Source organism: Neolamprologus brichardi, chromosome 7 (genome assembly GCF_056152115.1).
Source record: "Neolamprologus brichardi isolate AB-2024 chromosome 7, ASM5615211v1, whole genome shotgun sequence".
Lineage (NCBI taxonomy): Eukaryota > Metazoa > Chordata > Actinopteri > Cichliformes > Cichlidae > Neolamprologus > Neolamprologus brichardi.
In genome coordinates this window covers 13,764,456-13,834,150 of record NC_142110.1, presented here as the reverse complement: position 1 = coordinate 13,834,150, position 69,695 = coordinate 13,764,456, and the positions used below count along the sequence as shown (strand labels likewise).

General features: G+C 39.8%; 7 protein-coding genes across 11 annotated transcripts in view; 3 read left to right on the top strand and 4 right to left on the bottom strand.

Annotated features, from left to right (window-relative positions):
- The window catches only part of stra6 (signaling receptor and transporter of retinol STRA6), a 15,098-nt gene extending 12,473 nt beyond the window's left edge, over positions 1–2,625 (top strand). The window contains exons 17-18 of the mRNA XM_006789281.3: positions 469–606; positions 1,693–2,625. Of these exons, the coding sequence (XP_006789344.2) occupies positions 469–606; positions 1,693–1,931 (377 nt within the window). The 3' untranslated portion in view covers positions 1,932–2,625. The remainder of the gene's footprint in view (positions 1–468; positions 607–1,692) is intronic.
- A 921-nt stretch (positions 2,626–3,546) lies between these two features.
- Positions 3,547–7,810, bottom strand: islr2 (immunoglobulin superfamily containing leucine-rich repeat 2). Its single transcript, XM_006789282.3, has 2 exons — positions 7,513–7,810; positions 3,547–6,917 (listed from the first exon to the last, which is right to left on the bottom strand). Exon 2 carries the CDS (start codon positions 6,906–6,908, stop codon positions 4,773–4,775), a length of 2,136 nt encoding a protein of 711 aa, XP_006789345.1. The 5' UTR covers positions 6,909–6,917; positions 7,513–7,810; the 3' UTR covers positions 3,547–4,772.
- Positions 7,811–15,137: 7,327 nt separating this feature from the next.
- sema7a (semaphorin 7A (JohnMiltonHagen blood group)) lies at positions 15,138–25,192 on the bottom strand. Its single transcript, XM_006789283.3, has 14 exons — positions 24,267–25,192; positions 23,939–24,078; positions 23,284–23,325; positions 23,104–23,199; positions 22,720–22,822; positions 22,477–22,587; positions 22,075–22,217; positions 20,592–20,770; positions 20,186–20,294; positions 19,480–19,663; positions 19,176–19,288; positions 18,692–18,837; positions 18,442–18,500; positions 15,138–18,326 (listed from the first exon to the last, which is right to left on the bottom strand). The coding sequence occupies exons 1-14, from the start codon at positions 24,385–24,387 to the stop codon at positions 17,923–17,925; spliced, it is 1,950 nt and encodes a 649-aa protein (XP_006789346.2). The 5' UTR covers positions 24,388–25,192; the 3' UTR covers positions 15,138–17,922.
- Positions 25,193–31,998: 6,806 nt separating this feature from the next.
- Positions 31,999–36,868, top strand: commd4 (COMM domain containing 4). The gene is made up of 8 exons (XM_006789284.2): positions 31,999–32,054; positions 32,311–32,382; positions 32,488–32,553; positions 32,649–32,688; positions 34,791–34,910; positions 36,049–36,129; positions 36,235–36,411; positions 36,504–36,868. Exons 1-8 carry the CDS (start codon positions 32,052–32,054, stop codon positions 36,542–36,544), a joined length of 600 nt encoding a protein of 199 aa, XP_006789347.1. The 5' UTR covers positions 31,999–32,051; the 3' UTR covers positions 36,545–36,868.
- A 376-nt stretch (positions 36,869–37,244) lies between these two features.
- Positions 37,245–47,128, top strand: neil1 (nei-like DNA glycosylase 1). 5 transcript variants are annotated; one of them, XM_035907133.2, is made up of 13 exons: positions 37,245–37,428; positions 37,808–38,292; positions 38,380–38,499; positions 38,981–39,086; positions 40,147–40,243; positions 40,317–40,438; positions 40,521–40,548; positions 40,634–40,704; positions 41,146–41,341; positions 41,426–41,456; positions 43,132–43,427; positions 43,851–44,055; positions 44,966–47,128. In XM_035907133.2, the coding sequence occupies exons 2-11, from the start codon at positions 37,838–37,840 to the stop codon at positions 43,175–43,177; spliced, it is 1,272 nt and encodes a 423-aa protein (XP_035763026.1). In that variant the 5' UTR covers positions 37,245–37,428; positions 37,808–37,837; the 3' UTR covers positions 43,178–43,427; positions 43,851–44,055; positions 44,966–47,128. The 5 variants fall into 5 exon arrangements, with proteins under 5 accessions (XP_035763026.1, XP_006789349.1, XP_035763028.1 ...); XM_006789286.3 differs by lacking the exon at positions 44,966–47,128 and having other exon boundaries at positions 37,833–38,292; positions 43,851–44,935; XM_035907135.2 differs by lacking the exon at positions 44,966–47,128 and having other exon boundaries at positions 40,150–40,243; positions 43,851–44,935.
- man2c1 (mannosidase, alpha, class 2C, member 1) lies at positions 41,609–50,375 on the bottom strand. Its single transcript, XM_006789285.3, has 26 exons — positions 50,192–50,375; positions 49,560–49,685; positions 49,353–49,476; positions 49,195–49,265; positions 48,920–49,097; positions 48,635–48,824; positions 46,494–46,600; positions 46,290–46,400; positions 46,117–46,209; positions 45,891–46,007; positions 45,712–45,807; positions 45,476–45,621; positions 45,014–45,137; positions 44,432–44,553; positions 44,261–44,346; positions 43,833–43,979; positions 43,664–43,743; positions 43,488–43,582; positions 43,306–43,410; positions 43,051–43,207; positions 42,816–42,959; positions 42,583–42,692; positions 42,412–42,491; positions 42,166–42,308; positions 41,952–42,055; positions 41,609–41,872 (listed from the first exon to the last, which is right to left on the bottom strand). The coding sequence occupies exons 1-26, from the start codon at positions 50,290–50,292 to the stop codon at positions 41,761–41,763; spliced, it is 3,069 nt and encodes a 1,022-aa protein (XP_006789348.2). The 5' UTR covers positions 50,293–50,375; the 3' UTR covers positions 41,609–41,760.
- Positions 50,376–55,157: 4,782 nt separating this feature from the next.
- On the bottom strand, positions 55,158–65,098 carry ca12 (carbonic anhydrase 12). The gene is made up of 9 exons (XM_006789289.2): positions 64,981–65,098; positions 64,677–64,697; positions 62,243–62,422; positions 61,100–61,242; positions 58,009–58,104; positions 57,860–57,923; positions 57,186–57,343; positions 56,889–57,015; positions 55,158–56,234 (listed from the first exon to the last, which is right to left on the bottom strand). The coding sequence occupies exons 1-9, from the start codon at positions 65,042–65,044 to the stop codon at positions 55,582–55,584; spliced, it is 1,506 nt and encodes a 501-aa protein (XP_006789352.1). The 5' UTR covers positions 65,045–65,098; the 3' UTR covers positions 55,158–55,581.
- Between the last annotated feature and the right edge of the window lie 4,597 nt (positions 65,099–69,695).

The following is a 69,695-nucleotide window of genomic DNA, read 5'->3' as shown; positions in this document are numbered from 1 at the left end:
TATTGGCACTTTTAGCATCCATCTATTGCTTAAAGATAGCTAATAAATATTTAATAGTTCCCATTTTTTTCTCTTTGGACTCAGAAACAGGACGTTAACATATTAATAGGTAATAGCAACACGCTTTTATGTTTGTGGAAGCATTGTGGAAGCAATTTTCTATGAGAAAAAGCACTTCTTCTGATCCCACTTAGAGGTTAGAAATTTGCATCCTGTCCACTTTACCCTCCTGCCAGCTCACTGCAGCTCATATGATATCTGTATTCTGTGCAGGGCAGGGACTCTAATTGCATGGAAATGTCTGCAGATTTGCTGTCAGAAAAAGCAGGTGGTTAAAAAAAGAGAGAGAAAGTGTGATTGTATGGTCATTATGTGTGATTGCCTCAAAGCCAACATGGGGCGCAGTCCTGTGTGTTTATTGCTTTTGCCCAGTCAGAATGATTCACCCCTCCCTACGTCTGCCTGCAGCCTACCGCTGCTATGCTCATTATCTGAAGATCGAGGTGAGCCAGTCTCACCCTGTGATGAAGGCCTTCTGTGGGATGCTGCTGCAGTCTGTGGGCCAGGACACCAAAGCTGGACAGAGGTCACGAGATGCTGAAGAAGGTCTGTAGCACAAAACTCAATCCACACCACAGACTGTTCTCCATTTGTGGACAAAAAAAAGCACATTGTGGTGTTTTTTTTTTTAATGGCACAGAAGAGTGACCATTGCACACAGGTAGTCTTTGTTAATAGGATCAGCCCATTGTTTCAGTTGTTTCATGACATTAAGAAATTTTCTCCAGATTATTCTTAAAGCTCAAAATCAGCTTAATACCTGTATTAAAAGTGCTGTAGCATCTTTAATTTCTCTGGGGTGTTTAGAATTTAATAGCAGGTCACTGTAACACATAATCAGATCATCTGACTTTGCTGCACGTACAGTGAAAATGAAGGCAGCTCTGATTTAATATGCTAAGAGCAAATTGAGTCTCAGAGCAGAATAGCTTGGAGTCCGGCTGCCTGTCCTAATCATATCAGTCATAAACGAATAAACTGTCGTTATGACTCTGCATCCTGTAATATAGGTGCTATATTGTATCTTTTATATTAACAACTTGCGTTAATCCAAAGTGTGAACGGGTGCTTTAGGGTGGACCGCAGATCTGCAGCAACGCCACTGACACACAAAGGAAGAGACTGATGGTCGCTCACGTATCATGACAGCAGGACATGCATTACACTGACAAATTAACAAGAAAATCCGCCAGGATTCAGCGGTTGTTGTGGAATTTAGACACAGCTGAGTCCAATTAGAAACGTGCCATGGAGATGTTGCTTGTTTGCATCTAGAAAACAATGTATTATCTGGAATAATCTATTGTATTACAGTGATTACTTCTCCAGTAGCTGATTACACAGATGAGCTACGCTAATTGCCTGTTACATATTCATTCAGCCCAAGGGGCTTTGGCTTTCAGCGTGTTAATGGAAAGCCCAGTATGCTCCCACCATGCTTAGAGGATTAAAATATGATTGCTTTCTATTATTACTCTATCTGCTGTATATAGGATGTCTTTTGGGAGGCCCACAAGTCACCCTTTTCCAATTTCAGTTTAAAATAGAAAAAGGGTTATCCTTACATGTCATTACATAGGACTTATAGATGTCATACCTTTTGGTGCAATCATGATATCTGAACGTCCTCAGGGATCCAGCTCGTCCAGCAGGATAAGAAACAGAATAAAGTGTCCATTGCCAAGAGAGCCCGCAGGCACTGGCAGCTCCTCTACACCCTGGTCAACAACCCCTCCCTTGTGGGCACCAGGAAGCACTTCCAGCGTCAGACCACAGACAGCTTTCTGAATGGAAGCCTGAACCGCAGCACCAGGGAGGAGAGCAAAAAGGAGGCTACGACCAAGGAGGCAGAAGACGCTGCCAGCAACTAATCAAGAATGCAATACTGATTATGTACTGGGTGCAGAGTCTCTTCCGGTTTGGGTCTGCGTTTTTACTATTTGTCTGCATTTGGTGAAATACATGCATTATAGCTCAGTGCCTAGTGTAAAGATATTCACCAAGTCTTTCCTAAACGTCTGGAGATTCGGAGTCCCTCCTGTGCTTTTCATGTTCTCCTGTCTGTGAGGACCTCAGTCTCCAGTCTGATGGGAATGCTTGTGTGGCACTGATCACCTAGTAAACACACTTAAAAATAATAATTTTCTAAACATGTATGTGCTTATTTTGGGATAGAACTCATTTGCACTAATAGCCTTTAATCATGTATTATTTTCAGCATTCAATGCAGATAATGTAAAATGATGGTCATCCAACTAAAAACATGGATGCACAAGCCAATGAATCATCTCTTTGAATGGGAGTTCATATATAGAGTGACAGAGAAGGGCAGAAAGACAGAACATCTGACTATTTATGAATATAAATAATGAACCATTGTCATACTGTGGCCAATAAATTCTCTTTTCCCCCCATCTTTAGGCTATACACATTGTGTGACTGATATTAACCTGTGGAATAAACTGTATATTTATTCTGTTTTAATTTGTAGACTTTTAAGTCAAAAACATCTTACTGTTTCCAGTATTTCCAGTTCTTGTCAAATAAACATCTTCTTGTTTCAAATGTTCCGTGATATTTCACTATTTGTCTGCGCATTTAAGCCTGCCAACTTTTAAATGAAAATATACACATCCGATTGTTTTTTCCCTGATAACTGTGAAAATAAAATGAAAAATACAGTTTTCTCCTGTTTTTTGTTTTTTTTTAAATCACTCTGATGGGAAATTTTGTTAAGCTATTGCTCAACTAATATATGCATGAGTGCACTTGCAACGGGAAAGGGGCTTTTGAAAAGGAGACTGACCCTCAAACTAACCGGAAGCCGAACAGCTGCGGTAGCAGAAATAAGACCACCGGTCTCAGCATGTCTTCATGGGAATTTCCATAGATGGAAGTGCTCGTAAAACTCAGGATGAACCCTGTATACTATAAATGAAGCCTAGACACTGTAGGCTTTAGTCCTCCTCTGTACATTGCTGTACTCTGTAGGAGTCCTTGCTGCAAGTAAAATTGTTGAAATGTAATTCTAAGACTCTGGTAACTGCTTAAGTGTTTTGATAAATATTCTCCTATTATCATTTCACATTTTTATATAAGATATTAATTTAAATCCACTTGTGTAGTGTGATAATTTTCTGCCGAAAGAAGAGACCTGAACTGAACCACAAGCGAAAAATATAGACAAAGGGAGGCTTTGTGACTGATCGGAGCTCCAAAACGCAGCAGTGTTCAGGCTTCGCTGTTTTTAATCCCCTCTTTTTTAAAGAAAAGAAAAAAAGCTATGCCATAATAATCACTTTCCAAAAAAGGAAGGAGAATATCTTACATTTTTAAAGAAAAAATGATTATTTTTCGTAATCGAAATAATCATTTGGAACATAATTATTCGAAATGATACGGGGATTCTTTCTTTCTTTGTTTGTTTGCTTTTGTTGTTGTTTAAAAAAAATCGGAATGATAGTTAAATCCAGAAAAATCCACCAATTTGTATAGTTTCACATGTTTTATTAATTCCACTTACATAAAATTATATCAAAAAATCTTAAAAGGTCACGTTTTTTTGTTTTGTTTTACAACATAGTTCACAAAAAATCTCACTTTACATATCAAATTACAAGACAGTGAAGCCGACAGACGCTCACTGCGCCAATTTGTTAGGACTTCATTGGAAAATTGATTTAAAAAAAAAAGAAAATTCACGTGGCTTTACATCACAAGTAGACAGTCACATCTAAAAGTCCTATATAGACTACACTATTAGAAAACCGCACAAGGAGTGACATGCCATGGACACGTTCACCGTAAAAAGCGAGAGTACAGCAAGCACCCGTCGATTAAGAGGTTAAAGTCGCACATTTTTAAAGCCTTACGTTACACGTGGAACAACATGTTGTTGGTAAATAACCTGGAATTTCCCGTCAAGCACATCGTCACCTCTGAAAGCTCAGTTTCCCGTTTTTGGACGCACAGGACAGCGCGCAGGGCGCCGCTGTGCGCGCTGTCAGGTGCAACAGCGCCAAGCGCAAATATCATTTCATCAAACACATTAATCCCAATCTTTCTCTAGTTTCGTGGACAAGTCGAGTGGAGCCAGAGTGCCGACACCTGAGAAGATGTTAAATGGCCGTTATGAGTTTTTAACAGCCTTGCACAGACACACGCGGCTCAGTGAGAGAATCTTGTCCCTGATGTCAGTTTATTTACAATGACTTCATAGAAAATCGTGGTTTTTGTTGTTTTTGCTTGTTTAAAACGCAGCGAAACGGTGGGTAAAATTTTGTGCACTTTTTCCTCTTTTTTGTTTTTTTTTTTTTTTTGCTGCCTCGAATTACGCACACCTCTCCAAGTCTCGCCTTCGCGAAATTTGCTCCCAAATGCCCGTTCGCGTACGTCCCACAGATGGGGTAAACGTTGGTGCTTTCCCGTCGGTTTTGAGGTCTGATAAAAGATATAAATCTGTGCTCGGTTTGTAAACGTGAGTTACTCGTTTTAACCTTACGGAAACTACAAATGTCACATGAATTCATTCACAATCGCGGTGATCGAAGGAGTATTGAGGTAAAAAAGTTAATGATCCCTTTTTTTTAAAGACAAAAATCACACGGCATCGTTTTTTTTCACGTGAAGTAATGATGTGTGTGTTACCTGCTTGAATATAGGCTACTTGAAAGCAAAATATTTTACAATATACTCGCAGACGTCAGCGGAGCTCAGCGGCTTGGCTGCTTGTAGTTGCCGTTGATTTCCTCGGAGATGTTGACGGCCTCTGCTCCCAGCGGTAACCTGTCACTGTACTCCGAGCCAACTTCAAACTCCTCCTGGTTGGTCTTGGATGATGATCCGGGGATGGACTCGGTCACCACGCTCCCCTCAGCCTCTTCCTCTCCTTCTTGTTCCTCTCCGTCAACCTCCCCCTCCCCCTCGCCTAACTCGCTGGTTTTCTCTGACTCCACGAAAGATGGCCTGTGATCAAAATCTTTTGTCATTTGCTTCTCCATCTGATCTGGATTCTGAGCTTTCATGATCAGCTTGTAGGTTTTTCCTTGATATTTGTATAGCAAATGACAGCAGGTGGCTCCCAGCAAGGGGACAGTGGCCAGACCCAATAGGAAAATGCTGACAACCACAATTATGAGCAGGGAGGGGATCTTCTTTCTAGTTGTGAAGACTACTTGGACTTGGCAGTCCTTCCCCCCATAGGTAAGACAAAGTGTGTAATTTGTGCCAGGCTGTAAATTATGGAAGCGGTAGGAATTAATTCCCTCCTCTATATTGGACCACTGAACCATGGAGTGTCCGTTTCCTGTATTTACACAGAGGTAGAGCATGTCCAGAGTGGTCTTGCTAGATGAGGACTGGTACAGACCCAAAGGTTCCTTATTCACTGTTTCCTGGTTTTCCGTTTGACTTAGATGAAGATTAGATTTGCTTTTGGCAAGCTGCAGTGGATTCAGCTGCACTTTGGCCTCCGTCTCTGACACTTCTAATGCAATAACACCAAAGTCAAAGGTGTACTGCTTCAGGTCTTCCAGGCTCATGTTGAAGGCATGGTTGGAGATGTATTCACTGCTTTCTCTAACACCGCACTTGCCTGTGAAGGTGTGTGTCTTAGGAACAACACCGGTCTGCTCTGTTTCATCGTGTTTGTCTTTTGACGTTTCGGGACTTTCCTTTGTCTTCTCATCAAGCTTTGTCCAGTTGACCACATTATTTTTGGAGGGCTTGGGGTCTGCAGGCTTTTTACCAGACGGACGGCTCTTGTCCACTGTTGAATCGATGACTGTGTTGCTGGCTTCCTTTTGGGTGCCTGCCAGAGCCACTTTAACGCTGCTCTCTGCTTTACCCAACTCGTTCACCGCAAAGCAGCTGTAATTCCCATCTTCCTTTTTACTCACACGGGGGATGATGAGAGTTCCATTTCTAAAAACAAGAAATCGATTGCTGGTTGTTTTATCATTAATTGGCACATCGTTTATTTCTCCAGTGGAGGGCAAGGGGAAAAGATAATTTTGATTTCCTGCAGTCAGCTCCCAGGTGATCTGTGGCTTGGGGCTTCCTTTTGTCTCACAATTTAAGATCACCATAATACCTTCATACAGATCTGTGTTTTCTATGTTTGGCTGGTATGTTATAGTGACAGCAGGGGGCTCACAGTCCAGTTTAGGAACGCTTGAAACCATCGTACCCTTCAGATGTTCAGGGGCCTCGCACACAATTGAATTTGGCTCGGGGACAGAAATTTTAGTTGTCGTGATCCAGTCCCTCAGCCACTGCAGACGGCAGGAGCAACTGAAGGGATTGCTAAAGATCTGCAGGTGAGACATAGCGGTGAGGGCGCTGAAAGTCCCCTCGACAATGGTGGTAAACCTGTTGTTGTTAATTCGAAGCGACCTCAGGTCTTTGAGCGTGGAAAAGGCATCCTTTGGGAGGTTCACCATTTCATTGTTGTTCATTTTGAGAAGCTGCAGGGCTGTGAGACCACGCAGATCTTCCCATGGAAAGTTCACAATTTTGTTGTGGCTGATGTCAAAGTTGCGTAGCTGAACCAAAGGGGCCAAGGTGCCTCTCTCTATGGTGACTATTTCATTGTGGGCGAGCCACAGAGAGGTGGCCTGAGTGATATTAACAAAGCTTTTGCTTTTCAGGATTTGGATTTTATTGGCAGAAAGGCTCACGGTGGTAACATTGGAAGGGAGACCAACAGGGACCTCCAGCAGGTCTTTGTAAGCACAGTCAGCAAACTGATGGGAAAATTTATCCTGGCAGCTGCACTGCTCTGGACAGGTCTGCACAATGCCAGTCATAACAGTCCACAAGGCAAGGAGCTGTAAGAACCTTCTTGCCATTTTCTGCACCTGCAAGCATCAATTAGCAGACATTAGCTACGATCAGACATTAATAAGAGCATTATCCATAATCCATTAGAGCAATCACACCGACGGAAATGTACTGCGGATGCTTTTTATCTCATATAGATTAAAATGTGTTTCTCTGAATGCCTTAAAAACAGTTTCCTTTTGCTTTCTTCGCTACACAGAACAACAATATTTGAAGAACAAGCGCACATATGCACATAAGTTGTGTGCCATATTTGATTTCAGATGCCCCCCTCTGAGCGCGTCTGCACAAGCAGGTCCGGGTAAACTGGCGCTGTCCGTGGTGATGAAATGGGCTCTCGTTAATGGTTTTTCTTTTAGTTATTCGAGAAGGTTTCACTCCCAAAAGCACTTAATGCTCAAATCAGAATTTTCCCGATCAATTTGCGGATTATTATAGCTTTTGCATTCGTACACAAACGCCTTTGTGACACAGACACAGAATGAAATCCGCGGGTTGATTTCTAGACATTTTTGTATTTGTTTTAAAGTTTTGATCCGGATGCTGGCTGCTCCGTCTCTCTCTAATTTCATGCAGTAACTCCCGCATTAGCTTATTTTTCCGTCATCTTACCTGTCCAATGTTAACTTCAATTCCCGTATCTTATAAATCACCCTCGGAGTTTACAGTCCACTTGAAACAAGTTTAATGTTTGAGAAAAGTCGAGTCCTCGGAGGTTTCGGATCCTTTCACATGCTTTGTGCAGACCTGAGCGCAGATGAAGGACGGTGGAGGGATCATTTTTCTCCCGGTGAGTCGCTGTTGCGGTCCGACGGCGCTTTTTTCTTCCTCTCCGGCGAGTGTGGGAGCCTCTGCGCGTCCCCGCCGCTGCGGCGCGAGAAAATGAACGTGAACGCGCAGCCTCTCCCAGCCCCTCTCCTTGTCTATTAAAGACACAGAAGCTGCTCTTGGAGGGGTCCTCCGCCCTCCAAGAAAATCCATAATTTAGGATCCGATGTTTAATTTATTACTCCGATCTCAGCCCATCTTTGACCTCATTCGTTTCACCTTCAACCCTTTGTCTTTAACTAAAGAACACAGGTAAACACAAAAGTAATAGTTTGCACACGAAGTGAAACATTTAAAGTGTTCTTGTGATTAGGAAAAACCTGCAAAGGCACTTATATTATCTAGTATTATCTTTAATAACAATAACAAATAAGGCTGGAGAGAAGGTGAATTCTGAGGAGTCCAGTGTATGGACAGGCTCTGTATAGAGCCACAGGATACCCGGATCATTTGAGGGTGTTAGACTGCAGCTGCACCGCATCGTGAAACCTGCTTTAACTTTTTGTTTTTAATAAATATATCTGATTTAACGCAACAAATTTCGGCTAAATCTCAAATGAATTACTCTTAATTTTCGTAAAACAAAAAAGCCAAATTCGTGCACATTTTATTTTGTTTGCCAGCTAGTCTCGTGTCTTATTTAAAAGGCTTCTGTGCACCAGTGACTTTCAGCCTATCGCTGTGTAAATAAACATTGCATTATATAATCATTATAAGCATTTGAGTCTTGCAAATTGGTGGTTGCGTTTAAGGAGAAGGGTTTCCTGCTCAGATGCCGCCATCTTCTGGTGGACTTCAGAGGTGTCAGACGTAAATAAAGCAATGCCCCTTTTTATTTTCAGCCATTTTTTTTTATTGTGGTGGACAAAAGGTTTCAAAGTAATCCAGGCTTTAAACCTCGTGTTTGTTCTCCCTAGTAATAAAGCTTTTATGATAACACTGAATAAAAGAAATCGCTTCCTTGTCCTTAATGTTACAGTTTAGTAGTGAATGTTACATAAAATAAATTATACATATAGAAAGTGTCTTTGAATAACAGAGACGCAGAAACGTGTGCATGTAGCACAGAGCCGTGGCTCAGTGTCAGAGTGTCTAACGAGTCTCACAGGCCTGAATGTGCGCTTGAAACCATTAATAATTCTTCTCTTGTTTAATCACCACAAACAAGTGCACGCAGAAATTTTCGGACTATTAACTGTATTTTCATAAGTTTTACAGCTTTTCATAATTATAAAAGCCTCACTTTTGACCATTCATACTAAGGAAAGTAATTAAGCAATAAACAATTACCTTGTTGAACTCTAACGACCCGGTACCCGAGGCGAAAAGGAAAATATCTAACAGGATGTATCGCCAGATCTCTTTATATAAGTTTGGAAATGTGTGGTATCTACACAAACGTCAGAATCTCAGCTTAAAGCCTAAACCATTCCAACAGCCACCAAACAGCTTAAACGACAGCTTTCGTCACTTTCCGACAAAAATTCACTTAAAATTCACAATTCACTGTCATGAATTTGTCTTACCTTCGGTGTATTGCTTCCACTACGATAAAATCGCACTTCCTGCATAGCTCCTTACAGCTGTGTGTGCTTAGAGACAAGTTAAGTCCCCTAATTTTTGCTATACGGGAAAAATTCAACTTTCACAAATTATTGTGTTGGCCAAAGTCTTAGCCGTGTCTCTAATAAAATCTCTGTTTTATTTTCTAAAAACTTTTGTTTTTTCTCTTGTTTTGTTTTGTTTTTTGTTTTGTGTTTTTTTTTTTCCTTTTTTGTTTACAACCACAGTTCTGGTGAATGAGCTACCAGAACCTTTTCTGCAACTTTATTTCTTACAATTTAAGTTGGAAGTGTCTTTCTGACAGATGTCTTTCTTTATCACAGAGGCTTTTTCTTCATCATATAGAAAAACCGTTAAACCAAGGGCGTAGATTTGGCATGGACGGAAGGGACATGTCCCCACCAATATCCAGCGATTATTGAATTGTCCCCACCAATAATTTGATCTCTTCGAGTAAAGAAAAACAAACCCGATAGTAAGAAAAAAACGATCTGTCAGGGTCTCATTCAGCGAGCGGAGCAGAAAGAGTTAAATTACGTTCTCTACTGGGGTCCCCACGTCATGTGACAAATATGGCCAATGTGATTGGCTGAGCCTTTCAGGGAGCTCTGTTTAGTTTCAGCAGCGGCAAACCTGCGCTGCGATAAGGAGAGGAGGGCGGCAGCGCAAAGGAAGAACCTGGATATAAGAAATTGTTTTTCAAAGAAACCTGTAAGTCACTTAAAGTCAAGTTCAGTCATATAATGTGTCCGTCACAATATCGTTACAGGCTATGCTCCCGATTTTTCCGGGTAATCCCGAATTTCAGTGCCCCTCCCGAAAATCTCCCGGGGCGACCATTCTCCCCCCAATTTCTCCCTATTTTCCACCCGGGCAACAAAACTGAAAACCATATCCCGGACTGGCCCAGCCAATTCCAGTTTCCAACAATGGCTACTATTCAGTGTTGGGGAGTAACGGAATACATGTACCGCCGTTACGTATTTAAAATACAAAATATGAGTAACTGTATTCCGTTACAGTTACCGTTTAAAAAGGTGGTATTTAGAATACAGTTACTTTGTTGAAATAAATGGATTACACGGCGGTACTTCCCTGTTTCATATTGTGGCGGGTCAGGACTGTTTGGGTTTTGTTTGACAGCTACGTTCCGTTGTTCCAGGCGGCAGCGTTACGGTTGCCATGGTTACAGGGTGACGCTCTCTCTCTGTGTGTTTCCTGGGTGAGAGAGCGCCTGTTGTTGTTGTGCTAAGCTAATAGGCAGAATGCTACAGGTATAGCTCTAAAGAATGTAGCATCATAGGCAGTGTAGTCCGTGCTGCAGGGAGAATGGACTGCCATACCCGTTATGTGTCTGTGAGCGAGGGAGGGAGAAAAAGGAAAAGTACGAGCTGTCATCGAGCAAAAACGGGAGCTGGAAGCATGTAAATATAATAATAACCACTGCAGCCAAGAAGAGTGCCTGACGAGCCCAGTTGTAAGTAAGCTATTAAGACTCGACTGTACACCGTGTTTGTGTTTTCCTCCAAAAACAATAAGTTCAGTTGCAGCAGCCTTTCAACGCCTCTCTCTGTCTCTGCTAGCAAAGTTGACCCAGACAACAAAGTAAAGCTAGTTTTCGGCTACGAGCCTGACACAGAACCCACTGTATTAGCCAGAGGTCCCTTTACTACGGTTCGGAGCCGCGGACCTTCAGTAACAGTAATAAATCACAGCAATAGTACATTCATGTAGTTGTAAACAGCATGATAATATGTTAAGTAATCCAAAGTATTCAGAATACGTTACTCTCATTGAGTAACGTAACGGAATACGTTACAGAATACATTTTGGGGCATGTATTCTGTATTCTGTAATGGAATACATTTTAAAAGTAACCTTCCCAACACTGCTACTATTACTGCAGCTACTTAGTTTTAATATTCCTCTTATTACTCTTTCTGGGTCGCAAAATAAACTTTTAACACATTTTCAGGCGAGAATGTAGCTGTGTAAACGTCAAATAACTTAAACATGTTATTGTTTGGTCTTTTTCAGTGCTTTAGTTGTGTTTTATTTGTTGGTGAGTAAATCGTTTTGGATGAGATTAAAGTTATTAGATTAAATTCGATTAAATAAAACTTTATTAATCCCTCGGGAGGATTCCTCTGGGGTTCTCACACAGCTGAATAAACTGCTGTGTGAAAACAGCAGTTTATTCGACCATCTACGCCAGCGTCCGGTTATATTTTAGACAGCAAGGAACAGACGGCAGGTGACGTAATTCTGAAGGCTAGACCGTCCAATTTCACAGTCGCCCATTTCCGGTCTACCCAGCTTTCGGAGGACCCGGCCCACTTAGACCACAAAGGCCGGGTCCTCAGGTGGACGCAGCCTCTGAATTTGGACACCCCCGGCCTGTTTCCGGCCGGACAATAATAACGGTAACATTTAACTTATTTTATCCGATAAATAAACACTGTAAGATTCAAGTTTTTTGTATATATATGTACATGTATATCCCCCCAGCCCATTTGAATGTGTCCCTAATTCTGAGGTCTCAAGGTTGGCAAGTAGGTGCTAGGCTTGGTCCACATCAGTCTAAAATTGTATGTAACCTGTGATGCCATGTCCACCAGGAGACACTGGACAGTATAGATGTAAAACAAATATGCCAGCAGTTCATTTCAGCTAACGAGAGGAGCAGGCATGTGTTTGTTGTGTGGGGCACCAGTCCATGTCTGTTGCTGTAACAGTAGTTCATGTTTAGAATAAAACATCCCAGCTCACTGATCTGATAGAGGGCAGTAGTGCCTATAATGTTGCATAATGTTGCTGAGAGATCTTTTACTTTGTGGTAATCTTAGATGAGTAGTTTTATGGACAAAACCCACCAGATCATTCAGTGTTCCCTTAGTGCTAATGTGTCAGAGATGTTGGTGTACTATAACTGAAGTAATGTTAAGTCCTTAAAGTCATATTCTTTTATTGTCATGACTGTATTTGAAGCTATTTTTACTTTTGTATGATACCTGATTTATATGGAATATGGCTGAAGTAAACTAAAGCCTAAAGTCATTTGTTTAATAGTAATTTAACATTATATAATTCACATATAAAACTATGAATTGTAATTTTAAACGGTTTAAAAGCATGTAGAATAGCATATGTAGGCAAGTATATTTCTCCTTTTTTTTATCAAGAAGCAAAAACAAAAAGGAAAAAATTAGAAACGGGGCAGGGGTCGATGGTTGAATCATCCATCCCCACCAATGCCACAACCAAATCTACACCCTTGCGTTAAACATCTAACTTCTTTACACTGACAGAATGGGGAGTTTCACTTGTCTGTATGTGGCCTGCCATGTAAAATGATTTTGACACCTCTGGTCTAATACACAGATTGCAAACACATACCACAAATGTATTTAACAATAAGAAGAATATGAATATGAAAAAACAATGGTAAGGAGGTCTGTGTACAGAAATGGTTAGGATTCCTAAACAGTTCTTGTAATAGGCTTTTGTTAAACCCACAAACTCAACCTGAACGTCTGCACTTCAATCACATCTTGCTTGGTTGATTTAAATTCCACTGCCATGGTGGACAAAAGCAAAATTACAGAAACTGTATCACTGTCCATATATTGCAAACTGGAGCTTATCTAAGGAGGCAGAGTACCCCCTCAACACATCTATGGCCAATTTAGAATCATCAATTAGTCCAACTATGCAGGTCTTTGGACTGTGAAAAGAAGCAGCAACGGGCAAAAGACAACTCGCACAAACTTCACAGGAAAAGCTCAGCCTGTACTGCTATGAGGCAGAAGTGCTAATCACCACAAAGAGTTTAAATTCCCAAAAACCTCTTTAAAAAACAGGTCTGGGTAGTGTTCATTTTCCTATCCAGGTAATCACCAGGAGATTTATATTCTTCCCTCAACCCTGTCAAGATTTGTTTAATTGTCATGTCTCAATATAACTTGTCTTTTGGGTATCAATTTACTCTTTTTTTTTAAATTTTAGGTTTTGTTTTGTGTCAGAAAGTAAAATAGATTCTGATACGAAACTAACTCTCTCTCTCTTCCTTTTCCTCCTTCTTGGCTGCCTGCTCGGCTGCCGTACAATTTCCTGTTGTATTCGTGATTCAAGTCCCTGCGGTAAACCATCTAGATTTCTTTCTTCTTTATTTTCCAGATGTCTTTTTAAATGCTTTAAACATTTACTTTAACTGTTAAAATCTCACCAGCTCTTTGCTCTGAACCTGCTTCTGCTCCCTCTCTTCACACCACATTTTGTTTCACACCTATTGGAGTACATCCCCAAAAGTATTCCCAAACGTGTGCACACTGTAAATATGTACAGCCTTTCAGATCATTTTAAAACGTCGTCCAGAGTATGTTTATTTAGAAACTTCACAACGCTGTGTTGAGACTTCTCAAACAAAAAGCTTTTGGAAACAATGTGATTTAACTCGCTGTCATAAATCCTAATGTGGCCCTGGAGAGGAGTGATCATTTTAAGGGATTTATTTTAAGATTTAATTAAACACAGCAGTGGAAAATGTCCAGTACAAGCACAGCTACAAACACCTTTTTCAATTATATAAATAAATAAATAAACAAACCCATCTACTTGTTCTACTAGGGATTAAGTTAGGAAACAAGAGGACACACAGATGTTCCCAGGTGTCACCATAAACCTTACTACCCTGAAGTAAGGTACCCTAGTCCTTCTGCCCTGAAGATGACAGAAGGACTAGGGTTTAAAATCGATAGGACAGTATATTTTTAAAAAACAAAAATACAAACAAACCCTGAAGAACAAAAAATTTAAAAAAAATAAAATTAAAAGGTAATTTTTTTTTTAAATGAAATTCAATAAAAGTACAAACACTTAAATGGATAATAATCTGCACTTGACTGGAATTTCAAAAGAAAAACAAAGAACAATTCGAATCAGTCACAGCATGAATATGCCTTCTCTTATACACAAACATACATGTCGAGTAATTACCAAAACATTCAAGTACCCCACAGCTCAAGCAGCTACAGGTTTAGGATTCCTGATGAAGTACTGTACAAATAAAATCAAGCAATATCTCATCTGGTACTTTGTTGTTTATTTTTTCCTGCTCTTTTTTTTAGGTTGTTTTGTTTTTTACTTCAAAGGGAAACCGCCACATCCAAGTTATCACGGAATCATCTGTCGTGACTCACAGACCAGAAGAGAACGTTTGAATTTTCATGTAACACACCAGCACCTACTACAGCAAGTGCAAACAAGTCAGAAGTGACAAAATCACAAACCATACCTTTCTGATACTTTTAGTGCACATGCATACCTTGGAGGATTGCACTGAATCACCCTCCAAGGCCTATCACACCAGATGCATGTCGCATTTCATTTGTTACCCAAGGAATTCACGCTATTCTGAGTAATGTCGACTCCCCGGGGACCTTGGAATTCCCATACACTACACTCTAACTGAGATAATCACTTTCAGGGTGAAATGGGCATGCGAGTATTATTCTAAGCCTTGGCTTGTAGGGTCAGGTTAGCCATGGATTTGTGTTCAGTTCAGGGTAGGCGTTGAAGCGTGAACCGATGTCAGGTCTGTTGGATAACAGCGACCTCTGCTGGCAACGGATTGCAGTTACAGACAGGCGTTGTAAATTCATGTCACGCAAACTATCGTGCGTTCTCAGAAACTTTAAACAACATGACGCACATGTGAAAAGCTACATTTCGAACATTTGCTTTCACTTCTAAGAATTTCCTTAATCGGAATTTGTGTTTGTTTTCCAATAATTTCCTTCCTGAAGTCTTCCTGTGAGAAGAAGGACAGGAAAACTTGGGAGCCGAGGTCCTGAATGAAGATTTATTCTTATCAGAACAGAACAGAAACCAAAAACATGTTTGTCAGTCACCATATCTGTAACCTCAGACACCAATGCAGCACCAGCTTAGTGCTGTGATACCGTAAGTGTTTCTTAACATAGTCCTAAAGTAAAGCCTATCAGTGATGCTTAGCTGTAAGTCCTCTATAACACCACTTGACACATTTCTACAACTTGATGAGGAGTGACTCAGAAAAGAACCCAGACATAAACAAAATGTGAGTGCATGCAGATGGTTTACCAAAGGACAAACCTAGTTGTTAGATCAGGGATTATGTAAATTCTGTCTTAAGCTACAGATTTAGTAAGCTTCATTATAATTATAGTAGTCTAAGACAGACAGAACAACATATGAACCATAAACAGCGGAAAGTACCATCTCCTTCTACAGTGTTAAATATTTGTGTAGACTCTGCAGATCAAAACAGTTAAAACCACATGGCTGTAAATCAGAGCCTACAACAACATAGTGTGTCAGTGGCTGAAAGAGCGTGTTTTCCTAGAATGAAACTGCAACAACAGGGTTTGGTCAACAGAGTGTGGCCAAAAGACTGAGACCACCACTGTGAGAGCCAAGTTCAGAATCAAGTGTTACACCATAATGGATAATGGATGCTGTGTTATCTCATATTTGGAGACAGGGTGAGAGAAGCATAAACAACACAAGGTTTCCATGGAGTTTCTGGACTTCAATTAGTTAATCTGAAAGAAAATCTTACAGCCGTATCGTATCAGACTCCACCCAAATTCCTTTCCATTTCTTGTTTTTGTCTATGCACATACACTGTAGTGCCCCCCCCCCCCCAAAAAAAATCTCTTTACATAAGCAGGATGTACTCTGTGCAGTCATTAAGAACGCTGAGACTAGATCTAGGTAAAAGACAGCTTAAGCTCAAGATCCTTGCTTTGTCATCTGCCCTCTTGTCATGCTGAAAGTTATTTACTGAGTACTCTGACTGATGAAAACACAGCGTGCTAAGATTAAATAATAATATCTTACCTAATAGGATGACTCCTTGTGAACAGTAAATTGTCACACTCTTTTTTTATGATGAAGAAATCATTACAAGACATTAGCAAGTTTTCTTATCTCTTTAAATATTTTGTGAATAATGAAATAAATAATACTTTTCATGTAAATACATTTTTTTAACATTCAGGATTAAATAATTTAACGCTGTACCAAAATACATGTGTGTAAGGCAACATGATGACACAAGCTATAAAGAGACATTATGTTAAATTCATAGAATTAAAGCAACACAAGGCACAGCTTACTACATTCTGGTGTAAATAAAGTTTTAAGTGGTTTATTAGCTACATTATTGCTCTATAACACTCTTTATCAAGGGACTAAAGCAATAATTCAGGTAAGGAATCTGACTCCATCTCAGGCTACTGAGGCCAACTCTGCGTTCTTTAGAGGTTTGCTCTACAAGGTGATTGTAATAATTCATTTTAACAATATTATGTGCACCATTTTATTTGTATTATAGTATAGGTCATGAAAAAAAAGAAAAAAAGAAAAGTGCTATCAGTGCTATAATACTGTCAAACTGAAGGGACACAAAATGTGTACAAAAATAAGTTTTTTTTTCTTATGGAGGTACTCCATCTTGAACATCCTTTCCAGTATAATAATACGCCTCCTCTGCACTTCCCCAAACCGTTGACTCATTTCTAATCCCAACAAAACAAAATCTCTACCACCTCCAGCTCGGCCTCCTGTCTTTTTTGTCACTGCCGCCGTCTTCAAACCGCACATCATAACAGGTCTCACTGCCATCTTGTAAACCTTCCCTTTCACTCTTGCTGTTATCCTTCTGTCACAAATCACCCCGACAATCGTTTCCATCCACTCCACACTACCTGCACTTGCTTCTTCTCCTCTTTTATGCATTATCCCTGCTGTGGATGAGCAATGCCAACTCATCCACCTTCACTATCCCTATTCTGCGCAGCGTCAGGAAAACACATACTCACTGAAATTGGGTACGTGTTAGAAATGATAACACTACAAATAGGCCAACTTTTTGCATGTTTTAGAGTATTTTTGACATAAATGCTTTTAAATACTGAGAGAAGCCATTTCCCAATATGCAAAGCCAAATATTTTCATTGTGCATTTTTAAGATACCTTTCTGAGCACTGAGACGGCTAGGCAAAAAGAAGGTGGAGACACATTTCTAAATTATCTGGTCAGCAGTGCAATGTCAAAACAGATCATTTACATTTTTTTGGTTCTATATGGACCAAAGTGGAACGAGCTCTCTTCCCTTCAGTTTGTATAAGACTTACAATTAAGCAGACTTACTGTTTAAATATTGTCTGTGGCCCTTTGACTGGAAGCTTTCCTACTTACACTCATTGTTTAATAGTGTTGTTGACTTGAGATATACATTCATGTATAGAGGAATTACCTCTGATTACTTTCTGTGCCTTCCATTTCCTTGATTGTGTTAAAAGGAAGAAAGGTACTCAGCTAAAGTGTTTTATGTAAGATGCTGCGATGTTTTCAATCACCATTAGAGACCATTCAAGCTGTGCACTGCTGACCGGTTGTACTGCTTTCTTTTGTCTTTCCCCTTCCTGTTCGAGCCCCTCTTTGAAACAAACTTTTTTCACAGCAGAAATGTTTCTGTGTTAGGTTCCGCTAAAGGCTTGACATGGATTTCCGTTAGTGCTGCATGAGTACAGAGGGCCTGACATTTTGACACTGCAAATTAAAAGTAGTGAGTAACAGAGAGTCAGTTCAAAAAGAAGTTATTGCTACAAGCAGCGTGATCCATGTCATCTCTGGAATAAGAGCTGGTGCAGCGTTCCAGTTGTCAGGTGTATTGCTTTTTGAGCACCTTTTTGGTTCTTGGTTCTCTATGAGCTCGTATGTTCCCACCACTTTGATGTAGTCTTTCTCTTCTGAAATACATCTGTACGTGCCATACTTCTCCTGTGACATGGAAGGAATGAGGTGCAGACAGTTGGTAAGCATCTGCAAACAAGGACTCTTTTGGCCTTTTTGCTCCCATGTATACTCAGCGTGGTAGGAGTCTATAGGACAGGACAGATAGAAAGGCGCACCCTGGGGGACTGAATGAACTGTCCTCAAATGCACTGATGATAGTGGAGGTATCTCACGTTTGGTCCGGTTTCTTAGCTCTTGGAAAAAAGAAAGAAAGGGGGGAAAAAAGGGAAAGAGAGCGATCAGAGAGATCAGACTAAATTTGTTCCTGGAATCTACAGCAAGATGAATAAATGTGTCATCATTAGCTACCTTTAACTGTTAAATTGCATACGTTTGTTTTCCCATCCATGATATTCTGAATGCTCCCGCTGCAAAGACGAATAAAACACGTTTCAGTGAGTGATGTTTCTGCAAGATTTTTTGCTCTTTGATTATCTGTCAATTCAATTCTGATAAAGAATATGCAAAGGATTCATTTCTACAGCTGTGTCAGGTATTGTGCAAAACATAATAATAAAATGTGCCAGAGGGTCTTGGTAAGACTGCTGCTCGCACTTACGGGACAGTCGAGGTGCATCCATCGTTAGTCCAGGCACAGTATGGATCCCGGGCCAGAACACATTCTTCGCAAGACTTGCTGTACTCCTGACAACTCTGAAGGTTCACTGCAGTTATTCTCTCAGCAGACCCCACAATTAATGTTTTCTGAGCAAAGGAAGACAAAAATCTAAATTTACTTTAAACCTGGATGAAAAGATTTTATTTTTGGTGAAATTGTAGACTCTATAGCCTGCTTATTGATAGACTTGGCTTTTCCTGGCGCTAGACAACTAATGCACACGAGGTGTTTGTCAGCTGAAAATAGCTGCATGTGAAGCACAAAAGCAATGACCCGACAGATAAAATGCGACGCTCTGCAAAAAGAAATAGCAACATCGTGTTTCACTGAAGGTGGGCGCTGACAGCAGCTGAGAGAAACACTGATGCCAGAACGGCAAAGCACAGTGCTCTGCACTTAGTATGGCATTTTAAATGAACCCTACCTTTTTAGAGTCAAGCTTCATTGACTGTATGATTGAAGAGTTGGAGAGCTGCGTTTCAGATATGATAAAAGGTTCTGACCCAGACTCCAAGACTTTATGGATCTTCCCGGAATCTGTTGGAACAGGAATTTGATATTGCGTTATTTTTTGCAAGTGACATATCTGGCTAGGTATTTTTAGCTTATTGTTCCTAACAGATATTACAGACAATGCATTCTTAAAATGTAAGACAATTGAAGGGCAGCGAAGGCGCTAATGACAAAACAAGATCCCAAGGACCCTGTGCTGTTGAACAATGACATACCAGTAGCTAGAAGCAGAATGTTATAAAATCTTTGGTCTGCAGCCTGAACTCTGTCCACGACTATCTTGGTGTAGTTGTTGGTGCTTATATAAAAAGGATCTGAGTCAACCCAGTCGGCCATTTCTGAGTGATCCTTCACAATATTGACTGTGTCACGTGGCAAAGACTTGCTGTTCGTGGAACACTGAAAAATAAATGCAAAAATAGTCTGTATACTGGATGAAAGGCAAAAAAAAATAAATAGTCAGAATTGTCCAAAAACAAAGCACAGACAAACTTTTCCACATCATAAATTACAGGGGTGGTTTTATTTACAAAATATAGCAACATGAACAGAGAAAGGACCGCGATCGGTGTCAGCCCCTTTTTGAAACTTGCATTATGGTTGTGCCACAATGAGGGGAAACTGCAAATACAAAGGGCCTTCATTTGTTCCATTTAATCTCAGTGGATGTCAAATATATAAACACAGTCTCTATGATGGAAACAATGAATGTGATGAAACAGTCCATGCACACAGCTGTTTCCATGTCTTTTTTTTTTTTTTTTAAACCACAGGTCGTACTCATGCACATGATATAGAATAAACTGCTTAGACTGCATGTGAGCCAAACGAAAATAGAAATGTAAAAATAAAAGAATTAGAGGAAGTTGTCTGTAAATTCTGTTTCTGTAAAGTAACATAGCAACATAATAAAGTTCTTACCGTTCCTGGCCTTGGCGTGGGAACGTTGTCGTTGTAGCCCTTGAATTTGGAGTTCTCAAATATATTTTCAATCATTTTTATTGTATAGATGCAGACTGCTGTAGAATTCCTAGAGGAGATATAAGAAAGAAAGATTGCCAGAGCGTTCATCATAGGTTTAAATCATCTGTGAATTTGTTATTGCCTCAGCTCATGGGAGTGGAAGAAGGGCAACACCCTTGAAAATGAGGACAAACAGTTGACCAACAGTCTAACATCATGTGTTTTTGGAGCTACAGTCCTAGGATACAAGGAATGGAAAGTCATGTTGCTAAAGCAATACTGCCCATCTTAATGTTTTGCTTTTGATTGTGGTGTCACTCTCATGTTTACATGTTGCTTAGCTATTAAAAATGAAGCATCTAACCAGTTGCTCGTGAAGAGGGCATAGACCCTGGTGTCTTGCCAGTTGTCTGCGTGCATCACATAAACATCTTGGAGGCGGTTAAAATACAGCGACTCCTTTGGAATTCCACACACAAGACGAGCCTTGAGAAAAGATGTCCACATGTTCTGGAAGAATCGTTTTGATCCACCTTCATCCACCTGAAATATGATACCGACAGAAGGAAACTCATTAATCCTGCTTCGGCTGAAGGTTATTCGATGCAGATGCCATTACATTGAGCTGCATAAGAAATGTGAAACGAGAACACCTGAACACTTTTAGGGCAAGTCTCGTTTTGCACAGATGTCAAGCGAGGATGCCGAAAACAACATTTTAGCAAAATGAAAGCTTTTCGGGCTGGTTCATGTAAAGTAGATGAAGTCCAATTTTTTGGTATTGGTGGTGGGTCAAAGGTTTGTTTGCTTTTGCTTGGTTGTGCAAATCAATATTTTCTTGTGATGGTTTTAAACTAACATGACTAATGCAACATCCTGATATAAGAGGAAATACTGGGTGAGCATAACTACTGCTTCCATAAAAACATAAAGCCTAACATCAACATCAAGCACCTCTAATCTGACAGACTTTAGTATCTTGTTTCTTCTTTATGGAAAATTATGCAGATTATTACGGTAAAAGAAACATGGCAAACCATCACAAAGTAATATTAGAATTATTCACAATCGCTGCCTTTAATTTAGATTCAGTACAGCAGACGGTGGTAACATAAAATAAGATATCAAGTGGATATTACATTTAAGTATCGACTTGTTTCAAGTTGTTCTCTTTTCATTCATTACTAAAGTTGCAAGACATGAAGCTGAGTTTTTAAGCTCATCTCACAGTTTGTTTGTTTTTTAGCCGTGTCATTTTAGGCAACTGTACTGTTGATGTGTCAAAAAGTATTTGTTCAACCTCAGACTGAACTGACTGACTCAACCTTTCCTGTGCTGTCTATTACCACACCCTCTCACACATACTGAGACAATAATGCCTCTCCTTTATTTTAATGGGCATGATCACATTTTGCCATTCATTATGAATATTGTTGTTCTAAAGCTTACAACATTATTACAACATTTTCCAACTGTGTGGCAAGTGAACTGAAACCCACTTCAAATTTGCTTCAAGTACTTTGGTGTTGGACATACTCTGTCAATGGCCGAGCCTTGTACTCATGCCAAACGCATTCGCAAAACTTTATCCAGTTGTAGATCAAATTAGACTGAAGGCCAAGTTCAAAGGTGGGTGTGGTCCATCCTATGAGGACTGGGCACAAAGGGTCCCAGAATGAGTGGGCACAATCCACCTTCCAAAATGCTTGAAAAAGGTTTGCTTATGTAGTCACAGCAAGACTTTTGATTGTTCCTAATTCTTGAAAGTGAGATGAAGATGTTTTAGAGAATTTATCTGTACGCAAAGTTGAGTTTCATTGATGTTAGCTCAACTTTTTTCACCATACCTTACAAACTCTGGCAACCCTAGATATCAGTGGGTCAGCCTCTCGGTTGTGGTCTGAGTTCTTCTCACGGAAAAAGACATAAATTTTCTCATTGTCTGGGTCGTCCTTCCGCTGCACCCATGACGCAGAGACGAACGTGGGCTCTGTGAAAACATGATAAAAATTTTTTTTAAAAAAATGTGTTTACAGTGTGGCACGAACTGAAAAAAAAGAAAAAAAAGAAAAAAAACAAAACAGAAAGCCTGCCACATCGAACCTGAACCAAAGCATAATTACCCTACAATGAGGTGAGGAGTAAACAAGACAAACTTTTAAGTCAAACATATTCTGATTATATGACACCAATGTATTAAATTACAGTAGTTTTCCTCTATTATAAAATAAGAGCAGGTATTTATTTACCTGAGACCCAGCTGTCATACATCCAGACATTAGTCCTGCGGCCAGCTTGTCTTCTGAACTGCAATGTACTTCCATCAGCATCCAAAGGTGCTGCTGCATACAGATCCCCTTCTAAAAATAGCCAATACACCAAATTGAAAGGGGCAAAAATGTTGAATTTTTGAATAATCAGTTACATTAATCTGCACACTGATAATTAAAACCTTGAAAACATGATAACTACAAAAGCGGCGTGTAACATACCTACTGTGAGCGATAGGGAGTTCTGTGTGTAGATAAATGGAGCGATTCCTGTCCCGTCACGACTATCGAATATTTCAAGAGACCGATTGTTCACTGAAGGGCGCTGCAGGGTCACAGAGAGTCAACAGAACACAGTGACATTACTTCAAGAGAACTGTGACGGGAAACCACAAAACACCAGACACCCAGCACCTTCATTAAATTATAGATGAGGGCACCCAATTAAAGTTTAACAAGAAGCACCAGAGCTCCACTCCTTAATTGTCTCTTCTCTGGTGTTTCTTGTAACTAGTTTAGTTTCCATTAACTTGTCACAGAAGTGCAGAAAGTCACACACTTTTAGTCTACGGTTTAACACATTTAACACTTTTTAGAATCACTCACAAGTTGCCAGCACTCTGGTTTCTGTCCGTTCGTCCCGCAGACAAACAGGTTGTTCTGAAACTTCTCAATGACAGTGATAACATTTTCACAGGGGTCCTATGACACAGAGAGAACTTTGTTATGCAAACATTTTCACAATGCATTTATTAGCACATCTCTGATCATTCTGTAATCACTGACCTCTTGGCATTCCTCTTGCCCCGTTGCATTCAGATGAAATTTCTGTCAACACATTGATTGTAGACAGATTATCCATAACTTTAGCAACATTTCAAAAACATAAGAAGCATCTGAAACAATCACTAAGAAACTAATTACCGCACTGTCTACTGAAATAGCTGTCTGATAGATTAATAAAAGGATAGACTAAAACCAGTTCCCTTAATTCAAATGTCTTCTTGATTCCCTTCAGCTCCTCTTCCCACAGCACGACATCCATTAGTGATATCAATGATAAGACCCATTTCTTCTCTTATGGTCAAGAATCATTTACTTATTAAAAATTTAACATTAAGATAAAAAAAAAAGGTCATACTGAAATTTCTGGTTTATTACATATTCTATTCTTAATGAATCTGTCTGTGCCATGAGCTCAGCACCTGGACCTCTTAATGAGCACTTTGAGGCTACAGTACAAGGTCTTGTATGGCAGACAGACGCTTATTAGGACTGTCACAGCCATCTGTTGGGTTTAATGGCTCTAGCTGTAAAACTACAGCAGCTCTACTGCTTAACCCTACAGGAATTGAGGGGAAAAAAGAAACACCACCAACAACATAATAAGAAAACATAAATAAAGACCATCGTTAGTTTACAACATGTTGCTCCAACCCACCTCTATGACGTGGAAGTCGTCCACATTGAGTTTCAATATAAAATCATTGCCTCCCAGGTACAGTTCATCTGAGCCCTCCTCATAGAACAACACACTGTGGTTCTGATTAATTTGGTATTCAAGCCCAACGCTCAGAATATCTGCAGGGTGAAAAAGCATCTCATAATAATGCTTTAATCAGGAATTACCACATTCTGCACTTACATCAAAACATGAGAAGATGAATCGGATTTGTCCTTGCAGTGTTTTTGACTAAAGTGAATAGGAAACAAACACCACAGCTTTCGTAATGTAATACTGCCACTGTGTCGATGTTAACGCAACCTACCTTTGCTCAGAAGTCGAGGAGTATTTTTGGACCCGAGAGTCGGTGTATCCTTCAAACCAGCAGAAAGAGCTGGCTGTAAATCCCCGACAAGCCAAAATAAAGAGAAAAGAAAAGGCTTCATGTTGCGCCTTAGCTGCTGAGCTGCACTACAATCCCTTTGCACCCTCAAAAGCAATCTGCTCGACTCGCTCCATCCTCTTGACTATAAAAGCCTCGTGGGCGTGACATGCTGTTCGCTAGACTGCCTTATATAAAACACAAGTCTTAGAAATATATTGATTGTTTCTTGTGTCAATTTAATATAATAATTTCTTCTTTATTCGTGGGGTTTGCGTCACCTATCATATTAAAAACCTCGTATAGATGACGTTATTTATTGCACTGGGCTGAGCCTGTAGCCCGAAAAAAAAAGTCGATTGGACTTCGGATAGCCTTATACTGCAAGATCAGACTGACTGTAATCCTTTTAACACCGACTGCTTCACTATTAAATCCTTTCGTAAATCGACCTTACTGGACACCGAAATTCTGGACACCCTTTAGGTCCATTGTTTTAAATGAACCTTCTTCCTCGTTACAAGATAAATACTGTCGAGGAAAAAATCTATCAGCAAAAGTTCATTATTTATATCACGTTTGAATGAAGTTTCTACGAGAATTAAAGGTATGTGGCATTGTAAATGCTGTTCGGGTAGTTTACCTGCAAGCAGCTCCCCTGCTTTGAAGCACAGTCATCTACGCGGGTCTAATGGCGTTCTCACGAGATCAAGGTGTGAGATATGTTAACAACTTCTTTTTTATGGAGAAAGGAGAAAAATTGCCACAAACAGAACACCAATGCGTTCTCAGGCCAGCCGAGAGACATAATATGGAACACCTCACCAAGGAGGCGCCCAGGAGTCCTTGTCCCTTGTCAGATGCTCAAACCATCTCAACTGGCTCATTTTGATGTGATGGGGCAGCGGCTGTAGTCTGAGCCCCTCCCGGATGGCCGAAATTCTTACCCGATTTAGGGAGAGGCCAGCCACCCTTTGGAGGAAGCCCATTTCCAGCGCTTTTATCCGCGATCTCGTTCTTTCGGTCACTACCCAAATATAAATAGTAAAGACATCAGGATAGATAGCAAAAAATAAAAGATATACAGTCTAGAGGAACATATACAAACTAAAGTAATATATACAAAACAAGAAAAAGGCACACAACCACTTTGCTTACAAGCAAAACACTTCAAAGGGACTTGGTGTGAGTATACAGTCCCTATGTGAGTGGCCTGAGTGATGAGGGTTACTCAGACCATGGCTGAGATTGGTGAGGTTGGTGGGCAGGGGTGGGTGTGGGGAGTGTTTGTTAACAGTCACAATGGCCCACCGGGAAAAGCTGTTAGTCAGTCTGGAGGTGTGGAATCTGAGTGACCTGAGGCGGTGACCAGAGGGCAGCGGGTCACACAGGTGCTATGCAGGGTGCAAGGAGTACCCTGTGATGAGTCTGGTTTTTCTGAGACAGGTGGAAATGATAATAGCCTATAGGGGTCGCAGAGGGCAGCCAATAATTTTTTTGGATGGTGTTGACTACCCTCTGTGCAGGCTTCCTGTAAGCAGTAGTGGCCCCTGCGTACCAAACTCCCAGGCAGTAGGAGAACACACTCTCCACTACTCCTTATATTTTAATGTTAAATCAAATACTTGCTGGGACCAACAGAGGTAGTAGATAGTGCAGTGATAAGCAAGGTTTTATACCGAAACTGATTGGTTGATGTTCAGTTTTTAGAGGTACATTTTAAAAAGTTTTTTCTGCCTTTGCAAACTACACCTCTACCACCATCTCTGCAGAATTACCCCATACATTTTAATTAGGTGGTCCTTTTGGAGTCTCTGGGTGGGTTTACTCTCACTGGTTCCCCAGACTAAAAACCAGCAATTAACTTGGAAATGCAAAGGGGAAAGCAAAATATCCTTTTAGAGTTTTTTAAAGTGTAAAAATAAGAAACAATGTAGAGAAATATCAAGAAAAACAAAGGTTACATCTGGCATATCCTTTGAAACAGGAGAAAGGGCACAGCAGCATGAGGTTATTTTGGATTAGCCTGTTTATTCCAGTGAAAAACAGAGATTAATTTTTATATACAGTGAAACATGGAAGTACCCTAAATAGTTATTTTTGTATTTAATGTGGCCTAAAAGCTGTTTAAAGAATCATGTGTTTACGTGTGAGGCAGGTTTTCCAGCTGTGGTATTTCTATATTTGCTTTTCAAGATGACCATGTGTCTTTTTCCAACATAACAACTTGAAGCTGCAGGTTTTTTTCGTTCTAGCTTTGTGGCTTTTTTTCTGTACCGGAACACAAACAAGATGCTTTATTGCATACAAACACGTCCTTTTTTAAATTTACCAAACAATCTTATTTGTCTGAAATTGTAAATCTAACTTGTGGTTCCCTGAAGGGTGTCTCACAATAAAGCCCTATGTTCAAAATGTCACCAACTCACTCATAGTTTTATTATGTTCATATGCACAGAAAGAGGAGTTAGAGATTACACAGAGCATTGAGCTCAACAAGCAACAACATTTATGCCCCTTTCTGCAACGAAGGTCAGTTTTTAATCAGGTGGACAAACCACACAGAGATCACAACGAGGGCACTGGGAAAACCTTCCACATTTCAGTAATATTCACATTTCAGTTACACCCTGAACATTTTTCTCTTTTGTTTTACTGCTGCTTATTGTGTGCATCCATGACTATGTAAATATTTAGCTCAAGTCCTCTTAGCTCTGTAGAGGTTGTCCAAAAATGCTGGAGTCTGTGTGATATAAACTGATCATGCTTGCCGAATGTACCTTTTTCCTGTTGTTCATTGCAGTCTGGATAATCCACATAATTGTTGCTATAAGCCATTAAGGAACTGCCACACATTTCTTTAGTTGGTCCCATGTGTGCAACACATCAAAAGCAAACACATATACACCTTCCAAAGCAACAAACCTGTTCTTTATTGATATCTCTTATCTATATATCTTATATATCTCTTACATTTATAATATTTCTTTAATAATATTTCTTTAAGAGGAACCACACAGCCCATAGAGACCTGCATACACTCAAGGAGGAGTGTCCTGATTAAAATAAAAGAATGGTAAACCAATAAATGTTACTGAACTGGATTTACTGTCAATCCTCCTGTTTCTACTGGATAACCTCTGATGATTGCACCTCTACAGGTTCAGCACCTTAGATTTTAATTACTGATCATCACGCAGGTCACTTCAATATCCCTTAGACCGATACCCTGCTATACCATATAAATAAGTTACTCAAATCTAACTTAATCACACATATTTTTTCACTGTATTACATAAAAAATAAAGTAAAAAAAATACAGGTTGTAAGGTATGTTTGTGTCTCATAAATGATATATTTGCCGTCTTCTTTGCGTCACAGCACATGACACTGGAACGTTCCGCATAGTTTTTCATACTTTTTAACAGACGTATGGTCATGACTACCTATGAGGTGGCTGAGGTCTAGTGGTTTGTATTTTATTTTTAAAAACAAGACCATAAAAACTGGCATGAATCCCTGTGTGACCGGGGAGTTTTGGTTTAAAGTATTTAAATGAAACATTAAGAAAATGGATGTACTCAGATTTTGAATGCACAATTTACTGCAAATGTGTGCTGAATTTGGCACTGAGAAAACATTTTGTGCTAAATGTGGCTCTGCTGTGTTCTGTTAGAAGTGTTCATGTTTGGAATTGGGTGGGGCAGATGTTATCAGTATGTAATCCAGGAGTGTACAACTCCAGGCCTCAAGGGCTGGTGTCCTGCAGATTTTAGATATCACCCTGGGTAAACACACCTGAATCAAATGATTAGTTCATTACCAGGCCTCTGAAGAACTTCAAGACATGTTGAGGAGGTAATTTGGCCATTTAAATCAGCTGTGTTGGATCAAGGACACATCTAAAACCTGTAGGACACCGACCCTTGAGGCCTGGAGTTGGACACCCCTGGAATTTTACAATAAGCCCCGTCCATTGGCCCGTCAATGCGGTAAAGTCATCTTCTTTTTTATTATCTGTTTCTCCTGCTCCTCTTCATCTTTCTCCTTCACCACTGCTTTCTCAACTCAAGATTCATCTGATGAACTGACATCACGGCTCTAACACAAGACAATGTGCATAGATATGCAAATTTTTCCAGATATTGCCGTAATTACTTGTTGTCAGCAGATTAGACATGTGATCCTCCCATCTACGGACAGCTGACAATCAGCCGGCTAAACCACAACAACAGCTGGTTATAAGCTAACATTATGCAAGCTAATGTTAGGCTCAAGTGTCCTAAAAGTCACATAAAAGTCACACTCTCCCTATACATAAAAGTTACCCTCTAACAAGCAGTTTGATTACATTCTCACATTGTATGAGAGAACATCACGGAACCGGTTCTAAGAGAGTGTGTTGGGGAACTCACTATGACGTTGACATCTCTCTTTCCCAAGCTGTGTTGCCTGTTTGTAAGAGGTCCATTATTTCCCCTGTGCTTGAAGACTCATCTGTGAAGGGCATTACCACGAATGGCTGATTTTATCCCACATTAAGGATTCGGTTGACATTACTGTGGATCCACAACAGTATGAGTACACAAAGAGTTTTTTCTGATGCACTATCAGCTGTTATCAACCCTGCTCTAACTCATTTACTCATGGCCTTATTTGTCTGATTAGAAAGAACAAAACATACTGCACAGGAATCCAAGGTTGTAACTTAGGCTCACTGAGAGAGAGGAAGAATGTGAATGCTTAGTTTGGAGGGGGGCTGAAGCTATAAGAATGTGAGAAGCGTTTAGACACTTTGAGATTTTGCCAGACACCCTCCCGGGCACGTCTCCTGTCTGGACGTCTGTAATGCTTAAAGTCTTTGTATGGAATTATAAGAATTGTATTGATAAAGTGATTGTTGATTGAGCATTAAACACCGTGTGTTGTTCTTCCTCCAGCCCAAAGATCAAAGAGGTGGGGTTTTAACAGTAGCATATCATAATTTCACAGACACTAGCCAATAAATGTTATTGTCGGGGTTGAGAAAATCGATGCAAAACTGGGTTCTAGACTTCTTGACAGGCAGGCCAGAGTCTGCAAACATGTATGGTTCTTTGTCCTCCACCATCATACTCAGCACTGGCTAAGTATCTGGACAGTCATATCAATTCAGTTCAATTCAACTTCATTTATACAGTGCCAAATCACAACAACAGTTGCCTCAATGCACTTTATATTGTAAGGTAGACCCTACAATAATAAATACAGAGAAAAAACCAACAATCATATGACCCCCTATGAGCAAGCACTTTGGCAACAGTGGGAAGGAAAAACTCCCTTTTAACAGGAAGAAACCTCCGGCAGAACCAGGCTCAGGGAGGGGCGGGGCCATCTGCTGCGATCGGTTGGGGTGAGAGAAGGAAGACAGGATAAAGACATGCTGTGGAAGAGAGACAGAGATTAATAACAAGTATGATTCAATGCAGAGAGGTCTGTTAACACATAGTGAGTGAGGAAGGTGACGGAAAAGGAAAAACTCAATGCATCATGGGAGTCACCCAGCAGCCTATGCCTATTGCAGCATAACTAAGGGAGGATTCAGGGTCACCTGATCCAGCCCTAACTATATGCTTTAGCAAAAAGGAAGGTTTTAAGCCTAATCTTAAAAGTAGAGATAGTGACTGTCTCATGAATCCAAACGGAAGACTGATTCCACAGAAGAGGGGCCTGAAAACTGAAAGCTCTCCCTCCCATTCTGCTTTCAAATACTCTAGGAACAACAAGTAAGCCTGAAGTGCGAGAGCAAAGTGCTCTAATGGGGTGATATGGTACTACAAGGTCATTAAGATAAGATGGGGCCTGATTATTTAAGACCTTATGTGAGGAGCAGGATTTTGAATTAATCGGTTTTTAGAACTTCCTGATAATAATGAATTACAGTAGTCTAGCCTAGAAGTAATAAATGCGTGAACTAGTTTTTCAGCATCACTCTGAGACAGGATATTTCTAATTTCAGGAGGTTTGCAGATGACACAGCTGTTGCTTATCTTATCTCCAACAAGTATAGAATAGAATAGAATAGAATAGTCCTTTAATTGTCCCACAAGGGGAAATTTGGCTGCAACAGCAGCAAAAAACCACATATACAAACAGAACAGGACACGGAACCGAAACACACACAGTTTTCACAGAAAGAATATTTATATCATGGACAATAGTAACAAAAACAAAGTACTGTACAGAGTCTATCTAAAGGAGAGAGATGGAAGAACTTGTTCTCGATCACTGGGGTGAAGACGAAAGAGATGGTGGTAAATTTTAGGAGGGGTTCACATGCCTCATTCCCTCCTTAGAGCAGAAGCTGTGGAGTTGGTGACCACAGTCAACTACCTATGTACGCATATGTCCAACAATTACTCACAAATACAGACAATATTATTAAGCTCACCAATGCTGTTTTTATGAGGCTGAAGCAGGATGTCATCGGTGCAGCTCTACTTTCTTTGTCGCATTGTGTGGTCGAAAGCATCCTAAACTCCTCTATGATTAGAAACTGCGTAAGCCAATAAGAAAGTGCTGCAAAGAGTGGTTTAATCTCAAAGAAGGCTGCGTAGCCTCACACCTGTACAACAAGGCTGAGGTGCAGCTTTTTCCATGAGGCTGTAAGGTTAATGAACTTGGAACGAAAAAGAAAGACAGAGAAATTGTCCAGGGAGAAGAACTGTGCTGATGAAGATGTTCAGACAGGTAGAGATGAACATGAAGGTGTGCATCATAACTTTATGAGGGTGGCATAGAAATCAAATAGGGAGTCAAAATCAAAGCCTTTTTTAAACACATGTGCAGGTGTTACATATGGTTAAATTGATTCACATGCAGTAAGTATAAACATGTTTCATATAAATATAGTCTGTAAGTTAATTATTTTCTGTAGCCCACATAATTAAACTTTTCAGTTACACTATACATTTTGATTTTCTGTAATGTACAACCTCCATAATAAATAAATACAAACGGCATATCTGTCTGTCTGTCTGTCTACGTACCTATACATACATATACGTACATATATGTATATGTACGTATATGTATGTATACATGTGTATATATGTATAGATATATAGATAGAGATAGATAGATATCATGACTCCGAATTTACTGGCCTGTCATTAAAATTTTAAAACCTTGAAGTCCACTCAACACAAGCTGAAATACAGAATCAACGTGGCTGCAGCTTGTTGCTATGTCAGCTTAATCACATGCTGGTCATGTGATTTGGAGGTGTGGCACACAGAGTGATAATGACACTCACCTTCATTCCATCTTCAAACTGTTAATGCTATCTTATCTCAATAAACAGCGCCGTCATATGCAAAATGATGCCACCCCTCTAAATACGCCCCTGGTAATATCTGAATATGTGATCAGTTATAGCTGACTAATTTATGTTAACTGTGCATACTTACGTGCTCTACCATTCGCATGCACGTGCATAAGCGTCACCTGCGTGTATTTTATGATATAGTACTAAACCTCTGGTTAAATGAAAAAATAAATACGGACCTTACATCTAACCCACACTAAACTGTCTAACTCTGAAAGAGAGAGAATGGGAGAGTGAGAACAACCTGCAAAAAAAGGAGGAACAAGGGTGCTGCAGCCAGGCCGTCACGTGACCTAAGACATCGTCCAATTAGATGCAAAGAAAAAAACTCGTCTTCCGGTTGTCTTCCTTCTTCAACAACCATGGTAAGCTCGTTCGCTCTTTATCTCATTATTTAATGCGGTCTAATTCATTGATAATTCTGTGAAATTGTCGGATTATGTAGTCGCTTTATGTATAAACGCAATGACGGATAATTTACCTCAAAGGCGTCGACCTTTAGTGCTGCTGCTAGTTAGCAAGCAGGCCAAGCCAGTAGCCCATTTTTTGAGCCTTCTGTGACTGTAAATACTGTAATTTTTGCACAGTGTATGAACTTATGAGTGACCCTCTTTGTCCTAGCGGTTCCGTTTCTGTGGAGACTTGGACTGCCCAGATTGGGTACTTGCCGAAATCAGCACGTTAGCAAAAATTGTGAGTAAAAGAAACCATAAGAGATAAAGTTGTTACTGGCACCAGTTTATTGATTTTATTTTTTTTTTTATAACGAATATATTTTCTATTCCATTAATGTAACAGTCAAGTGTCAAGATGAAGCTACTTTGTGCTCAAGTGCTGAAGGATTTGCTTGGAGAGGGCATTGATGTAAGTTGTTGGACATTTCTACAGGCTCATCATATGTAGACTGTAGTTTTGAAACACACACATCTGTGGTGTCTTCTCTCTCGCTTCATTTACAGTATGAAAAAGTTGGAAAGCTTACTGCAGATGCAAAGTTTGGTAAGTGTCTCTTGTGTTGTTTCTCTGAGAGAGATGCAACAATTACATTTCAAGGCGCTTAACATTTCTGTCTGCAGACATATGACTGGCTCTTTGTATTTAGATTCAAGATTCTAGAAGTTCCAACTTTACATTTCTATAATATTTGATCTTCGTGCATTTGATCAATCATAACATCTGCCTGTCCTAACTGACCAGTAACCCTCCCTGGGGGAATACAAGTATTTGTTCACTTTATTTATTATTGTTATTATTATTATCATTATTTATATTTATGTATTAACTGTAAATATGTGCAATTACTATGTAAGACAATGTACTTAAAATGTTTATAATATGTACTTAAAGTATGAAAATATATAAAAAAGATATGTATATAAAATCTCCAAACTATGGATCGCAACATTTTTAGGCAAATCTGGCATGATCGATCAGAAAAATGTTACATATATTTGATGATTTGAGATGGAAATTATTTATTTATTTATTTATTTTTGTTAATGACGCAACATTTAACTGTTGTGGTAGTTAGGGGGGAATGATGGCTGAGGGTGGAGCTGGTTTGATTGCAGAGGCCAACCAAATGCCCTCTGCAGTTACTATGTAGGTTGAGGTGTCTCTCATTTGAATCAGTTAGCTTGTTGAGTTCTATTATTTTGTTAAACACTATTTAACAAAATAATGAAACTAGCGTTTCATTAAGTTGACTTTTTTATGAGCCCACTTATTTCTTAAAATAGTGTTAAAGCAACTCCAAAACAACACAGCAGGCACAGTATTTGTGCAATAAACCATTGTTTGTGGAAAACAATCTTGACCTATAGCTATTGTTTGAGCTTCCCTGGACAGGTCTAGCTACTCTGCCACTAACTCAGACTCCTCTCTCCACACACCCTCCCAAGATGCTAACGCATAAAATACAGGAGAGACCTAATTAGGTGATCACTGCCAGCCAGCCTCCTGTGGCACTGCCCCCTGATATTGCTGCATCACCCCTACCCTGCAACTGTCACAAACCACACCCTGCCCGTACAAGCTTATTTCCATGAATGTGTATTTTTGATATTATTTTGAATCTTTTTGGGGAGATATTGTAACCCAGATTTTGTAAATTACACATGTGGCTCTAAGTCTTTGGCTGCTTGGTCCTTGATAAAAAGGTTTTGTGACTATGCCTGTTAAAAAGCAGTAATCCTACCTCATTTAAATTTGAACATTGTCCTCTTCAGGTTAATTTCTCTGGAAGTAGTGCTGTGCAGCTTCTAACACTGTCTAAAAAAGCAGCAAAGTCCAGCATATTAAAATATTGAATATCTTCTTAAACCTTAATTTCATATTAGAGAAGAGTACAAAGCTACAAAAAACAAACAAATCTGGTTGCTGGCCTGAAGCTGATCTTGCTGGTGTGGAAATAAAGTTCTGAGCTTTCATAGTGTTGTTAGTAGTTGCCAAAAGGCATGATAGCACAATCCTGACTTCACATCATTTGTGGTGAGTTTTCTTCTTCTGGGCCCTGAGAACATTACAGTTGAATAGTGTCTTAACACTTTAAACCTTTAGGGGTTGAATTCAGTGGCCAGGCCTCATTCTCATTCATTCTGTTGTTTGTGCTCCTGACTTGACGTGTGACCTTTGAGCTTGGAGCCTGCATGTTTTTCCTGTTGACACTGCTGATTAGACACATGGTAGTAGCCAGAGACTCAGATCGCATGACAAGTGATGATCTTGATTATAACAAATGGGTCAGTTTGACACAAAAGTCTGTTTTCTCACCGTGCCACTTGGTAGTTTATCATGAATGAGTGGCTAGACAGGTGAGTTGTTAGAACGGGACTTCATGAAAGTCATTAAAACATAGCAAGAGCACTCAAAGGGGTTCAGAAGTGCACAAGAATTGGCTTTAGGGGAGCAGCATTAAAATTCTTTTTTTATGGAAGAACAGAAATTAGTGATTACACATTGTAAATGGACTAAGTTGTGGAGCATTCCTGGTCTATCTAATTTGCCTTACACATAAGTCTTTAACACTGTTCAACTTAAATTTTGTTTTTTTTACAATTTCTGTCAGATAAGCTGTTTTGTGTCAATAAACCATTTTGCAGAGAGCGGAGACATCAAAGCTAGTGTGGCAGTGCTCAGCTTTATTTTCTCCAGTGCAGCGAAGCATGACGTTGACAGTGAATCTCTATCCAGTGAGCTACAACAGCTTGGTCTGCCTAAAGGTAAGCCCCTGTGTTTGTGTCCAAAGGTTGGTATAAAAATAAATGCACAGTCTACAACTTGATATGCACCGATCTGTTCTCATGCCTGAATCTTTGCCAAGATTCAGGCAGATTTTCTAACAAAAACACAAGTGACTAGTTTAATCTAACATCTAATATCCTGGGGAAATATCTCACATGGGGATAATGTGGAACAAGAGCAGCTAAATGCAGAGTTTATGTTACAGGATTTTAATATTTTATTTCTAGAGTATGAGCACAGAAGTATAATAGAGGAAGGATTTTTAGAAACTCCTGTATTGCATTAGTTCAAAATCATTTATTGTGTTTTTTTTAACAAATGTCCTCAGGATGATGTTAGAGGATATTATAGCTATTAAATGGGTGTGTAAGGGATCATTTTTGCCAAGTGAAACTGGTATACTGAAAAATGAGAAGCTGTAATGTATTTCTGTAATTAATTTTTTTTAACGTATGCATGTGTATGAACGCATGCTGATTATTATCATTGTTTTTCATATTGTGAATAGATTTTTGACTTGGTGAAGCAAAGACAGTTTTCCACTAACATGGACAGTAAAGTTATTCTGTTCTATTGTTTCCTATTCATGGCCTGTTGTGTTGGTTCTTTCCTTTTTAACTACATTCTATGAATGTGGATTGACAATAAAAGAAAAAAGCAGTACATAATGAACAACAAAGGCAATGCTGATTTACAGACTGGGTGGTGCATTGCTGTATCAACAACTCTATAAAAGTGGTGTTAACACATTTGCCTTACACATGGACAATCCCCCTTTTGAGGATGAGTGGAGACACAAGCTAGCACGCTTCCAGCGGTCCCTCCCTGCATAAACCACAGTCAGGAAGGCCATCTGTGCCACATCAGTCCACCCTTTGGAAAATAAGAAGCCCAAAGTTTCACCATGATTTTTGTTTGTTACATTATAAATAAAAATGACAGATGGCTTTCTGCCTGAGATTTTGAGATTGTATGTTATGTTTCAGAAATAGTAAAAGGTTTATTTTATTTGATAAATATTAAATACTTCTAAGGACTTTGTAACAATAATTAGTTCTTCAGCTAATCGTCAGCTGAAACACTCAAATTATTTTTTTCTACTCAATATTTCTTTAGAGCACACTACAGGGCTGTGCAAGTCCTACGAAGACAAGCACGTTGCACTGCGGGAGAAATTAAGAGAGACAAGCCTGCGATGTAAGTGTTTCTGCCTTTCCTATTCAAGAAAGAAGAGAAAATTAATGATGGCTGCTGCTAGGAAGTTGATGACTGAGCACTGACATCATTCTGCTTTGTGATCAGTGGGTCGACTGGACTCTGTTTCTTGGCGAGTGGACTACACTTTGAGCTCCAGTGAACTGAGGGAGGTGAATCAACCAACAATTCAACTTAAACTGCAGAGGCAAGGAGCAGAATCAGGTGCCCCAGAGACAACTGTGGTGTCTGTTTCTGCTGACAAGTTCAGAGTGTTGCTTGCTGGTGAGTTCAGCATCTTTTAAAATACTTTCCTTTTTTTTGTCTTTTAATTTGCCAGACCTGTGATGTTATTTTTTGTCTCTGTACTTTTTCAGAGCTCAAACAAGCCCAGGTTCTAATGAACTCACTACAATGAACAACAGACGTCACTTTCTGAAAACCGATGATAATGATGATTAACTGCCTAAAGTGCCATACTTACAAGTTGTACAGTGTTATGTATTCTTCCTAAAAAATGTAATTCCTTGTGTCTCTCAACTGATATTTAGTTGTATTTTTCTACCATTTTAGTAAAAATTAGTAGAAATGTGTCCAGATTGTGTGATATTTGTTACTGAAGTAAAAAAATAATGATCATTGTTTAAAAAAGATGTTGCTTGTATCACTCAACACATTTAATTATGTTAATTATTTGTGTTTTACCTCTGTATGCTTATAAATAAAAACAAGGTAAAACGTATCTGGATTGATTATAATGAAGGTACAATAACACCGAATCCATAAGATACTTGTGACACATATGATTTATTTAATATATAACGCCACCGTAAATCATGTTGATTACAGCCAATTTAACAATGTGATCAAAGATATTAGACATTTAAAAAAAGTTGGAAATCACTTCCTGGTTTCCGCAGCGCCTACAATTCCCATCATGCATCGGTTTATTTGCTAGGAATTTATTTATTTTAGCCGTTTTAAGTAAATAATAACAGCTAAGAATGAAAACCAAACAAACACACATACACATTAGACCAAAAATAAACAAGAAATTGTGGGTTTTGTCACAGTTGTGCAGGTCTCGCGACATTTTAATGACTGGCGCGTGGTGATTGTACAACTCGTTTTGTAACACTGCTGGTTACGCGTGCGATAAAAGCATCGGTCAAATGTTTACCTGCACGGTGTTTCAGCACAAAGACATATCCTCTATAAATTTATATCAGCAGCCGCTGCCGTGCAGACAGTAAACGCTACAAGCTGAGTGCACTTAACGCCGAGCTCCGTTTCCTGGTTTCGGTGAGTACTTGTAACTTGATAAAGATGCAGCATTGCCATTATTGACAACATGTTTTGGGTTATGCAAATACACAGAGCAGTATTTTGCTGTGATTGGATTAAGAGCATATTCAGGAGAACCTCAGGTTTGAAGTTTAATGTTAAAGCTTTGAGATTTTTTAGATGTGCATTGTGTTATTTTTTTTGAACCCCAAAGCTGTATGTAAACATTTACAGTCATGATTGCAAGTGAGAAGGTTTTACCCATACTCCTGCACTCTATAGAGGACACAAGGTTCTGAAACATGCGTTATGTGGAAGTAATGTTATAAGCCTGGATGTGACGTTTTTTGACATAAGCTTTGACCTAATATTTGATGACAAGTTTTATTTCTGGAAGTTTCAGCCCAGCCTTATTTGTTCAGCCAAAATGCCCGAGGGACCAGAGCTCCACCTGGCCAGCCTGTATGTGAACAGAATGTGTGAAGGAGTGCTGTTCAGTGGTCCCGTCATAAAGTCAGAGGTCAGCAAGAACCCTGATGTGCCCTTCACCTCTGAGGCCTATCGCATCACAGCTGCTTCCAGAGGGAAGGAAGTGAAGCTCACGCTGACGCCCATAAAGACAGATGAACCAAAACAGCGAGTGAAAGCAGGACAAGTGGAACATCCCATGGACATAGTCTTTCGCTTTGGGATGTCAGGCTATTTCCGCTTCACAAGCGAGGATGAGCTGCCCAAACATGCCCACCTGCGTTTTTATTCCAAAGAGAAGCCCTGCAGAGTACTTAGCTTTGTGGATCCACGCAGGTTTGGGAGCTGGGAGCCCAACGGGACCTGGCAGCCTGGCAGAGGTCCCTGCGTTATGTTTGAGTACAAAAAATTCAGGTTAGTGATGCCGAGTGTCACTTGCGTCTTCTGCCTCAACGAAATACAGTAGCACGGCCAAACTGATCAGTAAAAAAACATTTTCAGGGAGAATGTTGTGTCACACGTGTCTGACCGAGCCTTTGACAGACCCATCTGTGAAGTCCTGCTCAATCAGAAGTACTTCAACGGTATTGGAAACTACCTGAGGGCTGAGATCCTTTTCAGGTGATGCGCAAAGACAACATTACATAGATTAGCATGAGGGCCGCACTCATACTGACCTAATTAGACAGTAGCACCTTATGAGGATGTACAGCAAGATCTTTGCACTCGACCGGTAAATTGTTATCTTATCACCAAATCTGAAGTAAGGTGCATATCTCTACCCCTCGAAAGATTTACTCTGCTCTACCATTTTTATTTTGACTGATAGCAGGTGATTATTGTGTAAACGTACATAAAAAAAAATCATACAGGATTTTTGAAACATTTTAATTTTACTAATATCCATTATACAGATAATTGAAAACCTTAACTATGGCAAATGGATTGTTTCATTAGTGATGACTGAAGGTAGAAACAGTAACAGTGATATGAATGGCTTAACTACACAAGGTTTTGTTGAATCAGAGAGCTAACAAGAGTGTTTTTGTTTCCTAAAAGAAAAGACCTTCAGTACTGTTCTTTTCCTTTTTTTTTTTTCTAGGTCTAACATCCCTCCCTTTGTGGCTGCCAAAACTGTGCTGGAAGGTCTTGGGCTGGACGATTCATGTCAAAATGAGAATCCTGTGAAAAATGAGTCAGACGCGAAGGTGAAAAAAGTGATTTTTACATAACTTTCCCAAACCCTATGGCGTTATTTTTGTGACTCTATTCTGAGCTCACATAAAAAAAATGTTGCAAGTACAAATGTTGCATTTTGAGGAGAAAATTATTTTGAGCAAAGAAAAGTTTAATTTGAGCGAAGAAAATTCCTTGCTGCGTGAAAGAAATGTATTTCAGTGTTTGCTATTATCCATATACACACACATAATAACAGCCCTGTTGCCCAGTTGTTGGCATTTGCTCTTGCTCAGATCTCTGCTCTGTGTGCTGACAGACATCTGCAGACCAAAGATCAATGTGTCGCTCCCACTCTCAACATCTCTGCTCCCTGTATGCTCAACTCTTTCTCTACACTTTATATATATGTGCCACAAAATCAACCAATCACAGACTTGGAAAAAATTCTGATAGGCTGTTTTGGTCTCCAATCAGCTCCCTAGCTACTGCATTCCAGAAACACTGTCCAAAGTGTAGCTAAACCCAGTGGAGTGGTTTGGTTTAAACTAGATTAAAAACAAAAATGGTCTTTATATTATATTTTAAAATAATATAATTAAACATACTAACCAAAAATGAGTTTAGCTACACTTTGCACAGTGTTCCCGGAATGCAGTAGCTAGCGAGCTGATTGGCTATTTTGGTCTCCATTCAGAATTTCTGCATCCAAGTCTGTGATTGGTTGGTTCTGTGGTACATTTATAATGGTGTAGAGAAAGAGTTGAGTGTGGAGGGAGCAGACATGTTGACAACGGGAGCAACACACTGAGAGCAGGTCTGCAGATGTCTGTCAGCACACAGAGCAGAGATCTGAGCCGGAGCAAATGCTAACAACTAGATGAGAAGGGCTGTTATTGTGTGTGTGTGTATATGAATAATAGCAAACAAATTTTACACAGCAATGAATTTTCTTCCCTCAAAATAATTTTCTCCTCAAAATGCAACATTTGCACTTGCAAAATTGTTTCTGTGCACTCAGAATAGAGGGACAAAACTAACGCCATAAAACCAAGTCTCTTTTTCACAGTGTCTTTGTTTGATTCTTCTCAGAAGACATCTGTAAGAACAAAAAATAAACTGATGAAACACCAGATGGATGACTTGCTCAGACTTTGTCATACAGTTCCTCTAGAAGTGGTGAACCTCGGTGGGTAGTCAAGTGTTTACAGTATGAGTCGCTCATGAGATGAACGCAGTGTTTAACAACTCGTGGTTTTTAGGTGGGAAAGGATATGATCCAGCCAGTCGGGACTTCTCTGACTTTGAGGCATGGCTGCAGTGCTACTATGTGGACGGGATGAAAACACTCCGGGACCATAATGGGAGAACGATATGGTTCAGAGTGAGTTTAAAGGAAATGCAACATAACAAAGCCAGATGATTTTATTTATCACACAATTATGTGTCTACCTTTATAATTTTAGGGGGATCCAGGGCCCATGGCACCAAAAGGTAATGTTCTCAAGAAGTTTAGCAGCTCAGGTGAAATGTACATGAGAATGTCCATTAACTAACTTTTATTTATTTATTTTTTAAGATTCAAAGTCACCCAAGGCAAAAAAGTGGGCAAAGAAAGATGATGACCATGATTACACAAACAAGAAAAAGGTGAGCATGAACTGTCTTTTGACCAACAGTGAGCTCCATGTTACTGTGCAAGAGTCTTGAGCCAACCCTCATTTTTTTCTTTATAACTTGCTTGCTAAAAGCAAGCCCAAACAACAGTAAATATCCAAAGAAGAGCTTTGAATGTTCTTCAGGAAGTCTGAAGAACTATTCCTGAAGACTTCTTAAAGAAACAACAAGAAAGCTTGCCTAAGAGAGTTCAGGCTGTGTTGAAGAATAAAAGGCGGTCATACCAAATATTCACTTTTACACTCAAACAAATTGTACAAACTCCATTTTTGCCTTATATGCTGTATGTTTGTACATCTCAATAAATCGCTGCACCCATTTCCCTAGCAAAAAATAAATAAAAAAATAGAAACAAGGGGTAGCTCAAGACATTTGCACAGTCGTGTGTATCCAACATCAGTTTTATCTCACCAGGGGGCCAAAGAAAGGAAAACAAGGATCAAACAGGAAGGTGGGATGAAAACGCCAAAGAAAGAAAAGGATGCACGTCTAGAGGAAGCTGAATCAAAGAGAAGGAAATCTGGCGAGACGCATGAAGTAAATACACCCCAGCGTGAAACAAGGTCAAATGCACGTAGGAGAAAGACGAGTAGTGTGGGAGTGACTGCAGGTGCGGCCATATGTAAAAATGAAAATATTTTATCTAGTGGGGAGGAATGAAAACTGATTTATCTCATAGCTGTCCTTGTTGCAGGGTCACAGAGACGAACCATGAGAACGACCAGGTAGGATGGTAAAAGAAGAGGCACCCCCACTTTGGACACTTATGATTTTATACTATTAAAAATCCTTTTTTATTAATAAAAAGTTTCTTCAAAACTTTTTGTACAAATTGTTTATTAATTTGATACAAAATAATCAAATCAAATTACTTTTAAACAGCGTATAAACAGTACCAATCACATGAAGTGTCCTCGTAAACTGTTAGTAAAACAGCAGCCAATTCAATGTAATCTTTAGCTTTCATGTAATGTCTAAGTGTTGATCTGTATTCCATTTCCGTAACGCTTAATGAAATCCCACATGTTATCACATGATCAGCAATAGTGAGACAATCTGAAAGGGGTTGAAGTCCAGAGTGATTCCTTCTGATGTAACCGGTACTGGCTGGTTGGGGTCTTGCTTCTCCAGGAGGTCACAGCTAAAAGAGGAAAAGACAAAGCTTTACTCATACAACACAGGAAAAAGAAAAACCACCAAACTAAAATAGAAACACTTACACCCAAGCTTCCCTGACTGGAAGTGCGGTTCTCAGAGTTGCAGTCACGCTGCTCCCACGCGACTCGTAAAGGCGGACTACGAGCACCCCACCTCTGTCCTCAGCCTGTTGTGGTAAATGATTAAAAAGCGAATAAAACGAGCTCATTGTTTTCAGGAAGGGCAGTCTAAAGTTCCCACGCAAGACGATACAGATCTGACTGTTCACTTTGATACCTGCTTTATTGTCTCCAGTACGACAGCTTGAGAGGTCACAGAAAAGGCACTCCAGGGCACAGTGTCGGGGCTGCACTGGATTAACCTCAGAGGGAAATTGAGGTTGTAGGCACACTGGATGACAGAGGCTTCTTGGAAGGATCCTATACAAACAGCACAATATTAGACACAAATAACCAAACGTACTGGGTTTAAGCTTTATTTCCAAGATCACATCAAAAGGAAAACAAAAACAGTATAACTTACTTGTGTGTGGCATGATTGCATATGTGAAGTGATGAATCCCCATGTCAGCAGTGGCATCTGGGGCCTTGGGTGCTCTCAGTCTGAGATAAAGTGAGATGCAGGAGTTAAAATGTTGTATGCCTGAATTGTACTGCTTGTAGGAGTGTTGTAAATGAACAATGGGAACCTCACAGGGAAAGAGTCATTGTGTTCTTGTGCACAGAGTAGCCGTATTTGCAGTCGTTCAGCAGTGAGACTCCAAAATTGTGCTCTGACAAGTCGGCCCATTTGTGGCCCCAAACCTGAGAAAGGAAACGGATGACACAATGACATCCACGAGTAGCACTTTTGTTACAGCAGTGAAGTGTGACATAACAGTGAAAATCTGTGAATTTTAAGGTGAACACAGCTTTACAGTGTCGTACCTCGAATTTAGCCCAGTCCCACGAAGTGTTGCGATGAGTGGGTCTCTGCAAGTGGCCAAACTGGATCTCGTAGGTAGCATTGGGGCTGCGAACTCGCACAGGAAATTCAACCTTGAGAAACTTGTGAGATTCTGTCCACTGAACCTGAAATTGGAATACGCGTCATGTTTTTTGGTATGCTGAAAAATAAATCTTACATGCCTTAATGCCACATTTCCGAAACATTACAGCCTACTTCTGTGCTGAACTTGATGTAAGGACACATGGCATCCATGATAATCTCCTGTGTGATTGTGCTCTTATCACTGATCCTCAGGGTGAAGCTGACACTGCCCCGCAGTCCGCCTGGTGACACCACATGAACTGGCTGCACCACCTCTGCCACTGGTTTCCTATTGAGTTTGTTTTTTCTGTTAGTTTTATGATACTGATATACTGAACAGTACTGAAATATTTGAACTTAAATGCATTTGACAGCAATGGCTGAAACCTTGTCTGGAGATGGTAGTCCATTACATCCCATGCGTCCCAGTACAGAGGGACATCGTCAAACATGACAAACTGGTTCCCAAGGCAACCATCAGAAATGCTTTCCCTGAAATCAACACAGTGGTGAGAAACTCACTGTTGCAAGTGCAGTAGTAGACAATATGCACCTTTTACACATCTTACCTGTTTGCGCTGATCAAACACAGCGATGCCAAAGTGCCATCTCTGTTTACGGCTGTCTTTAAAAGACCATTCTCCATGACGACTGTGCCATCAGCCTACAATTTCACACAGTTAACTAAATCAAATGGCAAAATAGATGAAATTTATGCAATCATCTTTCTATATGTAGCACACACCTGAACGGTGACAGAAACCGGAGTCACTGGCGGTGTGTCTTTCACGGGAGACACACCGATGCTGGAAGCTCTCACCAGAGCTATAGTGCCACACATAACAGTGAACGTCAGATATGAAGTTTATTGTGTGAGGAGCACAATATAGATATACTGGAAATGCACAACAAACCTAGACCACTTTTTTCAGCTCCCTCTTGAATCTGGACAACTTCAAGACGTTCCCAAGGCAGAGAATTGAACACGGCCATGGAGCTGCCTTTTGCCACCAGGGCTTCACATGCGTCACGCAGAAGTGCAGCACCCCCACTGCGGATATCTGAGACAGGATGTGTGAATCAGAATGTGAATACTTTATTAATCCCAGAGGAAATGATGGGGGCACAGCGCTCCAGGTCAGTAAGAACAGTAACCATCTAAACGAAATTAAATATTACAATATGTTACAAAGTTACAAAAGCTCTAATAAATACAAATAGCTCAAATTAGAAATTTCCCAACATATTATGCTAATTAAATAGTTAACATTGAAAACTTTCTGGAAACGGTAAATAAGCACTGCGCTGATTTAAGCTGCAATTAAAAGCTGTAAAAACTCACCTTCATAATATTTCAGAGCATCCTCCACCACCATCTCTATACAGCTGCCAGGAATCACGTCGTGAAACTGGTTCAGTAGAAGCAGCCTGCAAAGGCGAAATTACCAACACATTTTCAACCTGCAGACACAAAGACCCACAGTGTTTAGTCCGATAAAGATTGTGTTTGAACCTCCAGAGCTTTTGCAGTTTCTCAGCAGGGTATGGAAACGTGTTGTTGCGGTACAGCGCCAAGCTGCTGGCTATCTCAATATCATGAAGCAGCGTCTCACACTGGCGGTTTCCTCTTTTTATCTTAAAAAAAAAAAAAAGGCAGGCAATTAAAATGACATACAGCAATCAAACACATGAAATATTTTTGAATTGAAGTATAATTTTATAGATGTAAGGTATAAACTTTGCATGAATCACTGTACTAAGCAGGATTATGTTCTGTTCTACAGGTAATAGTTCTTAAATCCCTTTATATACTCTTGTGTATCTTATCTAGCTTCTCTATCATAATAATTAACTATTCCTTATAAATATATTAAACAATCATGACTGTATAGTGATCTAAGCAGCTTCCCACACAGTCTACCTAATTGTCAAAGCCGCTATCATATGTAAACCTACTGTAAGAAAATATATATACATATAATTTTTTTTATTACAAATAGTATTACTGTGGTCACTCTGTTTTCCATCTGTTTTCTTTTCCACACAGATGAACAAGTTGTGGACAATATAATGACGACTATAACTATTATTCTACCTGTGCCTGTGTGGTGTATGTTCCATTGTGTAGCTCCAGAAAGAGCTCCCCCGCCCACGTGCACAGCAGAGCTGAGTCAGCCTGCAGCCGAGTGAAAAGCTCATCAGGAGTGGACATCTGGACTCTGGAGAGATGAGCACGAGCTATGACATCTCTGGTTAAACCTTTGTTAGTTATTATGACGCAAATACTGAATGACTCAATGACTCTATTGAAATTTAATCTACTGTACTATTTTGTAAAAATAACACAATGACATAGCTAGACATAACTCATCCTTTTTTTTTTACTTAAACAAGCTTGAATCAGTCTGATTTACACACCCTTCCCTTTAAAAACTCCTGGAAATGACAAAAGAAGAGTCATGACTAAATCAATCAAGAGAAGTGTTTCTGGATCATTTCTGGGCCTTGGTCATTGTTATTAATGAATTACACGTTAATGTAAGAGACAGGAACTGACTTAGGAAGTCCATTTGTGTCCTGAACAAGGCGCAGTCTGTCTAGCATGAGCTGTGTGGGTCCGCCACCACCGTCGCCAAAACCAAAGAGTGCTGCGCTGTGATTGGCTCTGCCCTTGTCTTTGTTATTTTTCAGAGTTTTTACCAGCTGTGGGCAGAGAAAGTTCCCACTGAATTAAATCTTTTATGAGAACAGACTCAGCATTCACCGTGTTTTGGATACTTTAATCTAACTTACATCTTCGACCTTGCCTTTCATTTCGTAGGAATTTCCAGGTGGGAAGTGAGTTAAAACTGTCGAGCCATCCAGGCCTTCCCAGAAAAACGTGTTGTGCTTTGAGAAAGAGAAATAAAGACTGAAAAACGAAAACCTTCAACTGTTTTTACAGACGTGCACTGTGGGAGACGTGCACTTACAGGAAAGGTGTTGACCAAATTCCAGCTTAGCTTCTGGGTCAAAAAGTTGGAAATGCCACAGCCCTGCATTATTTGCGGAAGCTGAGCAGAGTAGCCAAACGTATCAGGAAGCCAGAACTGTGGGACATTAAAAAAATTCACATTAAATCAAATCAAAACAAAATCAAAAAGCCTCAAGAAATGTAGCTGATAACTGCCAGAAAGGTTAACTCTTATGAGTTCATACCTCTTTGCAATACCTCCCAAACTCTTTGTTAAAGAAACGCTGGCCCTCCAGGAACTGCCGGACCATGGACTCACCCGAAGGCAGATTTCCATCCTAACAGGCAAATATGTCAAATATATCAAGGCAGTTTACATGATATATAGTATTGCCTTTACTTTTAAGATGAAGTTTACCATTTCCACCCACGTGCCTCCAACTGGAATGAACTGTCCTTTCTTCACATAGTGCTGAATTGAGGAGAAGAGTCCAGGGTACCAGCTCTTTACCCACTGGAACTGCTGGGCCTGCACAAAAACAAAACAGTCAAAACTGGAGGGGACTGCTCAGATATTCAGAAGCCTTACGAGACATGTGAAGCTATGTTAGTGTGAAATTACCTGAGAGCAGGTAAAGACGAACTCTGGGTTCTTCTCCATTAAACGAATCACTGTCACCCAACTTCGGCCACATTTTCTAATGGTCTCCTCATAGGGCCACAACCAGGCTATGGGTAAAGAATCATAATTATTGTTAGTATTTGAACTTAACTGACTATTCGATTTCCACATTTTGTATATTGAAAAATAATACAAAATCTATATTACCTATGGAAATCTATTTCTTACATTTTTTTCATCGATTTCACAGTACTGTTACTGATGTTGTATAAATGCTTGTTATCCACCTGGATTATAATTTGTAAATGTGGTCAGACTGTGGGTATTCTCCATCTCTACCCGAAGGTGGTGCTGTTCACCCTGTCTTTGTGAGTTTCCCCAGTGTGCTGAGTTTCAGAGGACAACTGATGGCTGGCCAAAAAAACTGATTACATAGATTTTTTCAGCTGCTTCCTTATTCACAAGCAGCCAGATCAGCAGATAAACAATAATTTCCTCTTCCATATTTACTTGCTCCTAACAAGACCGTGCCGTTTCTTTTTAGTACCGCTTCCTTTTCCAGCCTTTTCCTGGCCCCAGTCCTAATTTATTCGAGACATGCTGCTACTATAAAGTTCATTAATAAAATACAGGTTTACAAGATTTGCGAACCATTGAATTCTGTTTTTATCTACATTTAAACAGTATTTTGACTGTTTTGGAACTAGAGTTGTAGTTTTATTACAGCAGGTCCACCATCACCATCACATTTTAAGCAGCATATTGTAAGTGGCATTGACATTTTCCATCCACGTTAAAGTATAGTGATTATTACTTAAGGTGAGGAGAGCAGTGCCGACTTGAGATCTGTCGTATATATTGAAAATATCTGCTGTGAATAGTCCTGGGCTCTATTCCAGGAAGGCAGTAGAACAAGCTCTGAGTTTAAGAATGAACTCTGAGAGGATGAACTCTTTCCAAGTCTTTAATAAATGTTAAAAGTTTTATCAGTAAAGGCAAACATGTTATACGAAATGTCTCAGCTGTTATAGATATTAATTTGTTTTGTGAGGATGAGTCGTTTTAAATAAAAATCACAGATCATGTTGGGGAAAAATAAAGCCATAACATTTCCAGGCAGGATGAGCTGGGAAATGACCGGAGCCGAAGTGGATCTAGGCCTGATCCAGAGCCGTTACAGAGCCAATGATACCTTCAGATGAATCCTGGGAATCACCTGAAGGCTTAAATTTCAGACACCATACCTTTCAAAATGTTAACACCGTTTAATGTCTGAATCTCAACATGTGAGCAAATTTCAACATGAAATCATCAGAGTGCAATCAAACTCTCTGCAGGCTGCATTGCTCATCTTCAATCAAATGTTCACATCATCTCTAAAATTCCAGCGGTCATACATATTTTCAGTCAGTGCAACAGATTACAAACACGACAAATGACTGATCACTGACCAGTGTGTTGTGCCTCTAAAGCTTTATGCACATCATTGTTAAACTGTGACTGCTACAGTAACATACAGTAAATGTCTGCGGTACAAGGAGACTGACAATCTGACACCATTAATGTCCACAGAGTTAGACTCATAGACACACAGATTTTATTCTGAGCTGATTATAAATCTGTGACATAATTAGCTATCCGACCTCATATACTGAAGACTGAATGACTTTAAAATCACTATGGTTAAGTATACGAAATAGCATTTAGGTGTTTGTAAAAATGTAAACTTCTGCAGTTTAATTCACTCCGCTACACAGTTTGGCACCATGAATGACGAAATGAATCAGTGTCAGCCAGCCGGGTCAGCTGGTTCTGAGTCTGTTATCTTGGTAACTGACTCATTGTTGAAATGACCTCTCTTTCTGGAAAAGAAAACCTGAGTTTCCCTCATCTTACGTCGAGTTGTTAGTTAAACCTGCTTTGTGGATAGAGCCCTAGTTTCTGAATTGCTGCAACCCCCCCTGAATTCTTTCTTCTCATAGTCTGGATTGTTTTGTTTGTTACTTTGGCAAAGCTCACCCTACAATTTTCATTGCATTTTGGACTGCGGTGGAACTGGTCATCTTTGGGAAAAGAGCAACACTTTGTCTGGCCAGGTGGACTCAACCAGGACTTAATCAAACCTAAAATAAAAACATTACCCGAGTCTATGTGGCAGTGACCCATTGCATGGACAGTATGCTGGCTTTCTCCATTCCGCTGGTTGAAGAAGGTGCCTGCCAGACTATGTACTTTAGCAAAAGAACTGGGGTCAGAGGGGTCACAGAGGTTCACCATCTCATTGACAGTGAAGAGCGCCTGGTAGCCTCGCTGCTCTTCCTCTCCAAGCTCCTGTGAAGAAGAGTACAGAATGTCATGTTTGGCTTACAATGTTTTTAGTAATGTATCATCATGTATCATCATGCACTATTTTTGGTTGATAGTACCTTTACAATGTCAACAAGCATCTCAAAGTCTGTCAGCAGCTCTCTTACATCCCCGTTGAATACAACTAGGTCAGCTCTCTGTACAGAAAACTTCCGGTTTGGATCTGGAGGTGCAATCTGAGAGCCCTGACCAGCTCCAAAAAGCCCGTTGCAGGCCATTTCCACATACAGGGTGAGACTAAACAGAGACGCAGACATGCGTAAATTTGGGGTTAAAGCTGTCTAAAAGATGTGGTTGCTGCTGATTCAGCAAAAATAAGATCAGATCAACTCACCTGTGCGGCTCCTCATCCTGCAGACACTCCGAGATGATGTAGCTCGTCTTTTCACCCTCTTTAGTCAGGCCCTACAAATACAAACAGCATGGATAAGATGGAGGTTAAGCAGAATATTTCTGCACTTTTGCCTTTAAATAAATCTGCCGCTGCGTTACCTGAACAGGCTGCTCGTCTCTCCAAACCATTGCTTCTCCATCACTTTCCCACAGAAGATGAACCGCTTTTCCTCTCCAGGACTCTGGGATTTTCAGAGTGACTTTAAACCAGCAAGTCCACCACCTTCAACAATCATCATACTTGAATTAGTGCCAAGATCAGAGGGAATAATAAATGAGTGATAAAAATCTGTTAATCTTGCTTACGTTGGTCCAAAAGTATCGCCAACTTTACATGGGTCAAAGATCTGTTTGGAAGCTTCTGCGAACGTGATCCGCTTAGGGGTGAGGAAACAGGCAAGTGATACCAGGGGGCAAGAGTCTCCATAAAGCCTGGGAAGACCAAACCATTTAAAATTCATAGAAATCCATAATCATAAATCATAATCTCCATTTCCACGTTGAAGCTTTAAAATACCTTCATACTGAGACTCTAAAATCAGAAAGTCCTTTCATACTGGCTGTGTGACTGATGAAAATATCAGTTAAACTACAGCAGCCTTTTTTGTGGTAAAGTCACATTTTGAATTTTTATAATAGAGAAAAGTGAAAAAAGTGCATTAAACTTAAAGGAGGTTGTACTCTAATGCATCATAACTACTGGGACACTTAACGCAATGTTGCCTGCAATATGTATTGCATACATGCTTTTCACAGTTATTAAGAAAACAACTCTCTGTATAAATGCAATGGGCTAAATAAATTGCATTTTCCCCTCGCAGTATTTTGCAGTCACGGAGACTCACGCTGACGTATAAGGTAACAGAAAGCAACAACTTTATCTCCGCTGTACTACATCGTTAAATTCGGATTCTCCAGCTGAATGAAAGAAACCTTACCGTCCTCTCAGATTGCAGTCAGTGAAGTAAATATCCGAGATGAATTTCTCTGCTCTCTCGAGGAGAGTGCGCCTGTTCTTCAGCACAGGCAGGTGATACATGATGACAAAAGCAACCAAACGCTCGCAGACTTGCAGCTGCAGCACCGAGAAGAGCTGGACTTGATGTGAAAAATTAGCTCATTCTTCACACGAGACCCCGGAAGTAATAAGGTTTTATTATTGCACTTGAAGGAATTATCCGCTAGATGTCACTATTGTCCAAAAAGAAAAACCCTGGCAACAACGAACACGTTTTATTCTTTAAGAAATCACGAAAGGCAGATTGACTCAAAAATGTAAGACAGATTGTATTTGAACATTTTTAATGATGAGTTTTGTCTGCATTTGTTGTACACAAAAAATTGTATAGCTCACTATGACAGACATACCATCTGCCAATGCATCTTGACACATGTAATGGTGCATTTATTTATTTTTTTTAAATCCCAAACAAAACAAAACAGTATAACAAGAATAAAATGTGATGAGCAGACAAAATAAATAAATGAGTAACAATTACAAGAAAAAATATGTTAATGTGTTAAAGACCTGACACACTGAGGGAGCATTTTATTGTGACAAAACGAATCACCTCATGCTTATTTTGCTTTAATATTGTACTTCTCATTTACACGGGTTTTTTAATCAGTCTAAACATTCTAAAATGTACTTATTTGCTTTATAGTATGTGTCACCTTCTATGCAATAAGTATGTTAATGCACAGGGGGTTGTAGCAATTCTCCAGAATGCTCATGTCATAGCTTGATTTTGGGGACCACAGTTTTCACACAAAGGCTTGGTCCAGTCCATTATTCTGATATGATTTCCAGTTCATCCATCACCTCCACACATTACAGCTTTCACCAGACAAACACGCTTTAACCAGGCATTAACAGCTCCACATGGTCATTACTACTGCAGGAAGATGGAACTGACTACGTCCGTAAAATACACAAAGCAATAACTCATCTCAAATTATACAAAAGAATGGCATGAAGAAAGGCTAAGGGAAACCTGATGAGGATAACATTTTAACTTTCCAGCAGTCCTGTGGTTAACTGTACAGCCTACAGGCCAACTAAGAAGCTATCAGGACTGCTGGGGAGTTAGTCTTGTGATCCGACTGCCGGACAGAGGGTTAGGGGTCAGCCCACGAGTGGCTGAAAACACAAAAGCCTTTTTTTCCTCAACATTTTTCACAATGAAGAAGCTGTGTTTGAATGAAGCTAAGCACCCTTTTATTATGAAATCCATAAAGCAACTGTAAGTACAGGGTTGTTGGAATTGTGGTATAGCCCATCCCTCTAGGGCCATCCTATCATCAGAGATGTCTGTCAAATCCTATCCCCCTATTGTTTGAACTGTGGTTGGGCTTTTCACCAAGCCCTAGGGAATGGGTGCCATGATCTGACTTGAACTGAGATTTTCACCAGTTCAGCTCTTGGCTCTTGCCTGGTAGACTCTGTGTGAAGCTCTCCTTAGGAAACACACCACATCACGTCAGATAAATAAAGTGGAATTAAAGAGGACAGTTGTTCCTCTTGCATGCAGTTTAAAACATCCAGCATGAAGGCCTACCATCTTCTGCCTGCCACAACACAGCAAAAGGACTCCAGATTGTGGCTTGAGAGAAAAAAGTACTTCCCAAAACCCTAGAGCCACATGCAAACTTTATTATGTGATGTGATTAAACCTTGCATGCCTTTATAAATCTCCAAAGTGACCCATGGGGCAAAAAATAAATAAAGTGAGTGATGCAAAGGGACAAAAGTCTCAAGGATGTTGAAGTTTCTGAGCTCCTTTGAAGTGTGAATCAGAACAAGGAGTTATACTCTTGAGCCATACTCGTCCTTGTCTCCAGTATTGTATCCAACATGCATGCCTTTGTCTCGTTCAGCAGCAGCTCTAAAAACAACAACAGGTGATACTGTGCTTTAAAGAAACAGTTATAGTTACCAGTGAGGTGTAAGAAATGATGGGGGGAGCATTTAGACAAAGATGTAACGTTAAACACCTTTCAATCCCTTCCAGGATGCAATTTGGAATGAGACTGTGACATAGCCTTTCGTCTCCAAAAGACTGCATTTATGTGTTTTGGAAGGCATTGTCAGCACGGCTGAGCCTCACAACAATAAGGAGCTCAGTTTGAACATCCTGGATAGTTGCAGCCTGTGTGGCGTTTGCATGCTGTTCCTGTGTGTGGATAGATTTTCCCAAGATACTTTGGTATTACCTTCACAGTCCAAAGATATGCACCTTAGATTAATTGGTGATTTGAGGTATAGAAAGTGATTAAAAACACAAAGAATAAAGTGCTGTATGAACATATTTAAGTTTCACTTTAACTGCTTTGAGTGGTCAGCAAGAAAAGTGCTGTAGATACGTCGGTCCATTTCTCCCCTCTGGTCATTACTAACCTATCGTTACATATTTAAACTAATATTGTTTTCCATATCTAAAAGTATGAATGCAGTAGTATACTCACATATCACTCCTCATCAGTGTGGAAGTTATCAGAATTTAAAAACAGCTATAACATTACTTCCTCTAGCCATAAAATTCTACATGCTTGTTTTTCTAGGTCAATCATTTTCATGTATTTGTAACTATGTATCACAAAAATTACATAATAAGTTACAAAGTAACCCCATAAAAATTGTCTAGTGTCCTACTAGTTGTTTATAGAAAACCATAACTGCACAAAAATGGGTTTATGATTCATGTGTTGTCACACTGCCAAGGAGTGACTAAGAGTGGCACAAGTGAATGCACACACGTTTCCCACCTATAAAATCCATTTAACGAGGGCACAACCACTATCATCAACTCCTGGACTTTTAAACTCTATATTTGATTGTCAGTTAAAGCAATCTGTCTCAATGTGTCAAATTTACATAGTGTTGTGTACTTTGTATTCCAGGCTCCATATCCAGTCATATAACAAGCCAGTCAAATTCTTGTTAGATATTTAGACTTCCTTAAAAAGTGTGGGGCAAACCAGGTTTGAGCGCCTTGACAACATTGTTCGAGGAATGGAAATAATCAAGCAGAGCAGATGTGGTTTAGTTAAAAAACAAAATGCATACAATAAGTTATTGTTCAGCAAGGGATGTTTTCTGTGATTTTGCCCTTTACCTACCTTTTTTGTCTTAATATGCAGCACATCAAGGTGACAATGAAAACAAGTCCCAGTGTACAGCTCACCAGTATGGGAACCAGTAAACCTGCAGAGCAGCATAAATATATATTTTGTCATAAGTGGCAATTATTGTTAAATAACAATTTCTAATGGGGTATGTTCATATTTCAGAGACCTAAATATAAACTTGAATTTTCATGCGACATATCATAAATGAACAGAAATCAATACTTAGTAAGTCTTAATAATAAGGCTTTTAGACTTAGATGTGTTTAGTGATCTAAGAAATACTTAAATAATTTATAAATTATTATTATAAAACCTTCATGTTATGTATTGTGGCTTAACATGATTATACATGTCTGTTTAAAAAATGTTTACTGAGCCTAAAGCAACATACCAGTGTTTATCCAAGAGAGGTCGTCTGAGTAACAGAGAGAGAGAGAGAAATAATGAAAATGCATTTTAACAGATTTTAACTCAGATAAGGAAAATAGTGAAAGGGCGACCCATGACTGATAATAGAGGGGAAATAATTACATTTCAGTAGTTTTCATAGGAGAAACAGACACTCATATGACACAAACATTGGAATTTTTGTTCCTCTCAAATTTCTCCCGCAGCCCATTGACCCATCTGAAAAAATGTATATAATGAATAAATGAATTATCTGTGAATGACGATGAGACAGATGTAATGGTGAAGATGCAAGGAATAGAGAAGGTGGATGAATATAAATACCTGGGGTCAGCCATACAAAAAGCAATGGGTGGTCTACAAAAGGTGGAGAACAGAGTGCAGGCAGGGTGGTGGAGTGGGTGGAGACAAGTGTCTGAGATGATTTGTGACACAAAGATGCAAGATTGAGAGGGAAGCTTTACAAAAATAGTAGTGAGATCCATGATGTATTGTATGGAAACAGTGGTATCCTTAAAAAGACAGAGGGCAGAGCTGGACATGGCTAAGTTGAAGACGGTAAAATTCGCTAGGAGTGACCAGGGTGGGTAGGATTACAAATAATTACATCAGAGGGACAGCTCAGGTTGAGTGGTTTGGAGACAAAGTCAGAGAGAGACAGCTGAGATGGCTTGGACATGTGCAGAGGAGGGATAGGGGATATATTTGACAATGGATGCTGAAGATGCCAGACAGGAGGAAAGGAGAACAACCATAGAGAATATTCATGGATGTGGTGGAGGAGGACATTTAGAGGGTGTGTAGTGGTTCCCTTTTGGGACCAGATGAAGGAAAAAGAAGAAATCCTCTGTGCTGTGACGTGGATCAAGTCAGAATTTTAAATACACAAGCTCAGTCTAAAACTTTATCTTAACTAGTTAACCCTCAACATTTTTAATTTGACTACTTGTTCAATCCTCCTCTAGATAGTTAAGGTGCAGAATCTACAAAGTACACACTTCTTTTTCGTGGCATGCAAAATAAACATAATGTAGTCTAATAACTTGCTGTCATTTCTCCTATTTAAGCATTAAATTCTGTTCATAGATGTGCAACTGAAAACCTTTAATTCTTTATTATTTTATATAAATATAGAAGTGAAATGTAAAAAACTTCCGTTACCCTGCAAAGATCTAAAAATCATGTTAGCTCAAAAGAAATTCTTTTGGTTTAGCCACATTTCTACATTGTGTACGACAATAATTACAAGCATGGCTCCAGAATTACCATACTATAGGACTGAGCTTGGCATCCAGTAAAACACTTTAAATGGTCCTTGACATCTCCCACTCGTACAAGTTGACACGTAAAGATTTTCACACAGGAAACTTGTCATTTTTTATAATTTATTGAAAAGCATTGCTTAGCCAGGCAAATGTGGGCAAAGATACCAAAAGTACTAACAAATTTAAAATAAAATAATATATATATTTTCAGAGCAAAAATATACACACTGAGATAGTCCTATCATTATACTGAGGACAGTCACTGTTGGGCACTGGTTTTGCGTCCGATTGATTTTGTGCAAAAAACAAACAAACAAAATCTGTGACAAAGAAAAACTGTTAACGTTTCTGAAAACTACAAATATGTGCACACACAGGAAAGTAAAATTGTAATATGACGTACATAAAGCATAAACTGGTTAAAAGAATGCAGGGCGTGGCTTGGAAATTTGGCTGTCATTGTGGGACACACAACTGATGTCTGCTACAGAAAGTCACACTGAGTTTCAACAATGCCAGGCATCTTTCTAGTCTTCCCACTCCATAGGCAAAAGCCAAGGATGTGGATAACCCTGGCTTTGTGGTTTCCTGGAAACAGTAGCAGTGGAATGACCATTATATTGTGTCATTGGCACGTCTTTCTCCAATGCTGTGGAAGTCTTCCTTTGATTCATCATGGCTTTAGTCAGGGAATGATTTAACTCAGTAGCCTCATCTGTTGGCCGTCCCTGGAGGATATACCTGATGGTAGGGAGAGCTAAGTCTGATCTGCACTCTAGGTAGCTTTTTAGGTTAAGCTCAGGGAAAACTGCATCTCTAAGAGCCTGAACCATCTGATTCTCAGCATGGGATTGTTTGAGCTGGCGGGAAACTCTCTGCTCCAGTGAGACGTAGCTCAGTGTGTTTTCTGCTAGCCTGAGTTTTCCCACATGGCGGTTGGCCTGGCTTTTCTTCCCAAGGGATGGATTCAGCGTTTGTTGTTTGGATTTGGCCAGTCTCTCACTCTGCTGGGTTTTGAGGTCTTTCTTTTTGCCAGCATGGTGTTTCTCTGAACCACTTGGTAGGAGCTTGTACAGGTCTTCATCAGCCAGGTCTCCTAAGTCGCCAACCAGTAGCTGCTGTATGATTTGCTTTCTTGTTAATGGAGATGTAACTGTAAGAGTACCATGCAGTCCTCTGCCTGCATCAGACACAGAGCCAATGTTGTTAAACATCCCCGCAAGCTGGATACTCATTTGGACGATGATGGATCTTCAAGCCCACCATGCAACAGCGCTGCTCATAGCGATACAGTAAAAGCTCAAGCTACTGTCTGCTAGCTAGCGCTTCTGAGAAGCTCATAGCATGGGATTTCACACTGCCATGTCACAGCACGTCTCATTAGGAAAGCATAGCTCTGTGTGGAAAGCTTTGAGGAAACCATGCACATTCATACCACACAATATGGACCTAAATACCATACATTGCGGTACACCAGGCAACCACATAAAAGTCAGACTTTAGGGACAAATTTAAGGGCTGCAGATGTTTTCAGCATGTCAGAGGAGTGGTTAAATCAACATGTCTTAAAAGATGGCGTACTTCCAGACAAGTTCATCAAGCTCAATCAAATTTAAAAATGATCAGCATCAAATCTAAGCCACAAGCAGGTTACACCATACAAGCCAAAGCCAGCGTGACAGCTGTAATCTCTGCAGCAGAATAAAAGCCCTCAATTCATTCAAATGTGTCTTTCAGCCTTTTTTTTAAAGCAGCGCAGCAGCCATGTCGCTTATGTGACATTTTCACCCATGCTCAGGTAATAAAGCAAGCCATGTTTGTAGACCATACTTACGTTCTTTGAAAGATGCCAAGACGAGCCGATTGTCAACAGGCTGTGTTTTCCTGTAGTTGTTATTCAGCGACATAGAGGCTGAGTCCTGGGCATTTGTGGAGTAGAGCGCTGTTGCTAGGGTCAGAAACTAAATAAAGCACAGCAAAACAAAAGCAAGTTTAGCACAAAGGCTTTTCCACACCAATAAAGTTTAAATGAGAGAAAGACGCCACACTGGCACATCTTAAAGATTTTTTGCAACTGCTTTCTTATTCTAATATTAAACCTGGTTAAAAGTCACTTCAGTTGCTGAAGCACCTGTTTGCGAGAAACTGTTATAGGATTCCTGAACACCGTCCACAGGACACTCGGATAGCACGGAGGAGTCGTCAGTGAGCCGTCGTAGCGATAATACTCATCCAAACGCGTAGGCAGCAAAGCTCTGATGTTGAAAGCAGGCACCTTCACTTTCTGATCTGACAGTCGGAATGATAAAACAGAAATCAGCTGTTGGGTAAATGGCCTGCATTTGTATAGCGCTTTTCTAGTCCTTAAGGACCCCAAAGCGCTTCACACTACATTCAGTCATTCACACACACACATTGGTGATGGCAAGCTACGTTGTAGCCACAGCTGCCCTGGGGCGCACTGACAGAGGCGAGGCTGCCAGACACTGGCGCCACCGGGCCCTCTGACCACCACCAGTAGGCAAACATGGGGTTAGTATCTTGCCCAAGGATATTTGGCATGCAGCCAGGAGGCAGCCTGGGATCGAACCACCGACCTTCTGATTAGTGGCTGACCTGCTCTGCCTCCTGAGCTACAGCCACCCACCCAGGGTGACATTAGTGTAAAATCCATGACTGTCATATGAATGATTCAGACCTCAAACCTAGATAAAGGATCACAAACTAAAGCCACAGCTTATGTTTTGCATAGGCTTATGTTTACTCCACATTAGTACGTAGAAAAAACTATTACTCAGGTCTTACCTCTGTATTTAATACCATTTACGAACTTCAGAATGTGTTCAAAAGCTGGATTGAACATCCCAACCTTTATAGAAACACAGATAATCAAATAGTTAGGTCTACTTTACAGAAGAAAACAAAATTACAGAACATTATCCAAAAGGTCTCACCTCAACCAGCACACCCAGCACAGCCAGGCCATCAGATTTGTCCACGGCGGTGGAAATATTGGGATACTTATCTGAATTGTAATGCACTACATGCAACTGTGAACAAAAAGAACAATATGTCAAGATCCTGTGGAGAAAAACACAAAACAAGAAGGTATTTTATGTAAATCACTCTCATTTTTATAACTCAAGCCATCTGTGACATAGTACTAATAGCAGCGATTTGGTGGGGTCATGGAAAAAGTGACACGTACACTGCCAGATTGTTATGTACACCACTGCATCACTGCAACAGCCCTGTGATAAACCTTAAAGTACCTTAAGAACACTACCCTGTGTTCAGACTATTACTTAGTTTTGGGCGAGCATGGAGGTTGGTATATCATGTCATTATAACGTCTCTGCTCTCCATGTTATCTCCTTTTTATTTAAATGACAACTGTTATTAGTGTACACTTATAATAGCTGTTCAATGCAGAGAGTAGATGTTAGTTGGATTGAACATAAGTGGAGGTATTCAGAGAGCATTGAATGCAATCTTCTGTGGAAGAAAATACCAAAATATTTTACACCAGCTTTCTTATAGCAGAACGTTATTCTATATTCTGTACAACCCAAAGGCTTCTTAGCCCTTCTGACCAAATAGTTTTATTTACAGACTTTGCTCTGTCTTGAGAATTAAGGAAGGCCTTTTCACCATTTCAGGAAAATGTTCAATTTCCCATCATGCCATGCCTCCAAAACAACATGTCATCAAGGAACTGTGGTTCTGGAGTCTGGAGAGACTTGAAAAGATGCATGTTTTCGACGTGTCCACACAGAAACTCAGGTCAAACCACAGCACCTTAAATGTGGCTGCACAGCAGCTGGAGCGTGGTCACATAAAATGAACACAGGTTGCAGTCGTTTCAGCAGTCGTTCCAGTCTGCCCACTGTAATCCAAATAATTCCAAATTATATACAACAGTATCCCATTTTCACCTACTTTACTTTAAACTTGACTTTCAAATCATCTTCTTTACCTGAAGTGCCAAAGTAAATACATGAAACTATTGTGTGAAACCTGTTTACGGGGCTTCACACGTTAAATAGCACAGACAGCCGCTCATTTAGCGAAGTGGTTTAAAACCACAGTATATAATAGCCTGGTACATACAATCCCCTAAAACCCTTTTGAGTAAGAGACTACATACCATCTAGCAATGAACATTCTGATACTGATGATGTCTTTTTCTGACTTTTAGTATATGCAACTAAATGCCAAATATGCTGATTTGATGATTGTAAACTAATGATTTATTTTGGTAAAATAATTCTCTATGTTCTCTGTAATATTAGCAGTGAGGGTTTAGAGTTAAAGTTTTTATGCATATAATTTCAATTTACACTTGATTGCACATCAAAATAGGCAGCACATAGAAACAACACATTTGACAGATGGGCGTGAGCTACATATTTGCAGCAGTCTCAACAAACCACAACAGTGACATGCGAATGCTTTTCATATTTCATATTTAGCAACATCATCTTTGAAGGGTGTCAGTGGCTTCGATTCCCCTGCCAGTCAAATGTCACACGTTTCAGTCACAAAGTAGGGGAGACCGGGGATAGTTGTAACGTGGATCAGTTGTAACACTTCCAATTTCTCCAATCAGAGCTAAGTTTCAAATGATGTGACTCATCCTGTACATGCCCAATTCAGTTCTGCTATCACATGTGAAAAATCAGCACATTTTGTCAAACACAGACAATTTAACACGAAAAAAAGTAATTTGTATGGCAAAAAGTAAGTTTTTCTACTTTATTTAAATTTCTAATAGCATTATCTGCTTTGCAGTTAAACTCATCAAACTTAAATTATGTTATTTGTATGTCTATGGGGATATATTCTGTGTAGGTCTTTAGTGCTAATGTTTTAGCCATTGGCTGTAATGTTAGCTAGTTCATGGCTATAGGAGTCTGGGTCAGTTGTAACAGCAACAGTCTGGGTTAGTTGTAACAATAATGCAGATGTTACAACTTACCAAACTATTACTTTAACTTATATTAAACAAGTTGGGACAACGACATCAGCAGAGAGAGGTTCACTGGTCGCTTTTGTATATGCGGTTAATGCCATTGGCAACACAATTCCTCCAATGTTTGTGTTCCCACGCATACGTTATGCAGGCCACTGTGTCAGAGATGGACCAGTAGGAAGTATTGGTAGTGGAAATAAATCAGGAGGGTGCAAGAAACAGATTTCCTCATCTTTCTGAAGCACTTTGCAAACCACACCAAGGTAAGCCATGATAAAAAGTAATGGAATTGCGATGCTGGTGAACAACTACATTTTTTCAGCTTCATTGTTATGCTCAAAATTGGTGCAAGAGTTGTAGGTTATAATGCCCAATGAGCCAATGAGGCCAAACTCAAGGAAGACCAACCAAAATTAATGAATTATTCAGTTGCAGAAAATTCCATAATTTGTCTTTTTTGGGGGGTTGGAATATGTTCAAAAGTACACATAGCTACATAAATTGCTCTAAGTGCATTCATATGTTGAATAAACAAAGATTACATGTTAATGTTTTGTTAGTACCCTTATTTCATTGTGTTACATTTCACCCCAGGATATGTTACAACTAACCCAGACCCACCTACAAAGAAAAACATACTGTTTATTCATGCATGCCAGAGGGATGAAGTGAGGTGAGGTGAGGTGAGGTGAGAAGCTACCTCTCAACTGAGAGTGTTGAGCTGGCAGGAAGACCAGTAGCAAAGAAAAGGCAGAAATGAATCAGTAGCTAAGAGTTGGTAGAGTCAAGGAGAAAGTGAGATAGGCTACTGCTTGGTCATGACTGATGAGAAAGCTGCATCTTAGTCATATCACTTGCAGTTGATATCAAGATGGTACAGCTTATTGCCTAACACCATTCATCCTAACAGGAAATGAATGAGTTGATGAACAAAACAGAACGAATATCTGACATGTGCATGTAGAAAGTTGCAAAGATATTGAAATACTTTAGGACAACTACCTTGAATTTGTACTTAAGTGTAGTACTGTAGTGCACTACTATCTCTGAGAAGTGCAGTTTGCATTGTTTACCTCTGCAGCATACTGCTTACTGTTCACCGTATGCTCAGAACCTGCAGGCCGACTGGAGGAGCCCCAGTGGAAATGGAGTTGAGCCGCAGTGTATCGGTTATGTAGGCTGGAGATGGACATCATGGGGGACAATGAAAGCTGCACTGTGAATCAAAGCCAATGAAAGCACACATCAACATAAAGAGTCATGACTGCACCAGTAAACACTGGGGCATCACAAAACATGAGCTTTATCTAAACTGAGGAAGTCAGCATGCCAAATCCCCAACCCCCCACCCTTCCCTATCCCCACTGTCTTGTTCTGTCATAGTGGTGTAGCTGCTTTTAAGACCATTTATAGCCGGGTGACGCAAAGTGCATTTCGCATGATCGTCAGTGCATGACGAACGCTTGCACATGAAAATGCTTTGTCAGCCCATTTGGAATACACATCACACTGATGATGCCACTCAGTTTGTGGTGTTGCACACATAAGCATTTCTGTGTTATTTGCATTCTGTGTGCGGAAAGCAGTTTTGTTATGCAGATATAACAGCAATGCATCCTTGCCAACATTCGGAAGGCATGACATGCATCCTCAGCTATACATGATTGTCACAAAAATTCCTAATGGAGCAGTTTTTACATGATGTTTAAGGGAACATGACAGAAATGTATCAAACTAGTTTTGCAGCGCACAGTTTATTGCATAGTTTCACTTCACTTCGCTGTGTTCTAAATAAATATTGCACATTAAATTTAAGCTGGTTTCCTTCATTAAGATGCGTCAGTCCAAGCAGAGGCGGATCAGATGAGTAGTCTTTGGTCATATTTTCCCAGGCAGTTAAGATAATAAGAGGTTGATTATAGAAAATTGCTGTGGCAGATGAAGAAAAAAGATCTGCCTATCATTTTCCTAAGTTTGGCCCAGAAAATAGGTCTCCACATTTATGTGTGGACATTTTAATGAATGCATAGACAAGCGCATCACTTTGATTTGGAAAAACTTTTAGATTTCAGGCCAAACAAAGCATGGCATAATTAAATATTTGCTTAGTTTGATACACACTGTCTTACTTGTGATGAGTGTAAGTACACATTACATCTTACATCGTATTGCATGTCTTACATATTCTTTGGATAACACTGTTGATGTATACTCACCAGAGTGTCCATTGTTTCCAAGAGTGAGCTGCTCATTTGGAGACAGGTTGTAGTTCTGAACCTCAATTGGACGTAAAGTGGGATCGAACCTTAGCAGATCTGACTCCAAGTCTATTGGTGACTGTAGCGCTCCACCACAATACGGATAACGCTCGGGCCAGTGGTCCTGTCCTTGGGGTCCTGCAACAACATTAACATTATTACATTATGCGATTTTTGAATCTGAATTTGTACTAATACCTAGATTTCAATTTTAAAAGTGTGGATTCACCAGAAAACATTAGCATGGACATTTTTCAAAAACTAAACTGTTTAATGTTATCAGGCAAACATCTCACAGTGTGAGGCTAAACAGTGGGTGGCTCCAAAGAGGGCTAGAGTTTGTTTTAGTGTGTAATAAATGTTTTATCTTTGGTCCAAATGACTTATTATTATCTATAAACAAGATGGTGGGAGGGAGCCTACGGCTCTGCTCATGGGCTTTTTTTGAAGCAGTGAGAAAAGAAAACCAGCCTGCTGCTTGCAGGCAGCGCCACGCAGTGAGAATGCCGTCTCTCTCCAAATGAGAGGTTTCTATAAAGTGCAAGACACTGAAAATGGCCACATTTACAATTGAGTCATACGGTTTACAAAGCGACCTCAGTTTTTTTTGTCAGGGGGGTAACTCTCAAAAATGTTTCTTCCAAGGCCACGAGGCACAGTGTGCTTTAAAATAATACAGAAATTGGGAAACAATTATTTTTTAAAAAATGGACTGAGAAGAAAAGCAGGAAGCTGTTGAATGTGCATTTTCATTGCGTGATGTTTTAAGTGTAAGCATCTATGCACTGAGCTTTTCAAACATGAAAGTCAGGCTAATAGTTTGCAATGAATGGACTTCATCAAATTTGAAATGTCACATTTGTGACAAAATGGAAGAAGCTGTGCGTATGCTCTCATCTTGGCAGCGCAATTGCTGCTAATTCATTATCTGTTTAGCATTCATCAAAAGATTCACCATTCACCATATGCCAGCTGACCATGGTTAAATATAAAAGATTGCCCCCAACCTCCCTCTCAGACAAATGTGGATTGACTGTATAAGACATGCCAGAAGTCGTCAAGCAAAGTAGCAAAATCACTGAATACTTGTTTGATGAAAAGCTCCAAGTTCAATCTAGGCAAACCGTCTCTAACTAAGAAGAAAATTGTTCTTATTTTACTTTTTCTGTTATTCACTATTCATAACATTTGTGTTTTACTTTGATGCTGGGTGCCCTTTAATATAGGATGTTTAGTGGCCCTTGGTGGTCCCTAGGCAGTACTTGGTAGAACATAGATGACTGTGGGTAATTTCTACGTAAAAGAAATCTTAAAATAGAAGATTTTAACAAACTTTTCTAAGCAATCCTCTAAACATCACACTGGTAGCAGAGCAGGGCGAGAGGAATACAACAGACATTGTTAATCTCATTTATTTTATTCTCGTGCAAAGACTCATTGTATGTCCTTTGCCAGAGGGTGGAGTGTTGAGGTGGAGATAATTTATATGACTCAGCTGTAGCACCACCACCAACAGAAAGTGCTACCAGTAGACAGACTGCTGACTACTATAATGTGGCATTTAGTATTTAATCTATGTTATTCTATGTTATCTATTTTTGTATATTTATATATTGTGCATATTTCAGGATGAAGCACCAAGAAGCACTGTCACATTACACCGTACTGACATATAAGGTCAGTCATTATCCTAATTAAGAACAGATATATTCTAATCTAACTATATTAATCATGACTACAAATTACTGACCAGAGAAGTGGGTATTTTCTTATTCAGCCCAAAGGAACCAGAGGTAAAGAATCCCTCCACCGTTTGGTTAACTTTTAAAGATAATAGAGGACTTGATCAATGATTTCCCCCCCAAAGATTGCTTAAGATTTTTCCAGAAAACAAAAACAAAAAACTGTCAAGACAAATTATATACATTTCCATTGCTTCACCTGCAAAGGTTTTGCTTTAACATTCAGACATTTTTTGCTGTAATATAATGACGAGAGGTTTTAGTAAGAGTAGTTTATGTAAGAGATAGACATGATTCAAGAAGTCCCTCTCCATGAAGCTTAAGGCACCAGACAAAGGCAGCCAGCCACTTATGAAATATTATAATTGTAGAGTCCGACTTTGTTCACCACAGACAAAAGTGGTGACTGTGCATGGTGTTTACCACACTGTCATCGCTTTTGTCTTCCCGTTTGACACTCTGACTTAAGACACTGATGAAGAGACAAAAAGAAAATAATACTTTCTCTATGTCAGTTCTTACTGGATAGCGCAAAGCCAAGAAAACAAAAAAACCCCATCAAAAACAACTTTATTATATCATATAAACTTTTTATATTTTATTTACCATATATATATTACAAATTGTGTGTAAAATATTGTCACACTTACCATCATATGTCCATTTGGCACCTAAACAAGACAGAAAAAAAGCACTTGTAGAACAAGAGTTTACGGTACATACAAATAGTAAAATTGCATAGCCAACTTTTGATAAATTAAAAACGATCACGAATCAAACTACACACAAAAGAAAAAGTAAAAAAAGAAAAACTTCTTGGTCTCCGTCACTAAGCATGCAGCTGGATTGAGACACCTGCTTTAAAGCATCATTTTCTACACACACAGAGAGAAAATCTTAGCAATGCATGGTAAGATTTCTATGTATTTATTTCTTTACTGTAGGAGCGCTTACCATGCACTGCGCTGAATAAAGTCAGCTGAAGGGAAACGATGACAGTGCGAGTCAGAAACTGCATCTTGATCGCCTCAGCCCTCCCTCGCAGTCTGCTGTCAACCCGGTGCGGAGCAAGAGCTTGAAGCACCGAAGCCCCAGCCTTCAAACCGGCCGGCTTTTTATACTCATGCCGTCAGCTTCTCTGTAGCTTGCGCTGACGTCAGAGCAACAACATAACCAGCCTCCACAGTCATTTGGTCACGGTCCGGATTGTGACAACAGCGACCGCATATAAGTACAGTCAGTCATTTAGGTTTCCGAGTCCGATGTACCAGCAGACGGAGGGTTCAGCAGAAGCGGCGATGCGCTCCCTCACAAAACATACAGACCTACACACTCCAAACACATTCCCAACATCTGTATTTGCTAACAGTTAAAAACAAAATACAACTACTACCAGTTATGTAGAGGAGTAAGCTTTGGTGACCTTCAGGCCAGAGACCAAAGTTTGAGTGACACATTTCAATTAAAATGAGTTTTATATCAGCCTAGGAAGGAATTGCAGTTAACACAAGAAACCAGCAAAACAAACCATGACTTCTGACCACATGTACGAAGGTTGTTAATATAAATTTAATTCCTGTTTAAACTTAAAAGTAATGGTGTTTAATTTAAATGCTATGTTTGAAAATTGTTATATTATTAATGCTTAACCCTATGGACCCCGATTTGTGCTGTAAAGATTCGTTTTGTTGTTGCATCTGCATGGCTTCATCTGTTCTTGTTATGGTATTTATGTGTTTTTTGCTGTTATAGAGCACTGTCAAAGTATAAAGATCTGTGACCTCAGTAATAGCAGCTGCACTGCTGCAATAATGGGTATCTTAATAAACTAAAACTCAACACACTTAAAAACACGTCACAGATTTTCACACAACATTTGTATGATGTTTAAATACTACGTTGATTAAGGTTGATCGTTAAAAACTAATAGGTTAATACAATGGTATTAACCTAGTAGAGGTAAGTGAGAAGGGAGAGGTATGTGAGACAGGAGAGGTAAGTGAGACAGGGAGGGGTAAGTGAGACAGGTAGGTGAGACAGGGAGAGGTAAGTGAGACAGGAAGCCTGTAGCATGAGAGATAGGTTTGTGTTTTCTGGTATCACAGAATCTGCCGACGAGGACACGGAAGAAAAGGTGAGAGGTTTCATTAACCCTTTAATAGAGCCAAGTCCGCCAGAGCTTATCTTTATATTTTTACATGCTGTAGTGCCATTTTTGGGAGCATTACAAGTTCCTATACATCGATACAAACGTTATATCCCAAATTTTAATCGTATGTATGCATTAAGTCCATAGTAACTACATAAATTGCAAAAAGTGCAATAAACTACAAAAAAATTGAAAATCGTTGTAGTCTTTTTTTATTAAGAAATTTAAGAGGTTTATCCCTCAAAACTGTAAATAAAAAAAAGTAGCACAAAATAGTTTGCCACCACTTCATAGTTTTATTTTTGAGATACACCAATTTTTATATACTGCAGGAAAACCGAAAATAAATATTATGATGCAAATTTGCAAAAAAAAAAGGCCCTGAAGATAAAAAACAAACAAACTACATTTTCCATGAAAATGACATCACTTCCGGTTTCGGGCAGGTAATGGCGGATATGCCAGCCCGTTCTCACTCCCGAGACGTAACATGGCGACGTTTTGTCACGTCCCGCGGCGTTCCTGATGAGCGCAAAAGGAGACCTTCGGCGTTCTTATGGTACGCGGCGGGTTATGGCTGAAATCCAGTGCAATGACGCTCCGCGGTAATAGACGTTCCAGCCCTGTATTGCAGCCCTAAACCTAACCTTATCCCTAGCCCTAACCATAACCTTTTTCCTGATCTTAACCAGGACTTTAATGATGTTAAATAGCGTGTTTCTAAGCGATTTGAAGAAAAAGAGCGAACATGTGTAGATTGAGTCCATACGGTTCTCATATTTCCTCATTTTTTCGAGGTCGTCATTTAGGAACGTGGTGGGTAGCCGAAAACGTAATATGTTGACGATTTGTCACCTAGCGTAAAATGTTACGCTGTGGGAGTGAGAACGTGTTGGATATGCAATAGTTCACGCTGACGTCTATTGAATGTAGGAAGTGTAATGAACAGCTGATCTGATCGGCAAAGCATGTTTCTGGAATATTTTGTTTTCGTTGCTGCAAATGCTTTTTACGAAATATTTGCAAAGCTATTTGTGGAAGGAAACGTGACTTAGGACAAGCTGACGGCATAAAATAGCAACCGTTGTATTATTTTTTTATTTTTTTGCCTCCGGTTTCATATTGTTACGAAATCAGTTTTACCCCTGTTCTTTTATTCGTCGAAACTTCCAGAGACGGCACCAGAACTCAGTAGTCATTTTCACAAAACTTTTATTTATCTTTATTCATCTTCATTTAAGCATGCACTTCTAGAAGGGAAGACGAGGCCGGTGTGTCCCTCTGCAAAATCTTCACCCCTTTGTTAGTTACAGCCAGCTTTATAGAGGTGTCCCCATCATAAAACCCCCTACGGTGTGCTGCAAACTCTGTGTCTATGTGAGTGCTCGTGTGTGACTGTGTAGCATACCTGTGTGTATGTGTGTGTGCACGTAAGTGAGTGTGCGTGACAGTTAAAACACTGTGGGTGTAGGTGACTCCCTAGAGGTCATAAAAAACCCATTTCCCTTCCAGACCACAGTTATCCAGGTCAAATGTTGAGACCCCCACCCAAACATTCTCTGGGGAATTTCCTCTCAGGATTAACTCCTCTCTGTTTTACTTTCACAGTTCAACTGGGGAGGGTCTCCTATACTCTGCTCCTAAATTCAGGACACCATCAGGCCTTTATTACATTGAGGGCAGTGTCAATGTCTCTACAATAATTCTACATTCTATGTTAACACATTTCTAAACTCTAAAATAAGCTAAACATTTCTACAAGTCCCCCTTTTTATCTGCCTTATGGCAGATAAAACTACACTAAATCTTTCACCATAATGTTTTCATACTGTGACTCCCCATTTCCCAAAAGTGGCATCATGATGAGTCTTATGAACAAGGCTCTGATACAAGGCACACAACAACACCCACATGTCACTGATACTGCAATAAAACAGACAAAGAAACCATAATTGACATAATAAAACCTTTCCATTGCCCAAAGACAGAGGTCATCCACGCTTCCAACGGGTTATCCAATCCCGAATGCTCATACATTGTGGTGGACAACGTCTTTAGGCCTTCCAGAATTCGGGTCACAGAGCCGTCGGGGGACTGTGTTATTTGAAATAAAAGTACAATACATATCCCCAAATATCGTGCAAACGCCCCCTTTTTCTCCCAACAACATATCTAACGCCATCCGATTTTGTACTGCCATTAAAGATGTTGGACCCAACTGTTCAGCAAGCCCTTGCATTTAATGACAGCACAAAGATCAAATGTATACGAGATTGTGGACCCTTTAACGTAGTCCAACTCTATACCGCCATAATAATCAAAACACTCATCTGATTTACCTGTTTCACTACGTTTGGTTCACTTCACCGTGGCCTGTGATGGTGGTATCCCCAGAGTGGACTCAGATCTGTCTCTGGGCAATTCACTTTTGAAAAATCACAGTTACAATTACAACAGTCACACCTAACACTACCGTTTTCTCTCCAATTCCCCCTCAACCAGCCTAAAGAAGTTGACATGAATTAAATGTAGATAAAAGGCTCGTCTGTTTACATCTCTCCCTCACAGAAGGCTTCTCTGCAGAGCATCAAATCTGCATGGCAAAGTGGCACACTTTAGGTGATCTTCATCCTTGGGAAAAGTGGTGTCAACTATTTCCCAGTCTCCTAGTATTTGTGCTTCACACAGAAACACAATTCCATCACTGGACTTCCTCTGCGCTGTCACTTTTGGAGCTTGGCACGCTCTCTCCATCCCTCGAGTTGTCACGTCCAACGCTGCTGAAGATTTAAGGCAGAGCACGTCGTACACCTTAGTTGTCTTCCTCAATGTCAACGATGAATCTCTCATTTTATTTAAAATCTTGCTGTGGGAAGTCTCCTCTTGATCTCCTGGAAGCTCAGTAGCACAGCTCTCTGTGTGATGTCTGCTGTGCTGAAGATGATCTCTGATTCTCCTGAAGCCTCTCTCCTGGCCTCAGCTCCCATCTTGTGGACGATCCTCTCAGCCACTCCTCATCATGGCACCTCGCGACATCTACAGATTAAAAAATAACACTCCTCTCCCCACATGGCTTCCACCATGTGTCAACTCCCCAATGAGACATGTACAAGAATGTTGCACATTCTCTCTAAAACAATCTCCAGGGTTTCCCACTTGGAGCAGCCATACTCCAACCTGTAACCCTGTGTAAAAACATTAATCAGCAGTTACATGTTCAGCTTATTTAACTCCCAGCTCCACCTGAAGCCTGTATCCTGGAAGACAAATCTGTTAAATCAAACTTCACATTTGCAACCAACTGTAGATCATAAGAATGATAAAGTATTCAGCATAAAAGACAAGTATCATGTGCAGGTTTTCTCCAATCATTAAATCACTATTATTACCATAATTTGTCCCAAATCATGAATCATCCCAATTTATTCCACAATTTAATCTGTGACTTCCCTTAAACAATGTCACTCCACCCATTTTATCACTATGAGCTCAGTAGTGGCCAGCTAATGAGCTCATATTC

Excerpts from the sequence above, each read along its gene's own strand:
- man2c1 (XM_006789285.3), bottom strand. The coding sequence starts at position 50,292 with ATGTATCACCTGCCTGTGCTGAAGAACAGGCGCACTCTCCTCGAGAGA. Across the intron at positions 46,401-46,493 it reads TCGTCTTTACCTGCTCTCAG|GCCCAGCAGTTCCAGTGGGT; the intron begins GTAATTTCACAC and ends GTTTTTGTGCAG. Across the intron at positions 42,693-42,815 it reads GGGACTGGGCTAAATTCGAG|GTTTGGGGCCACAAATGGGC; the intron begins GTACGACACTGT and ends TTCCTTTCTCAG.
- islr2 (XM_006789282.3), bottom strand. The coding sequence starts at position 6,908 with ATGGCAAGAAGGTTCTTACAGCTCCTTGCCTTGTGGACTGTTATGACT.
- neil1 (XM_035907133.2), top strand. The coding sequence starts at position 37,838 with ATGCCCGAGGGACCAGAGCTCCACCTGGCCAGCCTGTATGTGAACAGA. Across the intron at positions 40,244-40,316 it reads TCTAGAAGTGGTGAACCTCG|GTGGGAAAGGATATGATCCA; the intron begins GTGGGTAGTCAA and ends CGTGGTTTTTAG. Across the intron at positions 41,457-43,131 it reads CGAACCATGAGAACGACCAG|GGTGAAGCTGACACTGCCCC; the intron begins GTAGGATGGTAA and ends ACTGATCCTCAG.
- commd4 (XM_006789284.2), top strand. Across the intron at positions 32,554-32,648 it reads TGCTTGGAGAGGGCATTGAT|TATGAAAAAGTTGGAAAGCT; the intron begins GTAAGTTGTTGG and ends CTTCATTTACAG. Across the intron at positions 36,412-36,503 it reads GTTCAGAGTGTTGCTTGCTG|AGCTCAAACAAGCCCAGGTT; the intron begins GTGAGTTCAGCA and ends GTACTTTTTCAG.
- sema7a (XM_006789283.3), bottom strand. The coding sequence starts at position 24,387 with ATGAAGCCTTTTCTTTTCTCTTTATTTTGGCTTGTCGGGGATTTACAG. Across the intron at positions 22,823-23,103 it reads AACCAGAGTGCTGGCAACTT|CGCCCTTCAGTGAACAATCG; the intron begins GTGAGTGATTCT and ends GTGACCCTGCAG. Across the intron at positions 19,664-20,185 it reads CCACGCCAAGGCCAGGAACG|TGTTCCACGAACAGCAAGTC; the intron begins GTAAGAACTTTA and ends TTTATTTTTCAG.
- ca12 (XM_006789289.2), bottom strand. The coding sequence starts at position 65,044 with ATGCAGTTTCTGACTCGCACTGTCATCGTTTCCCTTCAGCTGACTTTA. Across the intron at positions 64,698-64,980 it reads TTTATTCAGCGCAGTGCATG|GTGCCAAATGGACATATGAT; the intron begins GTAAGCGCTCCT and ends TGTCTTGTTTAG. Across the intron at positions 62,423-64,676 it reads TGCCAAATGGACATATGATG|GACCCCAAGGACAGGACCAC; the intron begins GTAAGTGTGACA and ends ATGTTGTTGCAG.